The sequence below is a fragment of the Aplidium turbinatum genome, chromosome 1, assembly GCF_918807975.1.
Source record: "Aplidium turbinatum chromosome 1, kaAplTurb1.1, whole genome shotgun sequence".
In the NCBI taxonomy this organism is placed as follows: domain Eukaryota; kingdom Metazoa; phylum Chordata; class Ascidiacea; order Aplousobranchia; family Polyclinidae; genus Aplidium; species Aplidium turbinatum.
In genome coordinates this window covers 36,681,633-36,753,721 of record NC_137472.1, presented here as the reverse complement: position 1 = coordinate 36,753,721, position 72,089 = coordinate 36,681,633, and the positions used below count along the sequence as shown (strand labels likewise).

The 72,089-nt window shown below is 37.9% G+C and overlaps 1 protein-coding gene across 2 annotated transcripts; it reads left to right on the top strand.

Annotated features, from left to right (window-relative positions):
* Nucleotides 1-31,247: 31,247 nt before the first annotated feature.
* On the top strand, nt 31,248-51,473 carry LOC145777054 (mucin-5AC-like). Of its 2 annotated transcripts, XM_082588336.1 has the most exons (8): nt 31,248-31,415; nt 32,317-32,371; nt 42,156-42,440; nt 43,157-43,429; nt 44,146-44,418; nt 45,136-45,408; nt 47,757-48,040; nt 51,237-51,473. In XM_082588336.1, exons 2-7 carry the CDS (start codon nt 32,326-32,328, stop codon nt 48,035-48,037), a joined length of 1,431 nt encoding a protein of 476 aa, XP_082444462.1. In that variant the 5' UTR covers nt 31,248-31,415; nt 32,317-32,325; the 3' UTR covers nt 48,038-48,040; nt 51,237-51,473. The 2 variants fall into 2 exon arrangements, with proteins under 2 accessions (XP_082444462.1, XP_082444467.1); XM_082588341.1 differs by lacking the exon at nt 51,237-51,473 and having other exon boundaries at nt 47,757-50,332.
* Nucleotides 51,474-72,089: the final 20,616 nt, after the last annotated feature.

Below are 72,089 nucleotides of genomic sequence, written 5' to 3'. Positions count from 1 at the left end.
ACATTTTCTTTGACAAAGCAAAAATTTACTTTTCATATCCTAAAACTGTTTTTCATCAATAATTTTCTTCTGCAGCCTTCAAAATGGCTGAAGCTTCGTTTGCACATGGAAACTAAAAACCTGAAAGAAAAAAACTTAATTCCAGCGGTTGATGTAAACTAATTTAAAAATTAAAAGGACTGTAACAACCCTCCCTTGTAACAACCTTCCCCGGTCTCCCCTAATACTTGAAAGACTCAATCGAAGTTCATCTTCGACTTCTAGTCTAGAACAATAGCCTACTTTGTTTTTATTATAACCAGTGCAGAAAATCCACATTCACAAAAGTGAGATGGCGCAAAAGGTAAAATTATTTTCAAAGCTTTCTGAGACAACTGTGGAAACTCGTGTGAAGCTTGTATCTAAAATTTTATCAAGCTTACTCTCAGATGGATGCAACATATATATTCAAAGTAGTGTCACTGGTCAGTTTACGGACTGGAGACCCATGAAAAACTCTGAACGTTCAAATCACCAAAGTAGAAGTTAAATTGATACTGCGGTGACTGAGTATGGTCAGAAATAAAACTTATCAACAGTTAATTGTTTATTGATTTCAGCATTTTCTGGTTTCTCAGTGAATTCGTACAACTGATCAAACATGTCAAATTTACCCTGCAATAATCTTGTCTTCCAAAGATAAAGTTTTTTCGTAAAATCAGACACTTTATCAATGAGGGTACTTAAATTTGTCTGCTTTCCTTGCAGCCAGGGCCGGATTTAGCTGATGGGCGACCGGGGCACTTTTAGATCGGGGGCCTCCCGTGCAAAAACCACCTCTACGTCTACAGTAGCATTAATCCACTTCTGCACAGCATTTAGGTGGGTTCTTCAAAAGTCGGGGAACCCGGGGCACTTGCACCCATTGCCCCCTCTAAATCCGGGCCTGCTTGCAGCGATGAATTAAGTTTATTCAGTTGTTCAAAAATGGCAGCCAAATAAGCCAGAACAGCAACCCGAAAGCTATCGTTGAAATGAGCAACAAGCTTGGATTTTTTATCCAAGAAACTCTCTCACAACATCACGTAACTCAAACAGAAATGTCGAATACGTCATCGTCGATTGCGAAATTTTTGTCATTTGGCGTTTCGCATCGTGGTCGGAGTTGATCTACGTGCCGTCGCCACACCGGACCTCAAGGTTGGACTCGCACGTTTACAGTTCGGGTTCCGTACTCTTTTACTACCGTGGCAGGAACCCACTTAGATTTCGAATTTCGCGTTCCATAAGTCAACGCATAGCAGGGTGTGCCCACTGCATACCGCTCATTGACGACGACGTCGCGTTGATCTCGTCGGTTGCTGTTCATTTGTTTGCCTTGTGCAGCATGAGCTGGTGAAGGCATCAAAGCATCGATCTTCGTACGAATAATTCTTCCAGTTAGAAGTTCAGACTGTGAATACCCTCCTGGTAAAGGAGTTCTTCTGTATTGAATGAAAAACTCTTGCAGGGCTTGCTGTGATGACAAGCTAGATTTCTTCAAGGCTTGTTTAAAAGATTGCACTAACCTTTCAGCTGCACCGTTCGTGGCTGAATGGTAGGGTGCACAAGTTAAATGCACGATTTATCGTTCTTTGCATCACTTTTTGAATTCATCGGACTTAAATGCTGTAGAATTGTCCGGCACAATGGTATGGGGATACCTGAAGTGTGCAAAGGCTTCTTCAAGAAGTTGGGTGTGGCCTAAGTAGCCTACCTACAGAAGTTGTGGAATGGACACAAGGATATTTAGATAAAGCTTCGATTAAGACAAGCCAATTCCTCCCCATGAAATTGATCGCATGGTCTATATGAACTCTGCTCCATTGATTTTTCAGGTAGCATCTATGGATGATTGATTGGCTTCTCAGGCTTGTTCTGACGTTCAGCGCAGCTAGTGCATTGGCGAAAAGCCTGCATAATGTCTTCTTCAATTCTCGGCCAGTATACCGCAGTTTGAGCCAATTGTTTCATACGTTGCATTTCAAATTGCTCAAAGTGCAACAGTTGCTGCACTTGTTTCTGAAGTGTTTGTGGAATCACGAGTTGTGATCCGTACAATAAACACCCGCTTTGCGTGTATGCTTTTTTTATACTCAATAAAATAATCATATTGACTCAATATTAAGCCCATCGAGCCAGGCGGTTAGCTGCTAAAGCTGGAGTTGCTTTAGCAGCACCGAAAACGGATAGTAACGGTTTATGATCCGCAACCAAGACAAATTTTCGTCTGTATAAATATTGATGAAACTTGCAATGGGAAAATTATGGAAAGTGCCTCTTTCTGTATTTGACTGTATCGTCGCTGTGTTTCCGTTAGGGTTTGTAACGCGTTAGCGATTGGGCGTTTGCTTCCGTCTGACAAGCGATGAAACAAAATCGCACCAATTTCAACACTTGAAGCGTTACAAGAAATTCCCAGAAGCAATGATGGATCAAAATGTGCCAAAACAAGTTCCGCACATAACATTGCTTTTAGGTTTCGAAAAACTTTATCATGTACATGATTCCACTCCCATGCAATGCCTTTACTAGTTAGTTTGTAGAGTGGTTCAGTAACAGTTGAGAGATTGAATAAGAACTTACCATAGAATTGCACAGAAATAGCTTGAGATAACTGATGTTAGTTTTCTGACTCGCCAGGAATTTTGAGGGCTGAAATTAACTCCTTCAATGACGTTCTTGCTGCTGCATTAAATGCATTTTGTTGTCGCATCTGTTCTTCTTGCTGTTGTATTTGTTTTTGTTATCGCATATGTTCTAGCTGCGACTGCATCAATTCCACGACCCTTTCCATCTTGAGTATCATTGTAAAAAAACTAAAACTTGTAGAAATTGAAACTTTTAGGAACTAAAACTAATCACTCTGTGTAGCGCTGTAAGCTTCTCGTTCAGTCGATGATCAGAAATCCCATCCTCGTGGCCAAATTACTCTGTTGTGTTTTTAACCCATTCAAAGTGTCATATAAGGTTTTCTATTTGTAATTTAAATCGCAAAAAAGAAACTGTCGTATCAAAAAGGCGTGCCACCAAAATATACTGTGAAACAAAACGAGAAGCGCTGATTGACAAAAACGCAAAAGAGAAGACCTAAACGGAACGAAAGCAAGGTAAATTGTTTCAACGAAAACAAACCAAAATACACAACCATAGCCGTACGAACCAGGGGGGCAGGGGGGGCAGCTGCCCCCCCTGTTGTTTCAAAACGTCGCAAATTCGGGCAAAATCTTGCAATTGTTAGGGCAAAAATTGCTATATGAAAAGCTTCAAAATTGCATGAATTAAGAAAAACTACAAATTAGTATCTTTTACCTATCAAACTAAGTACGGTACAGCCTCTTATTTGCACAAGAAATGTGCCGCAATATTTTCATTTGGCACACCCGTATAGATGTATTGTATGGTGATCAAACTGTAGTACGAAATGCATTTAACCAACTGCGTCATGCCAATTTGGGCAGCCACCAAAATATGTCTCTAATACTTTTGTTAATCTGCCCAAATCAAAACACAAAATTTGCTATAAGTTATAGCTAATTTCATTAATTTTCACAAATGCATCGTGTTGATTTGGGCAGCTGAAAATATGACATTATCTGATTAGTCTGTTTATGCAACTGCCCAAATTAGCGTGAGGCAGTTTCCCCAAAATGAACACATTCATTAATTTTTCCCATTTACATAACTGTATCGTGAAGATTTGGGCAACAAAAAAATATGAAATTATTTGATCATAGTCTATTTATAAAACTGCCCAAACTGGCATGATGCAGTTGCCTCGGCATCAAAATTTACAAAGTGTTTAATTTTTTCATAGGCCTAATATTCATATATGCATCATCTTGATTTGGGCAACTACAAAATATGACTTTTTTGTAGTTGCTACAACTGTCATAAAGAAGGTCATCTTGCCAAGGACTGTCCGGAGAGGAGGTGTTTCCGATGTAAGAAGATGGGTCATCTTGCTCGCCGGTGCACTGAAGATATTGAGGACGTTGGAAACTTTCGCAGTAAACGTGACTATTGTTTAGAGAAACGCTGTCGTTGGTAGATCGTGCAACGATGGACTAATGAGAACTGTTTTATTGAGTAATTAATTGTTTGGTGGTGTGTTTTGTATTGATTGTGTTGTTATATTGTTTGCAACAATATTCTAAGGGGGGGCGTATGTCACAATCAATGTGCAAGGCCTCGCGTCGGACTGCTTTGCGTCTTGACAAAATGTGCTGCTTTCATTATGGAATTCTTGAGCGGTATATTATTATCGGTCAATGACCAGTAGTAACCTCTAATTGTGAAGTCGTTGTTACGTAACGTAGTTCTAGATCATTCTGTATCTGAAACATTCTGTTGTTTTCACAATTGCCAATATCGTTTGTCATGATGTCAGAAGGTTGTTTACGAATGGACCTCTGATTACGAAATCTGTATTATGTAACGTGTGTTTTCTAGAATCATTTTCCCTACGTGACAATCTAGAGACTTCTGTTGTTTACATTTAAATGCTGCTTGATAGAACAATGGTTCTTTATGATGTAACTTTACGTAACCTTCTCGAAGTTACTACACCGAAACAACTTTCTATAAATAGTGGTGTAGCTTGCGTAATCATTATTATGAGTTGATTATGAGAGTTGTGTTATGAGTTGCGGATTGGTAGTTGGTGCAGAAATTATTGTTGATTGAGAGTTGAAGTAATCGAATACAAGTAGATGAGAATTGGTGCTGATATAAATTGTGTTCGAAATTAGAGTTATTTGAGAAGCCGTTCGTTAAAGTCCTTCAAGAAGTTAGATTATCATCTCACTAGTAGAACCATTCGACATGTAATTGACTGCTTTTCGGTTTGACCCATTAAACTACGTCATTGAACCTTTCCAAGTCTTTTTCCTGGTAAGAGATAGAAAGAAATCGTGACAATATAAATCTGGTGAATACTTTCATAAAACAATTCAGTTGGAGAGGTTACAGTACTTTTTCAACCATAAACGGACATAGCTAAGCAACACCACAACAGTTAACGAAAAAATGTTATACCTGTTAAATGTAGTGTTAATGTTGTGGTGTTGCTTAGCTTTGTTTGGTTACTTTTATAAAACTACCCAAATTAAAATGATGCAGTTGCGCCCCAAAATAAAAAATAAATATTTAGTTTGTATATGCAACTGTGTCATGTTAATTTCACCAACACTTTCACCAACACTTAAAATGCTACTGCTGAAGTATATAATGCTCCTACCTACCATGCCAAAGTGCAGAAGCATCGAACAATGCACAAGCAAGGTATATTCAAAGATGAATTCAGTTGCTCTATCTTGATTATTTGGGTAAGAAATTCTAGCTAGCTGGTGATCTTGTTATGTTAGTTTTTCACTGTTATAATGCACCACATAGCTACATTATATTTGGGCAATTTCTATAAAAGCCTGCAGATTTGGGCAAATTTACGTTCTGCCCCCCCAAAATGGTTTGGTTTCGTGCGGCTATGTACACAACACATACAAAACGACGTATGGTTATATACTAAGTGTGCATCTTGATAGAAAACATTATTGCGCAAAACATGCCAAAAGAGTGACCAAAACAAAATTGCATTTGTCAATTTTTTCCCAAGGGCAATTAAGCCCCTCTATCCGACTTTATTATTTCGGACACTAAGTTTTGCTTTGTCCATTTATTTTAGAAATTTTGCTTTAGACTTTAGAGTATTAAAAGTCTGGTTCTTTCCCAACTTCTTTTCAAATCCGCTACTGCTTTATCGGCCTATTTACTATTTTTAAAATCTTAGAATTGTCTATTCTTTATTAAAATTGAAATAATTTGCAGTTATAACCTAACGCTTTCTTGTCCTATTTTTTAGAGCCACCACTAAACATGGAAGAGGCCCACTATTGGAGGGGGCAAGATGGTGCTCACACGGCCCTGGATACATTCAAGAACCATCAGAAATAAAACTTCAAATGAATGCAGGTAAGCTACATGGTACAAGCAAATAATGATACAAGCAAATAGGTTTAATTTCTACTGCACCAACAAACCCTTCATTAGAATGCAAAACTTTTACAACAAGTATGTTGTGACCGCAAGTGAATGCGAGCTTAGAGTTTTAATTATCAACAAAAGTAAAACAAATTTAAAATCAAAAACAAATCTTGAAGATCATGACAAAAAACCATTTGGGAAAAGGGGCATTTTGTTTAGATATAACACTAATAAAGACAGTAGGCTACACTTTGCTTTTTATGCGCCTCTCCTGCTCACCCCAATAACTAAAACACTCCTCATAAAATTCCTTAATACTTTCGATAGCAATGGTAGTCTGCAAGACGCCGAAGCATACTTTAGCCGTCATGCTTGTAACATATTGTATAATAGCGAAATATTCGAAAACAGCGGAAGCAATTGAAGTCCCTACGTCATAGATAGCGCCAGCGCCAGCTGACCGTTATCCCACTGCGAGCAGAGTGTATTTCAACTAAAACATGCCGTCGCAGCTTCGCTCTATCGGAAATTTTCTTATTGTAGTAGCTTAACCGTAACTTTTAAGTCAATAACGTTGAACTGACTCGTGTGAAAATAAATTCGTTTTAATCCCATTTTTCATATGCTACTATTTCCCGCTTTTACATATCGTACCTCAAACCACGCCTTGTCTCACTGACATTGTTCATTCACTGATATCGCATTATCACCTGTTTCCCACTGCATTTCACTGCAATTCCACGTGCTCATTATCTCACCTAACCTACGTCCAGTAGGCTATTCCTTCTCTCACCGCCTTTAATCATTCACTGACATTGCATCACCTGTATTGTATCACATTGTACATTGTGCACACTTACAGTCTACAGATTTTTTCTGCCCGTCCTCATACTTGAACAGCTTCTATCTAGCACTTAATCAGCCAGCATTTGACGCCATGACTACGCCATGCCGCCTAGCCGTTTCAACCATTTTTATGCATTTTTTATAGCGTATTATACGTCCGTGTAAGCACTTTACTTATTACATTAAGCTGCGCCCTTTTGGGGCAAATTTTTAATTTCAATTGGGGGGATATCTAAATATCTGTGTATGCCTGAAAAATGAAGGCATGCAAAAAAAAAATTTTTTTCGTCAATGTTTAGACCCTGCTGTCGGCCCCGGAACATTTGCAGGTTACCGGAATTTTGAAATCCTCATAAAATCTTAATCTTTTGTGCTAGGTAGGGCATGTTGGTATTCATTTCTATTGTTTTTGGATAATTAATCCATTTATTAAGTTTACAGACAAATTTAGACATGTTTTAAAATTTTAATTTTTGCTACGGTGACAAACTTTCTTGCATTTTATGTAAATTTTTGTTGTTTCTGAAGGTTATGATAGTAGCAAGTTGGATTTATTGGTTCTGGTACATTCTGAAGCAATATAAATAGACTCATTAGTTAAACATTTAACAGAAACAGTGGCTTAGGAAGTCCAGATGAAAAAATAGTATTATAATTCTTATTTATGTAACAAATTACATCACAAGCATGTAAGTTTGTATGCTGTTTCTCCACCCATTAACTTGATTCCGATTTTACCTTCCAGGATACTACAAAATATACCTACCTGACTTATTCTATTGAATCTATTGTATTAGCTGAGTGTAAGAACGCACAACGATCTTCAATAAAGGATGATCCTTTAGAAATAGAAAAGTATGAGTCACTGAAAACATCCGAACTTCCGCTTCATTTGAATGTACTCCGACATTTTCTCTATCTCCGTACATTTCAATTTACAAATTCCACAACATCTAGTCAACTGCACAATCAACTCTACGAAGACATCATCAACATAATTATATTCACCTTGCATGTATAGCAGCTACAAAGTGCAAGAAGACCATCATAGACCAGATGAAAGAGTTTGAAACCAATGAAACCAAAAGAAAGACCGTGAACAAAAACAAGAATAACCAACGCGAGTGACACAGTGGGCCAATTTTTTTCTTGATCAAACTTTCTGGAAGATTTCCACTATTGGTCGCCATGCCCAGCTTATACAGGTGCTTTGCATCATTCGAGAGATTCTGTTCAACTTGAACCGAAATTTCAGGATATTTTGGTATATTTATTATTTAGTGGTTCAAATAGTATTGGCTCCATTTCCCATACATTTTTGGCAAGCATTTTTCCGATTGGGCCATTAAAACTGTTTGGCCCTGAAGTTTATCCATCAATGTGTTCAAAAAATTTGCGAAGTGGTAACTCCCAGTGGTGAAGTAAGCAAATAACACGCTGACAAGGTCTTCCTATACTTCTGTCGATATGGGCCATTGAACCATCCTTCCAACCAGTATTAGAGTTTATACCATCTCAAATAACACATATGTTAGATATGTTAATTTTCATTAAGGTTAGATGATCCACGACACCTTCAGCAACACATTTTCCTGTAGGCTAGAATACAAATTTTAAAGTTAAGACTTCCTAAAAAAAAATTATTGAACCTAAGAATCTACTGGTTATTCTTGTTTTTGTTCACAGTCTTTCTTTTGGTTTCAAGCTCTTTTATGTGGTCTATGATGGTCTTCTTGCACTTTGTGGCTGCTATACATGCAGATGAATATATGTCGATGATGCCTTCGTAGAGTTAATTGTGCAGTTGACTAGATGTTGTGGAATTTATAAATTGAAATGTACGGAGATAGAGAAAATGTCTGAGTACATTTAAACGAAGCGGAAGTTCGGATGTTTTCAGTGACTTATACTTTACTATTTCTAAAGGATCATCCTTTATTGAAGATCGTTATGCCATTCTTACACTCAGCTAATACAATACATTCAATAGAATGAGTCAGGTAGGCATATTTCGTGGTATCCTGGAAGGTAAAATCGGAATCAAGTTAATGGGTGGAGAAACAGTATACATACTTACATGCCTGTGATGTAATTTGTTACATAAATAAGAATTATAATATACTATTTTTTCATCTGGACTTCCTCAGCCATTGTTTTTGTAAAAATGTTTAACTAATGAGTCTATTTATATTGCTTCAGAATGTACCAGAACCAGTAAATCCAACTTGCTACTATCATAACCTTCAGAAACGACAAACATTTACATAAAATGCAAGAAAATTTGCCACCGTTGCAAAAATTAAAATTTTAAAACATGTCTAAATTTGTCTGTAAACTTAATAAATGGATTAATTATCCAAAAACAATAGAAATGAATACCAACATGCCCTACCTAGCACAAAAGATTAAGATTTTATGAGGATTTTAAAATTCCGGTAACCTGCAAATGTTCCGGGGCCGACAGCAGGGTCTAAACATTGAAAAAAAAAAATTTTTTTTGCATGCCTTCATTTTTCAGGCATACACAGATATTTAGATATCCCCCCAATTGAAATTAAAAATTTGCCCTAAAAGGGCGCAGCTTATTATTACATGTATCTCGCGGATGCTACTCTGTACCACATTTTGCAGGTGCGCTTCTCAAAAGACGTCTGCTTTACAGCTTGCAACCCTTCCAAGCTGGCCACTCATTTATGTCGTGCTCATCATCCGTCAACAGACATAAACTGAGCGGCTCATCAGCACTGCTGTCATCGTCTCGTCCCGAACTCAACATGCTCAAACTTATATTGTATATTCGAAAGCAGCGAGCTCATTTGTCTAATGCTGTTGCCATTGCGATCGTGATATAGCCTGTTCCGAGTGCGTGGAAAGACTCAAGTCCGATTCCGTTATATTCTCACATACGCATGTAACATAGTCAATACAGAAAAGGTCTGTAGTGGCGAGTCGATCTGTGTGGATTGTTTGCCTACAGCCTGGCACAGTCGGTCCGAACTATGGAGGGAGCGGAAGAAGAGTTAACAGCTTTTTCTTTTTGCGCAACTGCATAATGTCATCACTCAGAACTCAAGGTGGATACCACCACACCTTGCAGGTTTACAATTTTCCATACAAAATGGATTTTTCTACCTGACTCATCATTAATGCGTCCTCTCCGGGAGCTGTCGACACACCTAAACACTCAACAGACATACCTTACTTACATGGAAAATACCTACCAGAGAGCCGATGAACTTACTCTGTCCGAAGGGACTCAACGAGTTGGATGGTTATCTAGGGGTAGGCTATATATAAAATTATGGCTATTGGCTGCCTCAAGCTTATCTCAACTTTTCTCTTGCTGATGTTGCAGACTAGGAGATGACAGGTGTAAGGTCAAGAACTAGCGCGATTTGGTGGCGAATTGATTTTAATTTAATTTGAGTTTGTTTGTGTGTGTGCTTCTTCTTGATGCCTGCTTGATGAAGGGCACTGGCGTGTCGAAAAGGGTCACTGCAGTCTGACATCTCATTTGGCGGAGAAGCCAGAGAAGGGTAGCCAGAAGAAGTGTAGCTTTCGCTGATCCCAGAGTCTTCTTTGGATGGGCCACTGCAATCCTGTCATCCCATGGCGTGTGAGACGACGGAGAGAGACGGTTAAAGATTTCCCATCTGTCTTCCGTCATCAGGCCGTTTCAGAAGAGTGAGAGGGACGGGTTAGATGGGTTGTTATGCCCTTGGCTGTCTAAGTGTCTAAACTTTTGCAAAGATGTTCTACGACCGTACTGAGTTAGGGAGACCCACCGCTTCACTCAGTCTTCGCCACCATCAAAAAAGTTCATCGAAAAAAGTGGCTTCTACAAATATTTTAAAAAAATTATAACGTAGGCTACAAAAAATTCAAGGTACGAACACATATCAAATATCTTGATACGAACAAATCACTTTTCTTTCATACAAACAAAAATATCTTCATACGAACAAAACAATTTTTCACAATTAAAACAAAATATTCGTAAGTTTGGTTCGTAGCGAAGACCATAGTAGGCTATACTACATTGACGAACCACGAATATTCGTGTTTGTACGAAGAACATACTGCGGTATGTGACCCCAGGTGTTTCAATCGCTGACTTTAGTCGCTACTGTATATAACTTCAGCACAAATTTAGTAAATACTGTAGCCTACGCCAGTTCTTCTCAAACTTTATAATACCGCGTATTGGCTTAAGTCTCATTATTATTCGGCGTACTGGTTCACAAGTTTCAAACAAAAAATAGAAACTGATATTAGGCTACCAACCCAAATCTTGGTTTTACAATACAAGTCTGCAATGTGCAAATGCACAAACAGTCTTTCACTGATGTTTCACCAACAGTGTGTGGTTTTTGAGCAATTGCAATCCTTAGTGTTACTTTATACAGGGATCGGCAACCACCAGGCCGCGGCCCAATGCCGGTCCTTGAAAAATTGGTTACTGGCCGCGCAAAACTCTCCATTATCCCAAGGTGAGATCAGCGTAATGCTACAAATCAAACCAAGAGATCTCACGGAAGCAACGTTACGATATGACAAAATACAGTAAATTTGCATGCACACTGCACATCAAACATTTATGTTTTATTGGCCAGGCAGCAAAATAATGCCTGCCTACCGGTCCGTAGTGCGAAAAAAGTTGCTCATCTTTCTAGCAATCAAGCAGCCACAAGCAAAATAAGAGAATCGCAAGAGCAATAACACTCACGCATAACGCAATAATAACGCAATTTCACAACACACTCAAGGAGTGTCTAACACTTCTTCTTTTTTTTGAGCTTTTTGGCCGAGAATCCATCCTTTTTTCCAGCCGGACAAAGTCTGGGGTACTTGATATCCATTCCTTGTCTGCCCAATTAGCCTCGGAGAAATTTTGTTTGTCAGCTTCATATTGAGAAGAAGGGTATGGCGCATTGGTCTGTTCCAGATCACTTTCGTAAACGAGATTACAATACTTCAATATTAAAACTACTTCATTCGCCTCTTATGCTGTATCGCATTTTGTTCGAAATGTGTCTTTTTCTTGTCTGGTGCCTAGTAAACTTTTTTTCTTAAATTATTTTTAAGTCGTCTACACGCCGAAAAAACAGACAAAAACACTGGTCAAAAATTTAAAACCAACTTTCTGGTTCATAAACAAAAAGATTATTTTTAGGGTGAACTTGGGTGGCTGAGTTTGAAAATGAGATCAAAATTTGCGTATCAAATCTTATTTCTTCATAAATCTGGAAAATATTTTTCAATTGAAGGCTTACACACTATTACAGTATATAATGTACGCTAGTGCGACATTTCTGGCTGATGCAATAGATAGAGTTTCGCTTTTAGCAGCATGATCCTTGCCGGTGTCCGAAGTTTTTTTCGTAAACAGTTGTTCATAAAACAATAATTGTTCGTAAAATTAATTCTTCATAACACAATTCTTCGTAAAGCATTTTTTCGTGCACGCAACTGACCGTAATACTAATTGTTCGTAAAACAGTTACAATTCTTTAGAAAAAATTAATTAGGGTAGCGTATATGCTAGAGATGTGCTAGATGTGACGTGCTGTAGACGAGCAGACAGAGTGTAGAGTCCCTGATTCAGAATGGCAGCGAAAAAGAAAAGTCAAAACTTTTGTATGGTGGCCAGCTTTATTACAAAGATTATAGTGCACTTAACGCACAAGGGCAAGAAACTACTTATTGGAAATTTGAGCTTTTTCAAAGGAAATGTCCTGCACGAGTAACAACAGGGGCGCCGAAACAATTTTTGACTGGGGAGGGGGCAGGATTATGAAAAAGGGCACTTTGTTGCTGAAAGGCCAACTTTTTTAAAACTTTTACGATAAGATATAGAGATAATGCTCATCTGTCAGCTCACTATCGAGTAATGATACAAGTGTCCGGTATACAAAGAAGGACATCATGCTATGTTATAATGATGTAACCTACTGTGTTGCAGAATTTGTGCTGTGAATATTATTTTGAGCTTTTGATTGAAAGCTTTTGATTAACGATTTCAAAAATATTTTCATTGTCGAATATCTCGAAAACTAGAGCCAATTCGAAAAAACTAAGTGCATTTTCGGAATCAGGGGCCTTGAAATACTTTAAAATGACTCTCACTTTTTGTGCCAACATTTTTTGTTGGCCTGTGTTATAATTAGGCTAAAAGAAAATAGCACAAATTGTTATATTGCAAAATGTCCAGTAGCTTACATGACTTTAAAAGGGCACCATTACCCCCTGTCCCTCCATGATACCCCCTGCCCCCCGCTTCCGACGCCCTTGAGTAACAACTGAAAAATTGTTCACAAACAATTGACCTATCACCTGTTTACGAACAATTCACCTATGCAAACAGATGTATACGTAGAAATGATTTACGAAGAATTGTTTTACGAAGAATTAATTTTACGAACAACTGTTTACGAACAATTCACCTATAACCTCGTTGCCTACGTACTTCACAATGTAGGCCAAGGCTAGATACTAACGACGAGTGCTGTATTCGAGGGTATACGGCGGTATACGCACTTAGGGAGGGCCGTCAATGCACTTTTTTTGTCAAATCACTTGGCAACTCGGCTCAGATAGGAGGCTTAGGTCACAAACAAATAATCTGAAAACCTTTTTTAGATCAGGCCCCGGGAAGACGCCGCATAAAAAAATCAATATCACCCAAATAAAATAAAAAAAATTGTTTTTCCAAAAAAAAAGTACGTACGGTAATTAAAAAAATAAAAAAATACACAAAACGACGTAAACAGTCAAAAACAATCACAGAACGGAATCTTTCTTTGACTCAAAACGTGGACGCTGTGAACGAGCAGCAGTTCGCGTCAGAATAAGTTCATGTCTACTATCATGGCCGATGACTTCATCGCTCACTTCGGTGGCGAGTTTGACTGCGTGTTCAACTGCTTGTGTGCAGCATGAAAAACTGTCAATCGATGTAGGAACATTGGTCTCGACGAAAAGCTCTGTGAGCTGTTGGATGATGAAATCGCGTAGAATTGATGGCTCAGTGAGTTTCTGCTGACTCCACCGGAGCAACTAGTATGTTGTCATTATTTGCATTCAATCAATCAATGTAAAATACGACTGGTAGGCTAGCACTAGCACTATTACGAATTACTGTCCTGAATACCTGTAATAAATTGCGAATTGTGTTTTAAATATCCCTTCACTTCACTATTATGATTATATGTTTCACTGAAACAGAACCCAATTATGGTACTTGCTTCAGTCAGTAGGGTAACACCCTACCTGTTCTGCCTTCACTGAGCACTGATACTTATCTGATACCTGTGTCGTCCATATACCCTGACTTCACTTTTTATAGGCCCAATAGGCTGCTAAGTAGCCTACTTACTTACATACCGTGCCTTCACCTTTTATATAGGCTACCAAGAAACCGACTTACGTGTATATCATGCCTTCGCCTTTTATATAGGCTACCAAGTAGCCTACTTACTTGCATAGGCTACACTTTCATCACCTTTTATATAGGCTACGCTACCAAGTAGGCTACTTAGGCTACTTGCATACCCTGCCTTCACCGTTCATACAGGCCACCAAGTGGCCTATTTATTTTCATATCATGCCTTCACTTTTTAAATAGGCTACAAAGTAACCTACTTGCATACCAAGCCTTTACCATTTCCATAGGCTACCAAGAAGCCTATACTTACTTGCATAACATGCCTTTAACTTTTTTATATAAGCTACCAAGTAGCCTACTTACTTGCATACCATGCCTTCACCTTTTATGTAGGCTACCAAGTAGCCTACTTACTTACATACCATGCCTTCACCTTTTTTTATAGGCTACCAAGAAGCCTACTTACTTGCATACCAAACCTTCACCTTTTATATAGGCTACCAAGTAGCCTACTTACTTGCATAGGCTATACCCTTTCATCACCTTTTATATACGCTACCAAGTAGGCTACTTAGGCTACTTGCATACCCTGCCTTCACCGTTTATATAGGCCACCAAGTGGCCTACTTATTTACATATCATGCCTTCACCTTTTAAATAGGCTACAAAGTAGCCTACTTGCATATCAAGCCTTTACCATTTCCATAGGCTACCAAGAAGCCTACTTACTTGCATAACATGCCTTTACCTTTTTTATATAAGCTACCAAGTAGCCTACTTACTTGCATACCATGCCTTCACCTTTTATGTAGGCTACCAAGTAGCCTACTTACTTACATACCATGCCTTCACCTTTTTTTATAGGCTACCAAGAGCCTAGTTACTTGCATACCAAACCTTCACCTTTTATATAGGCTACCAAGAAGCCTACTTACTTGTATACCCTGCCATCACCTTTTGTATAGGCTACCAAGTACTTATAAGGCTACATACCCTGCCTTCACCATTTATATAGGCTACTAAGTAGCCTACTTGCATGTTTAACTGTATGATGATTGATGAATCAACCATGTTTGATGGGTGTGCGGCGCACACACTCTGAATCAGGGTTGCCAGATTGATAAAACAAAAAAGGCCAAATGCATCCCCAAAAAAGGCCAAATTATAGAAAAAAAGGCCAAACCGGAGGTTCTGTTCTCTTTGTTGAAATCAGTGGTGTTTTAGCACTTACTTTCAACAACAAATTGGATAATATTTACCCAGTTTCTATTGTTCTACATGTTATCTGTTAAAGAAGAATTGCTTGGTAAAATTCCTCAAAAAATGCAATCCATAAAATACAAACAGATAGGTATGTCATGGAAGCAATTACAATACAACTGAAAGTGAAATATGTATATAACATTAGGCTAAGCATCATCATGTAGACTAAAATGCCATTAACGTCTACTAGTGAGACCCTGGTGACTAGTGAGCAGAGGAAAAAGGAGTTAATATTGGCATCTCACTTAATACAAGATGAAATAGTATATATATATATATCAATCAATGTTCAGTTCAGTTCAGTTCAGTTGTTTTTATTTCTGACCATCATATCAAAACAATACACGTCAACATAGCAAAGGTCGAGAAAAAGGTAGAAGCGACAAAACGCAAACGTTAAAAACGTGCTTGTGACCGAAGTAAGTTATTGAGTTGAAAAAAAAATTTGGCACGGTCGCAACACCTTCAGAAAAATTTAAGATTTAAGAAAATAAAAAAAATAAAATGTTAATAAACAAAAAAAAAACAAATAAATTTAGGCTATAGCTTTATTAGCCCACATAGCTTTAGCTGATATATTTAAGATTTGTATGGACAGTTGCTATGAAGATTGCAATGTTTTATTTGTCAGTAACAGGAACATAGGTACATGTTTGAACTATGCAATATACACAAAAGTTACACAAGTTCCCATACCGACAGGGAGACAACGAGACGACCATACGGTCTACTAGTCAATTGCCACCCTAATACACAGTACAGTACAATATTTATACAGTACAGTACAATATATATACAGTACAATATTTATACCCAATACAATTACTTGTAGGCTACATTAAACACACAACACTGCAAAATCAGAGAAATCAATTGCATTCATGTCCAACATCCTTCCACAATGAACACTCCTTATTCTAGGAATGCTCGCGCCTCTGCCATTTCGTTACTGCTAGTTTCACCATAAACAATATCATATGTGAAACGCCTTATCATTATGGCACTGGCATCAAAGTTTGCGCAACATTTTCCATTCAGTAGCATGTCCGTTCGTATTCGCAAAATCGCTTCCAAAAGCTCAGTCTGCATTTTGTTTCGTGGTTTTGTTTTCACTGCAGTAGGTAATGAAAAAATCCTCTCTACTACTGCATTACTGACAGGGATGCAGAGACATGTTAAAGCATAGCTAGCAAGGTCTTTAAAATGGGCATGATGTAAAACGCTACACCAAAACTTTTACTGTTGCTAGGGATAACCAAACGAACTATGAAAACCAAAAGAAAAAAAGGCCAAACAAATGCCAATCGGGAAACTAAAAAAGGCCAAAAAAAGGCCAAGCGGCCAAACAAAAATTGTCCGGCCAAACACTTTTCAAAAAGGCCAAATTTCTGAAATTTGGCCGTAAAAAGGCCAATCTGGCAACCCTGCTCTGAATATACGCCACTGGATTATCAAGGGTTGCCATCGACATGGACCCCAAAATAAGGAGAACAGAAAAATTAAATTTTCTTAAACATTTTTGAACAAATCTCAGCATTTATACGAGCCATTATATATCACATGCCATATTGTTTGCCAGAAACAATGTGTTCCAGCAACTCATTGTTCGTAAAAAAATACTTTGTGCATCTCACGACAACTCAGGTCTAGGTTTACTTTTACTGTAGTAGGGATTTGGCTGTCATTCCACTAAGTTTATTCACTAATTGTTGAAAATAAGACAAAATAAGGACTCAAATCAAAAAGAAGGATATTTTCTAGCAATAAGGACAGTAATATTTTCTAAGATAGAGTTCTTCAAAATAAGGACAAATCTTAGAAATAATGACGGTATGGCAACTCTGGCAATATCCCTGGAATGGGGTGATTTACCGATTAGGTCCGTGTTGTGCACCGTCTTCCTGGCGTTCAATTAAAAAATGGTTTTCGATTTCGCCATTTACTCGACAAACCTCCTAAGAAACTCGAGTTGCTAAGCGATCTGTTTCCGACGGCCCTCCCTAAACGCAGTATACCCTCTGGTCACAGCGGTAAACCATAATCTCTTCGTGGGAAAATTGTAACGTAAGATTCCCAAATCCGTTCGTCTGCATGCAATGACCCAAAAATAAACACACTTTCGAAACGTCTATTCAAACAGTGTATTCCAGTAAAATTAGCCCGAGGCTATCGAAAATAGGTGTAACGCCTACACCTCTAAAAAAAACTGTCACTACAATACAGATTAATTGGATAAAAGACGGAACTTTTGTCCAGCTAGCAAGCACTAAGCCAACAGTTAAATGTGCGGCCAACTTTCAAACAATCATTTTACGAATGACCAGAATAGATATCAATATCTCAAATTCACGTATGCAGTACTGTGACGCAATAATGAAAGACAATTATGAAGTCATTTCAACAGGTGTTTAAAGCTAATGTAATATTTCCTGTTTAAACAGGCCCAAACAAGTCCTAACAAGTTTGACACAAGTCTATGAACGATGGTGCAATTTTGGCACATTTTCTAGCAACTTCCATGACGTAATATTCAGTAGACTTGAACGGTTTTATATGACGTTTGATTTGTACAGAGATTGGCCGTAACATAGCGACCCCTAGTTATGACAGTCTAACATGGCATAACTAAAAAAGAATTGAAGGACAATCGTGAGCCAATGAATAAAACACACGATACACAAATTTTTTGAATCACTCACGTTTAAGTTAATACGCAAATACAAAGGGCATGCAAAGAATGAACAGCAATAAGAATAAACACGACGATACATGAAATTGGTACCATAGGTATTAGGTACACGCAAAATGACGCTATATACAATAGTTGCGATAATAACCGACTGTTCCGGGCTCAGACAAGTATCGGCCACCGCAGACAAAACCAGGCTCAAACCCTAACACTTAGGTGTTCTTTACGGGGGCGAGGCACGAAATATCCCTCAACACGTAGTCTACTTTCACTTTCCCCGTACTCTCATCATAGTTGCAGACGGCAACTTTGGCTCTACGAACCACAGGCTTCCCTTTCCTAATTTGTGGAACTACCTCATGCACCCTCCCAAGTTGATACTTCCCACGTTTACCAATGTCTTGGAGAGAACCTACCACTACAAGTTGACCAGGCTCCAAATTCTCGGCCATTTTTAGCCATTTTTTCCGGCCCTGAAGACCTGGCAAGTAAAAATCGATCCATTTATTCCAAAACTGCTGAGAAAGTGACAAATTGAACCGATAATCCCTTCTTAATTGGTCACGATCATGTGGTTGCCCAACAGCACAGTATGGGTCTAAGTATGGGGTCAAAAGTGAGGCAGGGGTGATGACAGTAAAATCCCTAGGGTCGTCACTCAAAGGTACCAAAGGGCGTTCGTTCACGATCCGAACGGCACTGCCTGTGTACGTAAGCAGTTCAATAAAATTGGGCTTACGAATTGAAGAGTCCAAAATGTGAAAAAAGTATTTGGTCACATCAGCCATGAAACCAAATCTTTCAAGCCGAAATCTAGCCAAGACATCTGCCAGAGGGTTTAACAAGTCAGACAAGTCAGGGCAAGAAGACATTACATCATTTACACAAGTTCCTCGAAATTCAGATTGTTTTAAAGCCTTCTTCCTTAAAGCAGCAGCTCTATCTGACGCCAACACAAAATTGTTAGGTAAATCAATATCTTCCTTCAACGGAACAGGTATCTCAAATCGACCATCTTTCAACTCAATATTCGGTTCGACAAGTTCTCTAGCCAAAATGTCATTGCGAGACAATTCACAGGTTTCATTTTGCAAAGTCAAATCCTGAATGACTTTATTCAGGTCTGCTATTTCCATATCACGAGACTCAATTTTACGCTGAAAGCCAGAGATGACATCCGACTCTGAAGACGTCTGCACTCTGCACACTTTAGCAACGCTTTCAACTAAGGGTGACTTACCACCACAAGCCAACCAACCGAGAGGAGTGAGTAAAGCATGCGGTTCACTGCGATTTTCACCAACACGTTCTTCTTTTGCCCACATCAAATAAGCGTTGTCATTGCCAATCAGTACATCTACAGTACTACAATCATTCAAATGAAACATATTCACGTCATGAAAATGACGGAAACCACTTAAATCTTGTTTATGAGGTAAAGTTTTAACATCGTCAGCCCAAGCTGGGTTAACCACCGAGGTTATATCACAAAACAGTTCATTCGTCTCTAACGACTGAATGTTGAGTTTAACAAGTTCAGCACAAGTAGGTTTCTGACCAGCCAGAGTATCCATTTTAAACGACGCTTTATCATACGGTTTAAGACCAAGTTCGCACACCAAGTCACTCGAAACAAAGGTCAACTGCGAACCAGGATCATGCTGACAATACACCAACTTCGATTTGCCAGTCATTGGATTCAAAACACGAGCAGCAGTAACGCGGTTAAAGGCTGCTTTAACATTTCCAATCTTAACATTACGCACAGGAACTCTGGCACCAGCCTCATCTTTACCGACCAAATCCAGAGAATCACGTGACGTCACATAAAAATCATGCAGAAGAAAATAGTGTTTCCTATCGTTGGTAGGTCCACACTTACGACAGTTATTTGCATGATTACAGTCTCTAACCATATGCTGGCGCAAACAATTCAAGCATTTGCCAGCTTTCACAATGACATCTCTCCGATCTTTAGGTGTCAAGCGCAAAAATTCTTTACAATTAGACAAAAAATGATATTCAACTTGACCACGTGACGAACAACAAAAACACGCCGGTATGTCACTATGTCTGGCCACACCGCCGCGCGGTGCGCCAACAGCAGTCGAGTACTGCGAACTCCCTGAAATCACATTATCATGGGGTTTTACCGACGTCTGCCTAACCGGACATGAAGGCAATTTTCCTTTGCCAAACTTTTTAAAATGCTGCGACTCACCAGAATCGCCCATTAGCATAATGCTAAAATCAGTCGACTTGCGCGTTTCCTCCCGTACTACAAAATCAAACAAACTCTGAAAAGTAGGTTCCTCAGTGCTACCATACTGATCACCTAAAAAGTCAAGATAACGCTGCTTAGCGTCAAACGGGAGTCGTTTAGCCAAATCCAAAACAAAACGTCCTTCTAATTTATCACGCTGACCATAAGCTTTCGCGTAAAGCAAACACTGCGACAATTCATCTTTAAACTCTTTCAAATCACTGGAAGAGATAGAAGTCAATTTGCTACCATAGCGATACTTTCTAATTTCTGGTTCTGCGAAAAGACCTCCACGAACCCCAAAACGTTGGGACAAGCGAGCTAACGACATTTCTATCCTGTCTTCCTCTGACAAGCCAGGAGTGTCGGAAACCAAATTAGCAATCGTTTGTGCAGCTGTTCTAACACAAGCTGCTTGCAACAAAGTCAAGCGAGTTCCCTTAAAGGGCGAAGCTGCCATCAAGGCCATAACACGATTTTTAAAGAAGACAAATGGCATATTATTACCATCGTAACCAATCAAGGCCGCCTTATCGAAGAACGTCCTACTATTTTGGTATTCAAAAAAGCAATCCTGTTGTTGAGAACTCGATTTAGCGGGAGAAGACAAGCTATATCCCTTAAGGGGCTGAGTGGGCTCAGTCACATGCACAGCCCGATCACGATCCTCAAACACGTTAAAATCAGGAGACACGATACGCCTCTCACAACCACCCAAATTACGTGTAGCTGGGCGATCAAAAACTAGCGGCGCAGAAAACTGTAAAGGGGGCAAAGCATTACTGCTAATGGCGGCCCCGTGACCTGTACGCTCTGGGGGAGGAGTTCGGTTGTAATTTGCAGACCTTGGCTCTACAGCCTTCGGAAGACCCTTAGCCGCGGCCCCGAGACCTCCTGAAACAGCTGGAAAACATGTGGATTGTACAGGTCCACTTACAGATTGAACAGGCGTCTGGAAAAGGTTAGGTAAATTAAACTGTGATTGATGTTCACTTCTGGAATGCCTAGAAGAGCCCTTCCTAGAGCTACGCCGGGAGCCCGCCTCTGATCGATATTCAGCTAAAACTACCTCTTTTCGTTGTTCAGCCCTCAACTGAGCGTCTTTGAGTGCGAACTCAGCAGCTCTCGCGGCGACCTCAGCCGCTCTCGCTTCGGCCTCAGCTCTCGCGGCAGCCTCAACTCGAATGGCCTCAGCTCTCGCGATGGCCTCAGCAGCTCTTGCTTCGGCCTCAGCTTGGATCTGGAGCTCCTCTCGTCTTAGCTGCAGGTTAATTTGTGCCACTATCCGAGACGAAGTCCTAGACATCCTAGTGCTTACATTTGAGGCGCTATCCTCAGGATGTATGTCAGCATCCAACATATCTGAGAAATCACTTTCTTTTTGTTCGAAGTTATTTTTTAACGAGTTAAATTCGGGATCTACCCTATCACGAAGTTCTGCCAAGATTGCAGAGTTAACAATTTTACTCAAAAGAGCATGGAAATGCCTTAATTCCTCTTCTAAAGTAGATAAGTTAGATCTAAAAATTAACAGTTCCTGCTTATCACTCAAAGAACCTAGGGCCACAGAAAGTTTCCCAATTTGAGTCAAAATATCCCGTCTAAGATGCCGGGCCTCTCGAACTGACTTAGCCTCATCGTTAATGGGTCCCTCCCCAGAATGGCCTGCCCGACCGCAAAGAACATCATCAGGCTTAAACTCAGTCGAGTCGACGGCGGTCGAGTCCCTGTCGCCACCGAGTGTAGACATATTAAATGTTAGGGCTAAATTTAACAATTAAAAAAATTAAGTTACACAAACACACAAAATTATTACAGTAGTTATAAAAAACTTAACTGCAAAGACCGTAAAAATACAAAAAAGAATTTAAATGCACGATACCGTATCTGTACGAGTATGAAGTCCTAAAGTCCACAAAACTTGCTTGGATTCTTCCACTTGAATCTTCAAGCACAGATGGATTGCCTTTTAATCTTCTTTCTTGCCAATGAATGTCAAAGTTATTTTTCTTCTGTACCAAACTGAGAAGAAATGTCTTTACTTTTTAGCTTAAAGTTCTTCAGTTGCCTACCAACTAACCAACTTCGTCTTTTATTTTTTTATGCCTTCAAGTGCTTCTTGGCCTACCAGCTAACAAAATCGTCTTTTATTTTTTGTGCTGCCTGTGCTTCCGTACAAACACTAGCCAGAGAATCGTCTTTTATTTTTTATGGTCACAGCGGTAAACCATAATCTCTTCGTGGGAAAATTGTAACGTAAGATTCCCAAATCCGTTCGTCTGCATGCAATGACCCAAAAATAAACACACACTTGAACTTCTTTTCAAACAGTGTATTCCAGTAAAATTAGCCCGAGGCTATCGAAAATAGGTGTAACGCCTACACCTCTAAAAAAAACTGTCACTACAATACAGATTAATTGGATAAAAGACGGAACTTTTGTCCAGCTAGCAAGCACTAAGCCAACAGTTAAATGTGCGGCCAACTTTCAAACAATCATTTTACGAATGACCAGAATAGATCAGGGATGCCAGCGACAAATTTCCAATAAACTTAGATTGTGTGCTTAAAAAAACCCAGATGAGGCAAAAAAAACCCAGGTCCAGAAAATATGTAGTAAAGCGGTAAAAATAACCTGCGTGTGCTTTCAGCACCATTTTAAATCCTTACACAGAAGCCTCAGAAAGCTACAAATAGTAACACGTATATATAATTATACAATATACATGCTTATGTTGGTATGGTAGTTAATATATATGTAATATAACTATAGCCTATACAAAAACAAGAGCTTAGTAGGCCTATATGGGCTCACAGCAAAGATTTTGGTTCAAAATTACCTTTATGGTAAAGCGTCTAGCTAGCAAGGTTCAGTGTGTGTTTAACCAAAATTTCTAAAACTGACTAGATGTATGAGTGTATAGGCTAGCCATTAAAGTTAGTTTTGACTTTTGAACTAAACTTTTTGCTGTGTGAGTTGTAGACTGCGGCTAATCGTGAGTTGTAGACTGCGTTAGTTGTAGAATGTGTGAGTTGTAGACTGCGGTAGGAGAATCATCATGCCTGCTTAGTGCTTATGGTTTAGTGTACAACTACGATAACTTGGTTCTTAGCAATAAACCCTGCTTAGCCTTTTTTATTTGAACATAATGTTGAAAAAAATAACTCAAATTCACAATAAATAAATTTTCAGTAACACAAATAGTTGTACTACTCCAATTTTTAGTCATCCACATTTTCATAAAGTTGGGTCATTTCTTCAGCATCCTGTACGGTACCTCACTGACTGCAGTAGCTGATGCAAAAAACATTACCGGTACCTTATCATTTTTGTATTGCAGTTCAGTTCATTTATTTATTTGTCACAAACACAAACATGAAAAGAATACAAAGTATACAATAATAATCGGTTGTGTGTCATATGACGAGGAGACTGCGAAAAGACCAAACGGTCATCTAGGTCAGTCAGTCAGCAGTGTGGACCATTTATCGAAAATCCCAATGCCATAATACCGTGCAAGCTCTGTACAAAGTTGAAAACCAAAAAAACCTAGATTTACCTAAATTTGAAATAAAAAAACTTAAAACCCAGATGTGGTCAAAAAAACCCAGATCTAGGTGGAAAAACCAAGCTCTGGCATCCTTGGAATAGATATCAATATCTCAAATTCACGTATGCAGTACTGTGACGCAATAATGAAAGACAATTATGAAGTCATTTCAACAGGTGTTTAAAGCTAATGTAATATTTCCTGTTTAAACAGGCCCAAACAAGTCCTAACAAGTTTGACACAAGTCTATGAACGATGGTGCAATTTTGGCACATTTTCTAGCAACTTCCATGACGTAATATTCAGTAGACTTGAACGGTTTTATATGACGTTTGATTTGTACAGAGATTGGCCGTAACACCCTCTGCTTTTTCGAGCAATTATAGTATACCCTCTGGTTTTCCAAAGAGAATGCGTATGCTATCCTTGCTGGTTCTTGACAACTAGGCCTACTACAGAATTCTAAAATGGTGCCAATTAACGCGAATCAATTCATTCAGAGCATTGTTAGCAGAATGCAAATGAGACTTTGCACTATTGCTGACACTGACAATGGTCAGCTAATGGTTGATATTGCTAACTTGCCACCTGAAAAATGACAGCTATTTCAACTTTACCTTGTTCGACAGCAGAATGTGAACGTGGTTTCAGTTTAATGAACAATATTATCACAGGTTTAAAAGCATCTTTGCTCACATGTGAGCTGTTTGATGTTTATTAATTGCAATTTGCAATGGACCACCTGTGGCTCAATTTACCGCTAAAAATATGTAAGATCCTGGCTGCTAAACCACCGATCAGCTAAGGAGACTAGATCCCAAATTTGTAAAGAGGATAAAGATTAGATTCCTCTCGGCAGGCTGTTTGGAATGTATTCATAGAAAAATAAGCAATTTTGTAGGCCTTCCTCTCGTCCAACTTTGATGATGATAATTCAAGTTATGGTACAATAAAGGTTAGTATTTTGCAAGTTGTATATCATTGATCATTTTGGAAAATCTGACAGTATACTCTGTGCTTTTTTTACAAACACAGCACTGTTCATGTTATGGTAGAATAAAGATTAGTATTTTGCAAGTTGTGTATTTATCAGTGACGATCGTTAAGGGAAAGCAAGGAAAGCAGTGCTTACCTGAGCGAATGTCAATGCGTTCAATCGCTAGACTAACTGGTCATATGCATAGAATGGTCTCTCGTCACGGTAGGCTACACATCACAGCATCATAAAGGCGAAAAGATTGTTGCTGTTTTTGATGTCTCCTCGCCATGTACTTTAGCCTACTAGCTTTCATAGTCATGCCTTTGCCCTTTTTACAGCGTTGATATAACGTTACTTCGCCAATGAACGTTCAGGTGCGGATGCAACATTTAGTTCGTTAAGCTTCTATACGCAGGAGGCAAACTTATCCAGCTTTTTGTACAAATTGCTTGCGGTTGTAATGTTTAGGCCTAAGCAGGCGCGAATCTAAGAGTTTTTTTCGGGGGGGGCCAGAAAATTTGAAAATCAATTAAAAAGAAAGAAAAAGCTAAACAGATATGAACAATGATACTACGACATATACGATATGCTAGAAAATAGACATTAAAACAACCATTTTCATCAATTGTGATGCCGAGGGACTAATATCAGCTGTGTAGAAGCATATCAAACCATTTGATGCGGAAACATACAGTTTTTCACAAAATTTTGGGGGGGGCCCCCCCATAAATCCGCGCCTGGGCCTAAGTGTTAATTTTTGTAGTGTAGGCCTAACTGAATATCCGAGAATGAACATTCATGACGAATTAAATATTTAGACAACTATTATTCCATGTCTAACACTGGATTTTGGTCCTGCAACGTTAAAATTAAGATTGTTCATGACTTCTAAACATTAAATGGATGTATGATCACGACATAGGCGAAGCACAATTTGACAGATTTTTATTTTTGATTTGTTTTGGAAATGCTCTCAGAGCGCACCAAATTGGAAATTTTTCAAAAATTTCTGGGGAGGCCCCCAGACCCCCCGCTGGAAGTGTTGCCTTCGGCAACACGCCTTCGGGCTTCGCCCGACGGTTACGCCCTTCGTTCTTACTACCTTGCTGCAGAAGTCCAAGTTGCTTTCCCAACGGTTTAAGCCACCGAACGTCACTGGTATTTATCATTTTATCAAATCTGAGACAGTAGCCTATACCCTGTGCTTTTTTTACGAATACAGCACTGCGCTAACGACCTGTTTTAGCCTGATGCTGCAAGTTCGCTGTGGTGGTAGGCTTGTAGCAGTTTGCTCTAGCTTTCGGAACACAGTCATATGCTATGTCAAATAGCCTAGTAATGTTATGGTTTTATTTTTTGTCCCTCTACAACAGCTAAGGTTTTTTAGCGACAGGGCTCATTGTTAATTTTATATCAAGTTTACGATGTCATTACATTATTGCCCGACCTATTCTCACTACGTTATGCAAAAAAGAACACAATCGGTAGCGTTTTTAAAGTCTTTGGTTTGACCCGACCTGGAATCGATCTCAGATCTACCAGCCCTCGAACCGAAGGCGAAACCACTTGGCTACTATGACGAATTGTGTTGGAGTCAGTGTGTCGTTGTTTTGTGCGGTTCTTTTCTTTGGCTTGAGGCTGCTATGTTGGTTGCTGTTTGTTGAGTTTCTGTGTAGTCAGGCGTTATCACTGTAAAATTTTGTCAAACCAGTCGATAGATCAGATGACGCAATTCTTCTTTTTCTGCACGGTGATTGATTTTTGGACTCTGTCTAGTTATGAAAATAATTAATTAAACTACCATTCAACGTTTTATAGGCAGAGAAAACTTTTTCTTTTCATTTTTTCACGCATTGAAGCGGTGATCAGATAATGAAATTTTCTACGGTTTGAGAAAAAGTTTTCTCTGCCTATAAAACGTTGAATGGTAGTTTAATTAATTATTTCTGAAAGTTCCTTGGTTTCATATTATCTGAATTTTCTCAACTAGCTACTCTCCAAGGCGTATATAATCAATCAGAGTTGACTCTGTCAAGGAAACAAGCAAAGATGGTCCTGTAACCGGTGGTGAAATCTTTCTAAAATGACTGAGACTTTTGCTAAATTCTTATTTCTGTTCAAATTAACGTGTACTTTAAAAGGTCGTCGCTAATTAATTGGATACGCTACTGTATTACATTGTATTATAATCACTGAAATCATATTGAATTGATATTAATAACAATACCGTCTATTAATTTTCAGTGCTTATCTAAGTACTGTAAATTAGTATACTTCGGTAGATGTTCATTGTGATGGCTTTTTTGCTTTGAACATTAAGTTTGTTTTAACAAAAAACACCTTAAGCGAGTAATGTCGGTCTGGAATTGCATGCGGGAAGTGATTTTCTGATGTCTATGGATTTATTAATATTCAATTGAACACTGAGAATATGTCCTTATAATGTTTGTAATGTATTGTATTGAGTTTAAATTTAACCGTTGTTATTGCGTTCATAAACGTAGTTGCACTGATGAGAATTTAATATTCGAAAACGCGTTCTGCAACACTGTTTTTTGCACTCTGCAATGCTTGATGCAGATTTATCTGTAGATTTCCATCACGCATTGAAGCGGTGATCAGATAATGAAATTTTCTACGGTTTGAGAAAAAGTTTTCTCTGCCTATAAAACGTTGAATGGTAGTTTAATTAATTATTTCTGAAAGTTCCTTGGTTTCATATTATTATGAAAATAACCTCTTGAAGCGTTTATTTTTGGATTAGTCTGTCATGCCAAGTTTAATATCGATACTGCAGCGCTAATAAAGAACACAAATCACGATACAAAGGTAATTTAGATGAAAGTAGAAAGTCTTATATACCAATACAATGTTGCTACAGCGTAAAGGAGAAAATCAAAAGGTTACTTTGTACTTACGAAAACACTAACTAACATAAACGCTTCAAAGTGGAACCTTCCTCCGTTTTGTTTGACCAGAATATGACAGCTTAGTGGTTAGTGCTGCAGTCGCACATGAGGCACCAGCATTAATCCACTATAATGCTCGTGTCATGTTGTTCTTGATATCTTCGTTCCATTGTCTTTATATTTTGGTGAAAGCGTTCATCTTGTTTCTTGCTAAGTGCGTCAGATTTTCAAGGAAATAGCTAAAAAAGTAGCTGTAGAGGAAGTGAAACTTTACACTCATATTGCATTCTAGTACTTTGAAGGAAGAAAGTAGTTGCTGAACAAGTTCACAATAATTTTCAGCTTTGTAGTTTCCTGGGAAGTTTGCTGACAACTTAACAAACGATATCCATGCAGTTCTCTCTTCTATTTGCATAGTTTATAAACGTTGAGTCTTTCTGAAGACGTCGAATTTGAGGGCCGTTGGATGTGCCTTTTTTTCACTCTTGCAATTTGACACGGACAGGAAGTAGCAATAAGGCAATGTAGACCAAGGTTGCCAACTGGTATATTTATATACCAAATTTCACAAATCTGGTATATTTTTTTTATGTTTGGTAGTCGAAATTTTCGTTTGGTATATTGGTATATATTTGGTATATTTTGTAGCATTTGGTAGGTGATTTTATGAGTTTGGTATATTTTATAATATTGTGTCAATTGACTAGTATTTTTTTCAATGTACAAATTTGGAGTGTGTTAACCAATAAAAACTTGTTTCTTCTTTAAAAAAGTTAAGTTGAAACACTAAAATAGATGTACCATTTGAGATTTAGCCTAATGACCACCTAAAGGTTTTCTAAAGCATGAGTGTCATTGGACTGGAGTTGCCTAACTGTAATGTTTTACAACGTATTGTTGTATCAAGGTGTTAAAGAATTCTTCTCAGTGAGCAACATTGCAAGTGTTGTTGACTTATGACTTTTACTGTGCTGTTATGATGGAATGTAAATTTTGGTTTCAAAATGTTGAACAGTGTTGTTAATGTGTGACTAAAACTTTATTTATGTTTACTAATACCCCTATTGTGTTATATCGTATGTAATTATTGAATCATAATTACTTAATTCTTTTTATTACCCTGACGTTGATACTTTGGCAAAGTGAAAAATTTCCTAAATTTTCGGAGCAAGTCTATTAGGCGCAGACAGTGGCGTAGACAAGGGGGGGGTGGGGCTTACAACCCCCCTTTGGCACGCGTATGATGCCACAATATTGAGAATGATGCTTTCAATCTCTATGTCTCTAAGACAAAGTTGCCTTTAGAATTGTAAACGAAACTGCATTAAAAGAGCAAGTTTTGCCTATACAAAACATTTAAATATCTCCGCCAGGAATTAGCAACAAGAAAACATAGAGACTTTGCTTTATTACCAAAAAATTCCGAAAAAAAAAACATGATCTTATACTTTTGCTATGCCACCGGACAGCACCATTTTACAGGAATATTTATACCCACATTTTTGTTAAAAATGATCTAAGAATGCACCAAATTTAAAGTAATTTTTCAAAATTTTCTGGGGGAGGTCCATACCCCCTGTCGCTGGGTCGTCAAAACCCCCCTTTCAAAATTCCTGGCTACGCCACTGGGTGAAGACAATTAGGTGCCTGCCAGATAGGTGTGCACACTGTGGCGTCTGGACATTTAGTGTGGCACGCGGTCATTTTGGTGCTATTCGGAGTAAGTCTGTTTTGTTGGGTTCTTGATGATTGCATGGTGGGTTTTATGCATTAGCCACATGAGCGTAGTCTCGTCTGCATCACAGGAACCAATGCTCCAGCAACGTTTAGTTTTTTTGTTTTCTGAAACTTGATTAAATATTAAAATGCGAAATCGCTGTGGTAATCAATTCATCTTCGAGTCATATATATTAAAATTGGCTCAAACTAAAACGTTCTTTGCCCAAGTTAAAAATTAAACATAATTCAGCTAGTTGATGTGTGCAAAACGTAATTTTTGTGAAAACTTTTGTTTTTCAGATATTTTTGGTATAAACTTGGTATAACTTTTTAAGTTTGGTATATATTTGGTATATTTTTTTTTACTATTTGGTATATATTGCTCTGCAGAATCTGGCAACCCTGATGTAGACTGTCTGGTATTACACCCTAGGGCTAGGCCAAATGAGCTAATCTCTTGCCTTCTAATAAATCGCTATTTTGCAAGTTCAAATTTTTAAGATGGCGTCGTCATGACTTTTATGATGTCATTTTGACATTGGTTGGTTGGTTTTGAATCTTTATCCTCGGACTGACAAAGCCTTGATAGGTTATTCCTAGTAGTTTCGCATACTTGTAGAGGCTCTTGACACAGGGCCGGATACCGAGATTGGCAGAGTGAAGTTTTCGGATTATTGAAGTGTTGTTGCCGGGGAATTATTCCATTCACTAGGTGCCGCTGAATGGAGAGCAGTCCTTAACGTGCGTTGCTCAAACGCATACCCCGAGATTCGAACCAGCGCCGCGTGATCTTGAGCCCGGCGCGTAGCCACTGAGCTAACGGGGCGGACAAATTGTTAGAAGCAAATTTCAGGTCTCTTTCTGTTGGACTACATCCATTGAGAAATTTCAATAGATATGTAGCCTATAGGTTGCCTAAAATAAGCAAATGCCTTTTCACCACTAATGGCGATAAGTGCTGCTTCTCAATTCTCCCCACACTTCTCAAAATCATGTCAAACGTCCCAAAATTGCTTTTGCATTTGTGATATACAGTTGATGAAACTGTTTTCTATTAAAATATAGAGTTCCACCGTCAGAATTATGACTCAACAAGTCAAAAATGGGTGATTTTAGCAAAAATAGACAAGAAATGTTTCAGCCTTTTGAGCCAAGGTATCCCCCATCATCTGATAGCAATTTTTTAATTTTAATTAATTTCTAATTTCTCATAGTCACAACCGTGGGAATCATCAAATAGCCTATTTAAGTTTGAACAGGTGTAATCTATGGTGCATGCAGTATGTATGCCACTGGTCCTCAAAGGGTTCACGTGTGATGGCTGCAGCAAAAAACAGATTTGATACGGAAAAACGGACCTCATTTTCGGGGAATCCTTATCTTCAAAAACCCTCAAAACTCAAAACCTCAAAACCTTTGTTTAACTAAAATTTAGCCTAATCGCTTAGAAAATTTTGGAAGTATAAATATGGCCCCAACTCCACTCCTAACGTACGGCACTGAAAATACCTGCGTGAGGTAACATTGCTTTTAAAGTTAAGTCATTTTGCAATAAATAACTTATATAGTCTACAGCGCAACTTCATTAATCACTTTAAAATGTCAACATGGATTTACTTTGTCAATTTTTTTGTTCTAGAAATTTTAGGCCTCGAGGGCTTTCGTAGGCTGCGTAAAGATAAAATAAAAATTTAGTTGACAAACTCTACATAGACATTGCAGCTCTCGAGGGCATTCGTACTTTGCAAAATTTCTTGTTGTTTGGATTGTGGAAATCTTTTAAGAAAACGTCTGTACGCAAGTGGACTAAAGGTAATTTTCCTGCTCTAACTTCTTTTATAATGAGATTTACTTTTTTGTGTACAATGTCCCACAACACAGAATAGGCTACCAGGCGAAACATTAGCTGTCTAGACTGTTTTTTAAACTAGATTGAACGAAACAAAAAGTTTCAAGAACATGCTTGGTTGGTTAGTTTAAGTTTGTATCCTCGGACTGAAAAGATCTCTGAAAGATAATTCTTGGCAGTTTTTTATACTTGTAGAAGCTTTGAATCAATGACGCAGGCCCGGTTAACGAAGAGTGAGTTTTTGATTGAAGACATGTTGAGTATTCCATCCATTAGGTGCGCTGAATAGAGAGCGTTTTAAAAATGTGTTGATCAAGCGCACATGCCAAAGGTTCGGAAGAATGGGATTTCCAACTAGGCTACGTTAACTGCCAAGTCAACTATCGAGAAAAGCATTACCAGCTGTTTTTCAAATTTTAAGCAGAAATACTCTTTTAAAGTGATCGTCTTCTGAATCACGTCTATTCAAAAGTAACCTAAAATTTGAGGTTAAACAAACTCAGTCAGAAAAAGGGCAATTAGCTCATTGCAATGATATTTGTCAACTTTTTTAATCTAAAAAAAGCTACAGGTTTGATAAATATTTGATTAAGCATTTGAAAATAAAAAAATTGGAAAATGAAAAGTACACCTAAAGGAAGATTAAGTGTCATGAGTCACGTGATAAATCTTGTATCTTCTTTCTGGTTATAAATTTTGTTTGTAAATTAAATTTGTAAACATTCTTATGCGTTAGATTTAAAGTATCGCTTATTATGACAACATTGAAAAAGTTATGGAAATCTTTTTAATTCATTACAGAGCTGGACAAGCATTACAAAAATTTTACTATTGCTTATCAATTTTTATTGTTTTATGTTATAGAATCTCGGTATGAAACATTTGGCTATAGTCTTGCTGTTGTGCTGCATGGCTTACGGTAAGTATTTGTTACTTTATAAACAAACTAAGTTCGTAATCACAAATTATTCATGGACAAAGCAGAGGGGGGTTTTAGAGTACAAACCCATCTCCAGCAAAACTAAAATACGATTGGGTTTAACTAACTTCTGTTTTAAAGGTGCACTGCAGCAAAAAATGTTATGGAATAAAGCGTTTTTTAACAATAAAACTTTTTAAAATTTTGTCATAATCTAATAAAACCTAAATAAAAGACTTTTGATTCAAATGGTTCTAATTGGTCAATTACTCCCAAATAATCCTCAGCTGAAGTAGCAAGCATTTATGAATCTTACATGAAAAGAAACTCTTGTAATACATTTCAGAAACTTTACAAAAACTATCTAAATGCATAATATTAGCGATGATTATATTATATTGTAATTTGCTGCTGTGGACATATGCTCTTTGAGCACTTTATCGTTGACTATCGGCACCTAATATTACAACTTTGTATTTTGACACATTATAAATGCAAATTTGTTTATGTTTTGACTTTTGTTGCTAGTGTAGATACTTTTTTAGTATAAGGTGTATTTGTCGTATCCAGGCTTACACCTGGTGGTTGAAGATTTAGACTAAGTGGACGGGAAGACAAGGAAGCCAATCTTCGTGTCCACCTTCAGGCCTGCCTTTAAGTGTTCTGCCAAAGACACAGCAGCATGCTCTTGAGCGGTGTCGAACCGGCGCCCTTTCGATTGCCGTTCCAGCGCTCTCACCACTCGACTATGCAACCGAAGGTGTATTGAATGTTTTTCATTGACTTGACTATGGGTGGCTACTTCACTCGAAGACCGTCATGGTCATTTCGCAGCTTCCCCTTGGAGTATTTGTAATCTGTAAGTCGCTGCAGCAGATAGAGTGTTACATGCACAATTGCACATGATACTGATATAATAAGTTATAAGTAAATCAAGTAAACCTCTCACCATCGGTATCCTGGCGTTGCAGTTGGAGCGCTAGAGTTAAGAAGGTAGTTGTTTTGATGGTGTTGGTTCGATTCCCACCCCTGCCATTATTCTGTTTTCTCTTTTAATTATCGAACAACTTTAAAGCAAAAATCAACTCTGGCTGAGTACTGGAAGGGTCACCATGCTGCATTCAGCTGGTTCACAGGGACAATTGTCCTTTGTTTAAAGTGTCTACAGGTCAAAACACTCCATCTCCTGCTGCCACCTACAGATTACAAATGCGCTTCTCGTTGTTGTTTACTTGAAGCGTTTTCTTACCTGGTTTGACCAACTGACCTGGTGGCTAACATAAAACATGTATCGCACCAGTTGGCAAGATATTCAAGAATTTTACATCGTTTACGTGACTAGGCTAGGCTATGTATCGCAGAATACAGTATGTATGCTTTATTATAGCTTAGTGCACAGTCGTATAGGCTACAATATGCAATTATTAGCAGGGGAACAGCCACTAAAACTTTACTTGATGAGGTTGACGTCAGACTCAACAACGTTGTTGGCACGATAACAAGAAACTCTAAATTTTGCCGTCTCAGTAATTTACAGTATACAAGTCATTACAATTTTTAAAACGGAAAGATATCAAATGGAGGAAAATGTGTGTGTAACATTTATTATCTTGGTTTATCCTCTACATTCCCAAAAAGAGTAGGCTGTGTGTCGTAGCTTATAGCAATTAGATATGGTGTTTACTTTTTAGCACACAATGTCGCTAACTGTTGAATTTCCTAAGTAGCTTAAGATTAAATTTATCAATTATTTTGATGATGTCACTCGTGAACTGGCGATGTCGGCCTAGTTGTATAAAAACTGAAGCTAATATGCATTGCAGATTATGAACCTTTATATGTAGTCTACTAGCCTACATGTAGTTATTTTATTTTAATAACGGTTGTCAATTTAATGTAAGTATACTATTGCTGTTGTTTGATGACAGGCAGCACCTTGACTAGGAAACCGCAAGGTTATTCGGTGCTGCCAGTCCTTTCTGCATTATAACTTATATGTGTTCTGTAGTGTAATTACTTGATTTTTTCTCGCGCTGGCAGGGCAAATAAAACACATCTTCTCTCTCTCTCTCTTACTGTACTCAGTGTACATTTGTTATTTTCCGTTGTTAACTATGATCGTTATGCGTACTTTAAAATTTAATGTTTAGGTGTTATGATATTGCATAACAAAATCAACTAATCAATCAATCATGTTTCGCCTGTCAGGTCTCAATATCAATGTAATTGAAAGTGTAATTAAGCAAACATTTTAGCAAATTCTAATTACAATATTACACAAAATAAACATGATTCAATTACAACTACATGAAAAAATGTAATTATGCAGTATAATTAAATTATAAAAACACACAAATTAAAACATATATAAACACACAGCACAACTTTGGATGAAAAATGTTTGTTTCTAACCAACAAAAATCACACCGTTTAATAAACTAAACCACCCAGTTCATTGTTTCAGATTCAAAGAACACATACTTTCTATTTCAAATTCTAAAAATAATGCAGATTATTTTGAATATTCTTTTAATATCCCTGCGGCATACCTGGCGGCCTTTCAGGGCGCACCAGTGCGCGTGGCGCAGCGGTTAAGAAGCGCTGCCTTAAGCTATTACATTGAAACAATGACCAAGCATTGACGAAAAAGATTATCATTAATTGCTCTGTCAGCAGTTTTCAAGCATCAGTCACATCGTGGCCACCTGGAGAGGCCATGGTCACATACACAGTACACACGTCAGATAGCCTACGTCAGAGGTTCCTCACCACCGGGTCGCGACCCAGCACCGGGTTGCGAGAACGCAGGTCCAAAATGCCTGTCAAGAGTGCGAGTTGTTTGAAAGTATGTCTTTGATTACGATGAAAACAATTTATTGCAGCCATGCACTAAATACGTAGACTACAAATGAATATTACATATTGCCTGTTGTAGATCTATTAAAGCAGCAGTAACGGATCTAAGAAGGATCTAAATCAAGGACTTAACGGATCTAACCACTTGGTCACGTATCTCCCCACAAACTCGAAAAAACACGTATATTTTCTACATTTTCAACATTTTCTCGCAAGCTCAATCCTATTAACCTGCGGGATAACATCGGGTAGCTTACTGATGGTTTCCGCAATGAACTTCAAAAATAGATCCGGTACACTTCTAAGGACCCCTCAAAAACCAAAAAGGTAATGAAACATTCCGAAGAACACATCTTGTTCACTAACTATTTAACAATTCAATGGACCTATTTCAGGTGTGGTAATGTATTTATTATTATATTTAAGTGTAAGGATAGTTTATATTTATAAGTTGAATTGAATTTTACGGCTGTCTAACTGCCTGATGAAATTTCTATCTATCTAATTTATCTAGTTAGGCTATCTGACTCCATGAACTGATTTCCACACAATTGTTATTCGAATTATAATTTTAAGTTATCAGAAGGTGTTCATATAATATTGTAGGTCTCTAACACAATTTGAATTTAAACAGTACAGAATAATGAAATTACATGATAGTGAAACATTATCACGAGTTATTACATTTTAATTAAACAATCAATTTAATGTTTTTCTGAGAGCTGAACTGGTCTAACTGGGCTGGTTTGATGTGAGCTAGTCCGATTTGATAGAGCTCTTTGTCTAATTGAGCTGGTTTGATGTGATAAAGCTCTCGTCAAAGGACGAACAAACCATTTTATTTTGTGTTCCCTTTTTCTTATTTACTTCGGGAGCAGTTTAAATGGAAAATTACAGAAACTTTAGTAAAAGGCAGGAAAACTTATATGTTGAAATAATGAATCGCTACAGAGGGCCTCTGTAGCGATTCATTAAACTTACTTTTTATTTTTTAAAAAAACCTACTTACGTGCGGGGTAACCAATGTGGTAACATTTTATTTAGCGTAACTTATAAAAATGTGGTAATATTATATTTAGGTTATTTAAGTGTAAGGATAGTTTATATTTATAAGTTGAATTGAATTTTACGGCTGTCTAACTGCCTGATGAAATTTCTATCTATCTAATTTATCTAGTTAGGCTATCTGACTCCATGAACTGATTTCCACACAATTGTTATTCGAATTATAATTTTAAGTTATCAGAAGGTGTTCATATAATATTGTAGGTCTCTAACACAATTTGAATTTAAACAGTACAGAATAATGAAATTACATGATAGTGAAACATTATCACGAGTTATTACATTTTAATTAAACAATCAATTTAATGTTTTTCTGAGAGCTGAACTGGTCTAACTGGGCTGGTTTGATGTGAGCTAGTCCGATTTGATAGAGCTCTTTGTCTAATTGAGCTGGTTTGATGTGATAAAGCTCTCGTCAAAGGACGAACAAACCATTTTATTTTGTGTTCCCTTTTTCTTATTTACTTCGGGAGCAGTTTAAATGGAAAATTACAGAAACTTTAGTAAAAGGCAGGAAAACTTATATGTTGAAATAATGAATCGCTACAGAGGGCCTCTGTAGCGATTCATTAAACTTACTTTTTATTTTTTAAAAAAACCTACTTACGTGCGGGGTAACCAATGTGGTAACATTTTATTTAGCGTAACTTATAAAAATGTGGTAATATTATATTTAGGTTATTTAAGTGTAAGGATAGTTTATATTTATAAGTTGAATTGAATTTTACGGCTGTCTAACTGCCTGATGAAATTTCTATCTATCTAATTTATCTAGTTAGGCTATCTGACTCCATGAACTGATTTCCACACAATTGTTATGCGAATTATAATTTTAAGTTATCAGAAGGTGTTCATATAATATTGTAGGTCTCTAACACAATTTGAATTTAAACAGTACAGAATAATGAAATTACATGATAGTGAAACATTATCACGAGTTATTACATTTTAATTAAACAATCAATTTAATGTTTTTCTGAGAGCTGAACTGGTCTAACTGGGCTGGTTTGATGTGAGCTAGTCCGATTTGATAGAGCTCTTTGTCTAATTGAGCTGGTTTGATGTGATAAAGCTCTCGTCAAAGGACGAACAAACCATTTTATTTTGTGTTCCCTTTTTCTTATTTACTTCGGGAGCAGTTTAAATGGAAAATTACAGAAACTTTAGTAAAAGGCAGGAAAACTTATATGTTGAAATAATGAATCGCTACACAGGTATTTGAAATCTGCCTTTTATAGGATTACACTATGTAACACAAAATTTGTCCTTGGGTCAAAACTATTATTTTCTGATTTAATATGGCCTAAATCAACACAAATGAGCATTCATCAAGTTCAAACTTCGGTTTTGACTGAATGAGATTCATTTATTGGATTTTCTGGCTAATTGTGCCTTTTTAATGCAATGGCTCCCACTATATCTTTTTAAATCAATATAAAAAAGTTAAATCTAAGATTACTTATTGTTGTCTGTGTTGTCATTCTAAAATAATGACGATGAACGTTGTTTCAGAGATTTTTTAAATACATAAACAAGACAAAAACATGTATAGTACGCGATTTTAATTTAGGCTACAAACACGATAGAAGACCTAAAGGCCTGAATACCCTGCTACAGGCCTTTGGTCAAAATTATTACTGAACAAACTTATACGTCATCACGTAAAGCACTTACAACTTATAACATAATTACAAAGAAATGTTTTTTTTTTAGATTGGCGATGATATATCAGTTTTCTTTCACGTAAACGGTTCATATGTAGGCCTAGTCCTCCATCATACTTTCATTGTAGGCCAACTGGCCTTTATATAGCGTTCCTCAAAAACCTGATATCTTGAGCAAATCTTTCACCTTGTTTCTCTGAGGAGTCGCCCTTTTTATCTTTGAATTGATCAAGGTGAGCATGTAGTGCGTGTAGTTTCAGTGACATCCTGCATCCCATTTTCTAACACGCATCTCTGAGTTGATCAAAAAGCACCCTGTAATTCTCTGTCTTGTGATTGCCCAAAAATCTGTTAACTACAGACATGAAACAGGTCCAAGCTGTCTGTTAAACTTCAGACACCAGAGGTTGTTGTTTTACATTATAAGATCCAATCTCATAGCTGGTTCTTGGAGGCCAATTCAACTTCTTGTAGTGAAAAGCTGTGTTTCTGCTATCCCAGAGACAAAGACAGCATTGAAACTTGATAGAGATAGAACCACCCTGAAGCGCCATTATGAAGGCCACTATCTTGAAATCATCAACAACCTCCCAATTGTAGAGGTCCTACTTCAATGCACTCATCACGATTTTGATGTTTTAATATTCTTCCTTGATATAAACTGAGCAAGCCGGAAGAATGGAGGGACACTTGTCTGCGTTACTCAACAATACAGCTGTGAGACTTCTAGATGAGCTGTCGGTGAAGAGCTTCCACTCAAGGATTGCAGGAAAAGCCAATTTAGCCTGAAAAAGTTTTTCAATATCATGGCAGTAGCATAAACTGTCTTTAAATGTGTAGAACACTGAAAAACTTCTTTGTGAAATAAGTTGAACACTGTCATCCAATTAAGTCCCATTGCTCTATTGTAGAAATGAGTAACTCAGCAGTGGACTTATAAAGATAATACTTGTTTTGGATTTGTAGGTCAATGACAATTTTCCGACACTATCGTTTATATCTTTTTAATGGCGGTAGTAAGGGCCCTTTTCACCAGTAACTCGGAGTTGAAGACAAGACAAACACACTGTGTAGGGTTGCATCTCGCAAAGCAGTAAATGTTAATAAATTGCTCAAGAAAAGTATGCGACTGCAAAAATGCTCAGCCTTTTTTGTTTCATCACAAAAGCAAAACCTTGCAAGGCTTTGTGTGCAAACATAATCCAAGTGTTACTTAATTATACCCAATTACCCATTATTAGGTAACTATTGCTGGAAGCAGCTGACAGTAAATTTTCAACGTTATGTATACACTATACTGTATGCCTATTTTCATGAGAAATGAGAAAAAATTCAAACTAATCTGAGGAACACAAACCTGAAGTTATTGTGGTACAATAAAGATTTTTTGTATTTTTTAGGCAAAAGCAAACAGAAAATAGCAATTATTTCCCAAGGACAAAAATTTTTTCTATTTTTGTTACATAGTGTTATGGGCCTATACGAAAAGTGGGGTCATTTAAGATGGACTTTAGAAATTTTACTAGCCCAAACAATGCTATACAAACCTTCAACCAATGAATTATTGAAATCCTTCTGTAGTCGTGAAATGAAAATATTAAAAGTAGCCTAACTTTAATTTCAAATCAATACTTGTCACTCAAACTTTTAAAGAAATCTAATCTTAATTTGATGATATTGGTCAAACCCAAAGCGTGTGTCTTTTGTGTCTTTGTCTTTATTTTTTGAATCATACTTAAAGAGCGTTTAAAATGATATAAAAAATTAGAGCAGCATTATAGGTTAGATATAAAACTTCGTTTTTTTTTCATCGCCGGTCCGCCAGGTTAATTTCATTTTAAAATCGGTCCGCGGGAGAAACAAGGTTGGGGACTGTTGATCTACACCAGGGGTCACTAACCTTTTTTGCACGTGGGCCACTTTGGCACTTAGGAGAGCTGTGGCGGGCCGCACTAATAAAATTTTAGGTACTGTAGGTTGATTCTTATGCAAGAAAAGAACACATTTCGTACCCAGTAGGCTATCCAGGGTTACATTTTGTTAATATTTATCTTAGAATACCGCAGCAACAAAATTAATCAAACAACGCTACTGCCAGGCCAAGCTCCTTTGACAACACATTTGACTTCTTTAACAATGCCTAATAAACAAGGCCACTTGTTTTGTGCACTTATAGCGAGGCGAGAGGTTTCATCAGAATATTCATCGCCAAGCAAGAGTATGTTGTTGTTACTTCGCTTCACAAAAGATATCTTGCAAGTTGCAATTAACATTTTCAGTAAACAAGGAAATGTTTGACACATCGCAATACAGGCAACAATAGTGATCTGCAAACATATCAGCGAAAAATAGGCTTCAATAACAAGGAGAAAAAAACCAGGCACCATGAAACAAACGCTTGTGGAAATCACCGAAAAACGTTTCTATCGTAGGCTAACTCATGAATAGGGGTTCCCTCTAAAAAAGCAATGAGTTGGTTTTTCATCATTTTTGTGAGAGTTATAAAACCGTCTTTCTTTGATTATTAGACAACTGTCACTTGTGGTGCTTATCAGCATAGCAAGAATTGTTGATTAACAACATTTTGCAGTACTAAGCTAAATATTTTCATAATACAACCAGAAAAAGTCTTTAACCCTTTGAAGGTTGCGAGGTGGCTGTCCTTTTTGCATCAACAGTTGTATCTCTGAAACCACTGAGGCTGCGACTACGAGATTTCTTGACTTTTCCTAACTTTTATTCACCTCTATTGAGCTGAAACTTTGAGCGAATAAAGGTTATAAATTGAGAGATATAAGGCATTTCTCAGCACATCCTCTGAAATATTTCATATTCTATTTAAATCAAATATAGTTATTACTAAATAAAAAATCAACCAGGTTTGGTAACAGTTACCAAACCTGGTTGATTTTTTATTGATTATTATATGTTTGGTTGAATCCTTTTACATGGATCCTACAATTATTTATGATTAGCAATTCCCAAAACACCGAGAAGCCAGAACTGAGGTTAAGAGTCTGCAGAAACCTTTTACTACTATAGTTATTACTATCTGAATCCTTAACAGCCTGTTTCACCTTTAACGGATCATCAGAAGGGTCTTATTCAAATAGAATATTGCTATTCAAATAGAATAAGTCCCTTCTGATGATCCGTTAAAGATGAGACAGGCTGTTAAGGATTCAGATAGTAATAACTATATTTGATTTAATTCGCTCTGCTTTGCTTTTTTGCTTAGCACTGAGCACTTTTTGTAGTATTAATAGTTTTTATTGTTTTCATATTCTATTTATATGTTATTTTGCATTATTATATGTTATTTTGCATTATTATATTATTTTGCATGAAAAATATAGATTCAAATTGAGTTTATGTAAAAAAATTGTAATCACAACATTGCAATGCATGTTCTTCATTACTCTACCAAAAAGTAATGTGTAAACTCACGCAATCGCAAAATAATCCAAAAGTCATAAGTCACCTCAACATTTCTATGTATATGAGCAGTTCTAAAATTCACATAGTTTTAATTTTGGGATATGCTCAGCGTGAATAATTTTACAAAGTGAATCCCAAACTTTGAAACCGTGCCTTAAAAAATAACGGAGATACATTCCTAAAGCATAAGAAGAATCGACAGCCCCCCCCCCCCCCGCGAAACTGAGAAAGACACCAGCAGGAGCCCAACCTTGTCTTCTAAGGGTTAAATTTATATATAATATTTTGCCAATTTATTATAAATTGAGTTGGCACACCGACCTATTTTGCCAACAAGAACTTGCACAAAGAGAACACTGCTCGTGAAACACAATAAACGTGAAACGCACACTAGTGTTTACATGACGTTTACAAACTTAAAATACGCAACCCTATGCTCACAGACGATTTCAAAAACAGACGTTTTAATCAACCACTGGGACAGTGTGGTTGGACATCGCATTGGAATAACTTTAAGCGACCCCCATCTAGAACAAGGTACAATCTGATTGGTCGGTAGGTAGAATTGTATGCAAAGCGAAAATATGCTTTCCGGAAAGTATTTTTTACTTTCTTGCTCTTTAACTCCTTAAGAAAAGTATTTTTGGTTATACTTGTGCGCTGATACATTCCGCGGGCCGCACATAACAGCGTGACGGGCGGCCAGTTGGTGACCCTGGTCTACACCACTGAACTTTTAATAAAACATTTGTATTGTTTAGAATCTCACAGCATTCCGTTTTGTCGAGGAACTTGGACTCGTTTTTATGACCGTGACAATCCCAGCGGAAATGGAGATTATGAAAATCTTTCAAATCTCCGAAGGGAAAATCCAGGCCAGATATGTCAAAATCCTACAGCAGTCGATGCCAAAATCGTTGGAACCAAGATACGTCATTCTGGACAAGTTGTCACCAAAAATTTGATATCGGGATTTTTTTGTGAAAACAAAAAGCAGAAGCATGGAGGTTGTCGAGATTACGAAGTTCGATATTGTTGCCCAACAGGTAGCGACGATAGCAATTAACTGATCTCTAGAATCATTTTTATGATATAAAAATCTATTTTAACTTTGTTTTGTTTAAATTTTTCTAGTCGAGTTTTAATAGCATTTAAATAAAGACAAACCAACTAGTTTTTGCAAAAGTTTATTCTAGCCCATTTACCAATAACGTTATCTCCGCCAATTAGTTTGCTGCCAATACTTTGTTTTAAGGCAGGCCTGCAGAAAAAAACAGTTTTCTCCCAGTGTTGCCTACCTAAGGCTATATCAGTAAATGATGCAGCGATTTGAATAAAAGTGTTGAAGAAAAAGAAAAGGCATTTCACACAATTGTAAAAAGGGCTTTATTTGTATTTTGTCATCAGCAGTCTGATAAAACCTCACTTCATTTAAAAATCATTAATTTGTGCATTTGTAATGAAAGGTTTGAAGTCACATTTGCAACAAATATCTATCAAACTACATCGTTCCAGTTCAAAGAAGCATTTTTGTTAATGACAATGGGACCTTTCTACAGTCAATCAGCTAACGTTTTGATGGCTTGGTTACGTAATCAAGCGTATATCATCTTTAGCCGATTTGTTTCTCTGAATTCTTGTCCTAAGCCAGACTCCGACTAGTGAATGAATTTTCAAAACTTTAACAAAACCTTCTCCACGCCATATTGAGGTAGCCCATACTGCACCACAAATCAATTCTTCAAACATTTGTATTGTTTAGTTCCGAGTTGCCATGGAAGTTGGACTCGTTTTTATGATCGTGACAATCCTAGCGGAAATGGAGATTATGAAAATCTTTCAAATCTCCGAAGGGAAAATCCAGGCCAGATTTGTCAAAATCCTACAGCAGTTGATGCCAAAATCGTTGGAACCAACATACGTCATTCGGGACAAGTTGTCACCAAAAATTTGGTATCGGGATTTTTTTGTGAAAACAAAAAGCAGAAACATGGAGGTTGTCGAGATTACGAAGTTCGATATTGTTGCCCAACAGGTAGCGACGATAGCAATTAACTGATCTCTAGAATCATTTTTATGATATAAAAATCTATTTTAACTTTGTTTTGTTTAAATTTTTCTAGTCGAGTTTTAATAGCATTTAAATAAAGACAAACCAACTAGTTTTTGCAAAAGTTTATTCTAGCCCATTTACCAATAACGTTATCTCCGCCAATTAGTTTGCTGCCAATACTTTGTTTTAAGGCAGGCCTGCAGAAAAAAACAGTTTTCTCCCAGTGTTGCCTACCTAAGGCTATATCAGTAAATGATGCAGCGATTTGAATAAAAGTGTTGAAGAAGAAGAAAAGGCATTTCACACAATTGTAAAAAGGGCTTTATTTGTATTTTGTCATCAGCAGTCTGATAAAACCTCACTTCATTTAAAAATCATTAATTTGTGCATTTTTAATGAAAGGTTTGAAGTCACATTTGCAACAAATATCTATCAAACTACATCGTTCCAGTTCAATGAAGCATTTTTGTTAATGACAATGGGACCTTTCTACAGTCAATCAGCTAACGTTTTGATGGCTTGGTTACGTAATCAAGCGTATATCATCTTTAGCCGATTTGTTTCTCTGAATTCTTGTCCTAAGCCAGACTCCGACTTGTGAATGAATTTTCAAAACTTTAACAAAACCTTCTCCACGCCATATTGAGGTAGCCCATACTGCACCACAAATCAATTCTTCAAACATTTGTATTGTTTAGTTCCGAGTTGCCATGGAAGTTGGACTCGTTTTTATGATCGTGACAATCCTAGCGGAAATGGAGATTATGAAAATCTTTCAAATCTCCGAAGGGAAAATCCAGGCCAGATATGTCAAAATCCTACAGCAGTTGATGCCAAAATCGTTGGAACCAACATACGTCATTCGGGACAAGTTGTCACCAAAAATTTGGTATCGGGATTTTTTTGTGAAAACAAAAAGCAGAAGCATGGAGGTTGTCGAGATTACGAAGTTCGATATTGTTGCCCAACAGGTAGCGACGATAGCAATTAACTGATCTCTAGAATCATTTTTATGATATAAAAATCTATTTTAACTTTGTTTTGTTTAAATTTTTCTAGTCGAGTTTTAATAGCATTTAAATAAAGACAAACCAACTAGTTTTTGCAAAAGTTTATTCTAGCCCATTTACCAATAACGTTATCTTCGCCAATTAGTTTGCTGCCAATACTTTGTTTTAAGGCAGGCCTGCAGAAAAAAAACAGTTTTCTCCCAGTGTTGCCTACCTAAGGCTATATCAGTAAATGATGCAGCGATTTGAATAAAAGTGTTGAAGAAAAAGAAAAGGCATTTCACACAATTGTAAAAAGGGCTTTATTTGTATTTTGTCATCAGCAGTCTGATAAAACCTCACTTCATTTAAAAATCATTAATTTGTGCATTTTTAATGAAAGGTTTGAAGTCACATTTGCAACAAATATCTATCAAACTACATCGTTCCAGTTCAAAGAAGCATTTTTGTTAATGACAATGGGACCTTTCTACAGTCAATCAGCTAACGTTTTGATGGCTTGGTTACGTAATCAAGCGTATATCATCTTTAGCCGATTTGTTTCTCTGAATTCTTGTTCTAAGCCAGACTCCGACTAGTGGATGAATTTTCAAAACTTTAACAAAACCTTCTCCACGCCATATTGAGGTAGCCAATACTGCACCACAAATCAATTCTTCAAACATTTGTATTGTTTAGTTCCGTGTTGCCATGGAAGTTGGACTCGTTTTTATGATCGTGACAATCCTAGCGGAAATGGAGATTATGAAAATCTTTCAAATCTCCGAAGGGAAAATCCAGGCCAGATATGTCAAAATCCTACAGCAGTTGATGCCAAAATCGTTGGAACCAACATACGTCATTCGGGACAAGTTGTCACCAAAAATTTGGTATCGGGATTTTTTTGTGAAAACAAAAAGCAGAAACATGGAGGTTGTCGAGATTACGAAGTTCGATATTGTTGCCCAACAGGTAGCGACGATAGCAATTAACTGATCACCGGAACCATTTTTATTCTGAAATAAAAGTATATATTTTAACTTTGTTTTGTTTAAGTTTGACTATTCATAGCTTTGGCAGTAAATTAATGGGATCGGATGATAAAATTCAAACACTACAACAAGCTGACATAGCCTACATATTGAAGTGCTTTGAACAAAACTTCTGCTAGATATGTTTGAACGAAATATACGTTTTTCAATTTTTGACATAGTGGTTGTCACAAGCTTGTCCGTTTAAACTAGTTTGAAATTTAATGTTGCACAAACTTGATTTAGGCCTACAGTAATTTTGTACTGATGTCATCTTGCAATGGGATTGTTAACTTACTAATAAAACTTAAATTAAAAATAACTTAGGCTAGAGCAGTGGTTTTTAAACTGGAGTCCGCACTCCGCGGCAGTGGCGTAGGAGCATGCTGCCGCCCCTGGCTTTCGTTGAAAATGCCACCCTAAGTAGACTGCAGCAATTTTGAAATAGTTTCATGTTCAAGCAATCTTTTCAATAGAAATAATTACAAATACTGTGCCGCGTCTCAGAAGGTCTATATTGCTTGAGAGAGAAGCCTCACTGTCTCAGCGTTAAGGCCAAAAATAAAAGACAAAAAATGGAAAACAAATGTAGCCTATTAGGCAAATAAAAGATCAATAGCCGCCTCAAAATTGAACTTTTCGAGCTTTCGTCGAAGCAAAATCAGCGATAATATCTTCAAAATCAAGTTTTTGAACGTAGTATCTTTCTTTAGAAAGAATCGATAGAACTGATAGCCGATCATCATTCATGGTAGAACGTAAATACGACTTTATCGTTTTGAGCTTTGAGAAACTCCTCTCACAGCTCGCAATTGAAACACCAATGGTAAGATAAAGTTTCAGACACAAGCATAAATATGGTGTTGAATCAAGTAGGTGTGATTTAGCTAACCACTGTAAAACATCAAACGCTGTTGCATTACGATCAAACGTGGTTTCACTGCTTCGCACCAGCCTCTTAAATCTGTCAATTTCCACACCTAACTCCAAAAAGTCTACCTCGTCGTCATAAGTGCTTTTAAAAGCGTTGGTGAATCCATTGTGACAAGAAGCAACTCGAGCTTTTTAGCTGTTGTTCTATCCTTAAAATTTTTAAGGTGTGCTAGCTGCCTCTATGTAAATCATTTTCTTGTTTTACTTTTTATTTATTTTTGGATTACTTCATTTCTCGTGCTGTGTGCACTGTGCAGCCTCATTTTGTCTCCCCCTTGCAGCCTGCCGCCCCTGGCGCAGAGCCAGAACCATCAAGTGGCTGCTACGCCACTGCTCCGCGGTCCTTCAGGAGTCCGCGAAGCAATATTTTGAGACCACGAAGCACCTTCAAAAACGCTATCGGTTTTTCTAAAACAAACTTTGCAACATCCAAGCTGACAAACTCTATCTTTTCTTCCTCTTGCACCAGACAGGGCTTTTTTCGTTCGAGTGGTAGACAACCGTTTTTGCTGTTGTGAAATAACGGCTGGAATCTGCTTTTCCATTCTTGGAAACAAGCCGTGCAACGTTTCTATTCTTAGAGATGAAATTTGCTGTTAGAGATGAAATTTGCTTCTCAACCTACAAGATCTTCAAAAGAACTGTTGCTTCATCAACCCCCGTTTGAAACTAATGTTAGAAATTTGCCTTTGGAAAACAATTAATTCAAGAACAGTTTACGGATTGGGGTGTAAAGCGTATTTTCCGTAAGATGTGTTGCAGTTACTTCTGGATTGAAATGGCGCAGTCTTATCCTAATATTACCAAGATGGCACTAAAACTGCTGATTCCATATTCAACAACTTACGAATGTGACAGCTTTTTTAACACTACTCGCTATCAAAAAAAATCCCGAAACAGGTTGGATGTGATGCTTGATATGAAGGTCACGTTGTGCAAAACAGAAGATAACACACCGTAGCCTACAGGCATAGAATAACTGGTAACAGCCAACCAGCAGGTGCCTTAATTTTATGGTAGACCACGAGTCTTTAAAAAATTAAAAGGAGACCACTACACAATTTTTTTGAATAAGTTTAAGAACTACTGCGCTAGAGATATAAAAAAATACATTAGGTCTACTACTTATTTGAAACCAAGACAAAAAAATTGGGAAAACTTAAATTACACACCAGAAATAGCCAAAATAGATTGATGCTGCATTTTTTTCAGGTAGTTAGGCTACTACGTTAAGTTACGACAAGATTATTGTTATCTGCTCTGTTTGCAACTTTCAAGCGTCAGTCACATACACGCATTATACAGCCTGCACCTACGTCACTTCTTGTACGGTAATAAAATATTCTTATTGTTTAGCATCACGAAGCATTCCGTGTTGCCAAGGAACTTGGACTCGTTTTTATGACCGTGACAATCCCAGCGGAAATGGAGATTATGAAAATCTTTCAAATCTCCAAAGGGAAAATCCAGGCCAGATATGTCAAAATCCTACAGCAGTTGATGCCAAAATCGTTGGAACCAACATACGTCTTTCGGACAAGTTGTCACCAAAAATTTGGTATCGGGATTTTTTTGTGAAAACAAAAAACAAAAATATGGAGGTTGTCGAGATTACGAAGTTCGATATTGTTGCCTAACAGGTAGCGACGATAGCAATTAATTAATCAACAGAACAATTTTTTATTTTAAACTAAAAGAATATAAGTTACTTTCATTTTGTTTTGTTTAAGTTTGACTAGTTATAGTTTTGGGAAAGGGGCAATTTGCAATACCACATAGCCTACAGTAGTCTACAGAGGATTGACAGAAAATAAATGAGATTAAATTTCATCATTCCATCGCTCTGCCTACTTTACATAATAAATAGGGGAGGAATGAAAAGTTCCATTATCACAAAGGGGGAATGCATCAAAAAATATTGGAAACTACTAGCATAGTCTACACTGATAAGCTGCGTTCCTTAACTTGCTATACTTCCATCACCATTGAAATCGGTCTATTTTAATGTACTGTATTGTTAATGTGGTTAAGTGAGCAAGTTTTTCATTTCAGATGATTACATTTTTCGCCAAGTTATGAGCTGGGTATGGGATATTGGCTAATGAAATGGAAGACGTTTATTCCATCTTCCATCCTGACATTTGCTTTCATCTCATTTCCACTCTATCATAAATATCTTCTAATTCATCAGAAAATTTTCTTCCATCTTTCATTCAATCTTCCATCTGCAAATTTGGTTGCTAAGTGCTGAAAATGTAACAATTGTTTTTTTCTATGGTTTAGCCTATGTACCGTCTGGTGCTACAAGTTAGAACTACTGTAGTGTAGAACGCCGACATCTGTGGTCTTTTTTTTCGGTGCAACTATAAAACGTGGTGTTCAGCAGAGTTGGATTATTTACGTTTCAGTTCAATTACATTACAAGTACACGATCAAAAATTTTAATAACATATTAATCATTTTGTTTGAAATTTTCAAATTAGCCTACAACTACATTCAAATGTAATTAATTACACGTTTCGATTACAAAGATTAAAAGTTTCAATATTCATGTTCAATAATGATTTTTTTACTGTTTGCTATTATCAAAGGTTGTGGAATCGCATTTGATAAAGATTAGGTTATGAAAATTGTCTGCACACAAGTAGCCTAAGGTGCAAAAAGTTCCTCTAGTGATAGTCACTCTATAATATGTAACTTACCAAGTATAATAACATTAATCTGACACAACTTTTTTTTGAAATTACAATTAGCCTACATTACACAGCAACAAAAAGTCTCAATTTCATGAAAGTGGGATTCGGGTAAGTGGAGTGGATTCGGGTAATTATGTACTCAGTTGCGCCTCTATACGGCTGCATTGACATTGTCTGCTTTGTAAAGCGCTGTGGAGCAACGCATTCTGCGATAGATACAGCGCTATATAAAAACTAACATTATTATTATATTATTATTAAGTGTATAATTAATTACATTTGATTACAATTGTAGTATTTAGTCCAACTCTGGTGGCCAAAGAATGCAGCAAAGGGGAATGCGTTGAAGTGGTTATTTTGGTGTTTTGTCGATTCGTATAAAACATCAAGGGTATTTCACTTAGATAACTGGTTTTTTTTTATGTCTTTCGGTGTATCGTCAACTAGTTTTTGAGGGTTGGCGAAGCGTGGGAGAGCTGCCTTTTGGTGTTTTGTTTTCCCTGTGATTTCTGTCCGTGTGCGTTTGGAGTTTTAGCAGGGCAAGCTGGCTCTCTCTTCGCACCTTGACTTACGATAGATAACCGCATGATTTTTTTTTCGGTCTCTTAACGGTTTAGCTTCCCTGGGATATCTAAACAAGAGGATAAGAAGGCTTTTATTACGTCTGACAATAGAAGGGCTTTTGTTTATCGTAAATAATCTGTGTCTATCGTAAAATGACAATTGGCACCGATAGTAGTTTAATAAATCTTGTTATGATAACTTGCATTGCACTATTAGCATCAGGCCTGGATATTCACAGCATGCTCATGGTTGCTTGTTAATGCAACTACCCATATACTTGCTTTACATCTATCCTACTGCAAAGGCTTTGTTAAAAAAAAAAACAGGTTAGGCTACTGGTAACTTTTCAACTGTCTTTGTAAACAAGTAGCCTATTCTTTAAATATGCTCTACGTAACATTTGCTAACTGTCTTCTGTAGCTTATTGTAGGCTACCAGCTGCACTACAAAACTTTCTACGATTTAAAAAAAACTACATGTTTAAAGCACTACAAACTACCGCCCTGGTAGTGTCATGAGAATAAAGCAATCGCTGCAAGCCTTCATAGCCTATCCCTGTAGCTTCCATAAAAAATAAATGTGTTTGATGTATAAGTTTCGTACAATGTTTAGTGTTTACATGTACACCGGTACATGAAGTTATACTGAAATAAACTTGGTTGATTAATTGCATTATCACAATTTATCGCTTTGGTTTCTACTCGTTGTTCCAAAAACAGGGGTTGTTCATCTTACCCCACTGCACACTTTACGCCAGTCTTTCCTACTGTGATTGTTTTTCAGACTCTTCGATTAATTGCTCGGTTTCACACAAACACAATTATTCAAGAGCGATGTAGTGCATTTAACTGTTTGAGCTGAAGTGAAACTGTGTTACTCACAAAGTGTGAATGTTGTCGACGTCTCGTTCTCGAACAACAGTCCAGGCAACAGTCACTTGTTCAATACGAACACTAAATCGAATTATTTCAGTTTAAGAAATTTAATCAAAAGAAATCTGAGTTTTTTGTATCTTGATATGGTTTTGAAAAGTTTATAATCGAATTGGGATGGAACGATGGACGACTGTCCTCCATCCCACCGTCTAACTAAATCTTCCATTACTTTTAACCCTTGACATTTTCCATCTTTTACTTCAAAATCTGCCTTCTGTTCCATCTTATCCCATTCCCTGGTTATGAAGGAAAATGACCAAATTCCTCTTCCTTAAATCTGATGTTCAACAAACGTGCTTTACACTGTCAAGCCAGTTAATGAATTGTGATTGAGCAAACGACCACAATTTGCAAAACAGGGGAAAATGTCAGAGGGCAAGCGATAAGTTCCTCCCTGGATCTTCAGTAAACCTACTAGTACTAGCCTACTATCAAATTTACATTTAATCTGAAATGTTGGTGAAAGAGCTAAACGTTTTTGGAACATTTTCAAATTAAATTTCGAAAGATGTTTATAGGCTTATGTTTAATACAAATCAAGTTACTGACCAAGAGTTAAAAGAATTAAATTAGTTTAGATGAAAATTGAAACTTTATACGTAGCCTACCGCATTTAATATTTCGATATTTTTATTTTACAGCTTAGCATAGCCTATTGAAGAAGAAGCCAGAAGCTTTGCTGTATATCCATTCTGCACTTGTAATCTTTTTCTCTGGAATAGGCTACTATAACGCCAGAAGCTTATATAGCCTACGCCTACTGGCTACTGTATATCAATTCTGCACTTGTAGGCTCAGTCTTGTTTTCCTAGCGACCTAGCTTACATTCTAGGCTAGCCTACTAGCATTTAAATGTAAATAAACGCAACGAATTATGGGTGAAACGTAGGCTATTACGAATTTAGGACTACAATTTGCTAAGATCGAAATTTTCCCCTTAAGCAAGTTCTTTAACTTTTGTTGAATCTAGCACTCTTCCAAATAAGCCTATAGGCCTAGACACTTTAGCATCTCCGAAATATTGCCACCATCAGACTTCTGTAGTGCATAGGAGAATCAGTACCGGTCTTAGGGTATTTCGGACCCTGTGCAGAATATGCTTTGCAGGCCCCAATGACAATGATCCAATTCAGTAGCGTAGCTAGGTATTTTGAAATGGGAGGGGGAGGGTTTGATGGTCGGTGGGCGAAGCCTGAAGGCGTGTTTGCCAAAGGCAACACTCAGCGGCGGGGGGTCTGGGGGGGCCTCCCCCAGAAAATTTTGAAAAATTGCTTTCAATTTGGTACATTCTGAGAGCATGTTCAACAAAAATTTGGGTATGAATATTACTTTAAAATGGTGCTGTCCGGTGGCATAGCAACATGATAAGATCAAGTTTTCTTTGGTATTTTTAGGAATTATAGCTATGTCTCTATGTTGAGTCTGGATGCAACCTATTTCAGTCAGATAAGTTAAATCTGGTATGTCTGCCGTGAGACTTAATTTGTCCGCCGAGATAGCTGCTCTGACTGGGCATGTTTGTCTGCTGTCAACAAAATCGTATTTCGTCCCCTGAAAAGATCGAGAGCAATTTTGAAATGTTTGCGGCAACTCCGATCAGCGACTTCGGCTCTGTTGTTTTTTTCTCGATGTTTTCTGGGTACAAAATGTTCAGGGGACTCTATGTTTTCTTGTTGATAATTCTTTTGTTGAATTCACTTGTTGAATTTTTCCATTGGAAATGACAAAATTACTGCATTATCTGAGTAAATTGCAGGCCCTGTGCGATTGCACGGTTTGCATACCCCAAAGACCGGCACTGGTAGAGTAGAGACTAGAGAGGGTCTAAGGAGTAGGCCTAGGCTTACTTTTTGACTCGGGTCTGGAAGAGTTTTGGGGCCGAAAACTTTCCGAGAGACCCGGAAACTAGGCTATAAGAACCAATCGCGTATTATTTGAATGTAATGTGTTTTTTCTTAGAAATGACTTGATTTGAGGCCCTAGGATCTCATTGAAGTAGACCGGGCACATATTATCCTCTCAACGAACTGGCAGTGCATGCTAGACTTTTAAAGTTGATTTGTGATAGACAACTAACTATATCCTACTTTCGTAATTAGTATTTCTAAAGGTAAGCAGTAGCGCGCTTTTTTCATATCGATAGTGGAAGCGGCATTTCATTGTAGTCCATGATTGTAGTAACTTAGCGGCTGCCGTAGTGACACTACTTTTTTCCAATGTACCGGCAGCGGATAAAGGTTACATTTACTTGACTCGTACTACCCGGCCTTCCAATTCAACGTAAAAGATGAATTGTTTTGAGAATTTTTTTATGGAAACAATGACGTGTTTCCATCAAAACTTCATTTTCCATACCGAGGTTGAAACAGTAGCGCAAGCAAAATGATACCTCACTGAAACGTGATGTCATTCGTTTTCATGGTCATTTCGACTTCACTAGGCACTTGGTAAAGCTTTTCAGTATCAGCTCAAGACAAACTTTGTAAAAGCCGCGCCAATTTTGATCCAAACAGGCAACAGCCTAGTTCAGTGGTTCCCAACCTTTTAGACCTTGCGACACCCTATCAAAGAGATAAATAGTTTGCGGCACCCTGGCAAAGCTGGATCAATTCTATGAGGTTTCTGTATTTCAAATAACTGTATGAAATAACAGAGAATGAGTTGTAGCCTACAGTATAGCGCGCGCAAATAAATGTTGTTACCATTCAAAAGTCAGTGTGAAATTTGGGCTTGACTTCTTGCACAAAGTCCCTTAATATGTGGGGGCACATTCGATAAAGCCACTCGCATTTCTTCGTCGACTAAAGGAGTCGTTCTCGTTTTTTAAGTTCGTTACGTAAAATCCACTCTCACATAGGTAGGCTATGACGTGGAAAACTGCAGCAAAAGCACAATAGATTTCTTTCCAACTCAAGGATATTTGTTTTGAATTTTTATCCAGAAGTCGTGGAGAGGCATCTGCTTGTGCATAAGCTTAAAACTTCCATCGCTACGAATGTTAATTTATTCTTTTTTAAGATTCAAAACAATATGAGAGTCCAGTAAAACTGGATTTCTCAAATTCTTCGCAAAATAAAATCATGAAATCTGGCAATAATGATGCGTTTCAAACGTTTTTATGGAAAGAACAGCAACGAGTTAAAATCTCTTCCACGCTGTTTTTCCTGGGCGAGAAAACAAAGGCTTACCGCGGATTATCTACTTACCGCCAGCGACTTCCCACTAAGCGACCCTCCAGAAAGGAGCTGGGAATAACTGCGAGACGCGCAACTTAATACGCACTGAAACTCGGCCATAAATAAATAAATTCTGCACTTAACGGGTTAAAGTTAAAATAAAGAATGGGCCGCAGTATTGCAATATCTCGCGGCACCCTTGAGCATTGCAATTGGCACCCCAGGGTGCCGCGGCACCCCGGTTGGGAACCACTGGCCTAGTTGAAGCGGTAGGCTAGCGAGTTAGATTTCATCGATTGTTAGCGAGTAGCGGAGGGCCGCTTTTTTGATATATTAAAGAGATAGCGCGCTACTTTCAAAGTGGCAGATGTTCACCGCTGAGCGTTTCGCAGCACTCCCGACAGTTAAATGTTTCCAACACTTTCATTCATGAAGTGATAACACTCCAGTGCAGTAGGCTAATGCTGCCACTAGAAGACGAATCATTGGCAAAACACACTTGGGCTATAGTAATGTTATGGATGTTTTTAAATTTAGCCTACATCAAATTTAAAATGGTCTGCGCGAAAACATTAAAAAGAACAATGCGGTGGCCATGTCTGGTGCTAAGCCATGGATTTCTAGAAGTAGGCAGGCTGTAGGCTGCGGGTTGCAAAACTATAGCCTATGGACTACATTCTCAGAGGAAAGTGTGTTAAATATGAGTTGCCAACAGGGTTGCCAGACTGAAATTTGTAAAAAAGGCCAAATTCACCAAGAAAAAAGGACAACTTAAGGCCAAATAGGTAGAAAAAAGGCCAAAAATAAGCCAAACTCAAACAAGATAAAATAAGCATTGTAATCACGGTTGCCAGACTATAAAAAGGTCTTGATGCAAAATAATACAAAAAAGGCCAAAACAAGAAAAATATTAGATAAAAAAGGCCAAATGGACAGGCTATTTACCTGTTTATATTAAAAATAATGAAATATACATAATTACACATATTTAACAAATTTACTTATATTTTATTTGATTATTAAAGAATTTCTTCTAAATAGTTGGTTTATTCATTTTCTGATGAAATATACAAATTCTCATTGTTGCAGGCCCGTAGCCAGGGGGGGCCTCAACCCCCCTGAAAAAAATTTCGCCCCCTCCTGGCAAAATCCCAACGTTCTCAAGCAACAGCTACAATTATAATGATTTTTCCCATCTTTCCCGTGTTTTTCTTTTTTCGGCCCCCTAAAAAAAAGTTGGCCACCCTTGCTGTGCGGTCTGGCTACGGCCCTGCACTGTTGTGCAAATCAATCATATTTGGTGTGCACTTGAAGTCTTTGCAACACATTTTGTGGTCCAACAGGTGAGAACGAATTCTTATGACAACTTCCAATCGTTGAATTTGTGTTCTGTTTCTAGGCTTTGTTTATACAGCAGTATGCTAACTAGTGAAAATATTATCATGATAATGATACTTCACCACATCACAATGTGATCAATTGAGCGAATAGATGCATGGCACGCTATGGTTAAACTTAGATCAATTTCTGCTATTGTTTCTGAATCAGTGACTTCATGGACAAATTTAGTGAGAGAACTTTAAGAGGAGCTTGGTATTTTATTTAGGTGTTTCTTGGTTTTTTCATCTGTAGAAATGTTGCTTAGCTTTGGCAATATATTCACTTTGCACATTACACAGTACTCAGCTGGCAAGCCGGCGGTTGTGTTCCAGGGGTCCGCAAATACTTTTTGATGCGACCCAAAAAGCAATCCTTCGAAATCTTCGCGACCCAAACGTTTCGGAATGCGCAAAACACTTTGCAAATTAATATCAATTCCAATACGGTCGTCCCCGCTTATTAAGGCCACATCGGGACCGGACGATTTTAGCTTATTAAGCGTGGGACAATTTTCTACCACTCCTATACCTTCAGTAATTCCGGAATGGACAAAATTGGGCTTAATAAGCGGGTGGACCTAATAACCGTATGCTTCGTCGTCGTCGTCGTGCAAGCCTCTTGGGCCGAGGGTCTACTCTATTCTTTTACCGTCCCAGATTCAAGATATTCCCGGACTACACTGGAAGGCTACTAGAGAGTATAGCCAGTCTTTAGTTTCATCATACACGATACGCAGACTTTCCACTCCGTTAGGTGGTTTGAAGATGGTACAATCATTGATGATGTGGTCTGCAGTCTGTTCCTCGGCACCACAATCACAGGAGGAGGAAGAGGCCGATTCCCCAATCCCATTGGTGCATATGGTTGAGCGGAAAAGCCCGACGCGCGTACCAAGACAGTTGAGGCGCACTCATGCTTGTCTTTGTAGTGTCAGGCCGATGGGGCATGTGTCCGCGTCGGGGATGAACGAATGGAGTCTGGTGGTACTTGACTTCCCTTCAGACTTCCATTTATAGTCCGCCCAAGTAGCCGCAGAGATGAAGTTCATCTGCTTCGTTGATCAGAAGTTGAGCGACTGGTACGAATGGTTGTCTTGATTTCAGTCGACGGGAGTGCTGGTTTGGGGGAGCAGAGATCTTGTGGTGGAGAAGATGGTTAGGCTCTAGTGCCCGTCGGCCAAGAAACAGAGTGGCTTCTTCGTGACGAAGCTCAGCAGGTTGGGTGCCAGCAAGAATGGTAAAATTGTCCAATGGTGTGAGACGCAGGCATCCGGTAACTGTGCGCAGGACGCTGTTTATGGCAGTGTCGATGTTATTGCAGTGAGCACTGCGGCACCAAACAGGTGCACAGTACTCTGTTGAAGAGTAGACAAGGGCAAAGGCTGCTATACGCAAAGTGTCAGCACTCGCCTCCCAGCTGGAGCCTGCCAGGCGCTTGAGTAGCGCAGCGCAGGATGTGAGTTTCTTGCGCAGTGACACCAAATGGTGGCGGTATGTGTACGGTCTGTCTAGTGCCACCCCAAGATATTTTGGTTCGGGGCAGAAAGACAGAAGTTTTCCATTGTAGCTCACGATCAGCTTCCGATTGTGTAGGTGGAAAGCTGCCGCCAATGCTTGGTTTCGCTGAGTTTCAGTCGCCAGTTCTGGAGATAAGCTGAGAGAGTTTTCATGCCCTGCCTCAAGGTGTCTTCCAGGCTATATAACCGTGGGCTTAACTACTGTACCGTACTGCAATCGAAAGTATAAATTTTCTTGTGGCCTACCAAATTGTACGAAACTCAGCACATCAAAGACTATATGATTGTATTTATTTTTGCCACAAGTTATATTTATGGTAAGTTTAAACCGTTTTGCGACCCACTGCGAATGGTCTCGCGACCCAAATTTGGGTCGCGACCCACTATTTGCGGACCCCTGTGTTAGACTATCGATCGATTGAAACGTGAACACGTTACGTTTCTGTATAGGCTAGGCCAGCGGTTCTCAACCTGTGGTCCGCGGACCACTAGTGGTCCGCGGGCATTTGCCTGGTGGTCCGCGAGCAAAGTCTGAAATCGTTGTTTTTTAACCCTTTGCATAAAAGTTGTTAATTTTATCACGGCTCATCCACTAAATTGTCGTCTCTTTGCTTCATCATGTTCGAATAAAAATCTTGATCATGAACAGCTACTGATGCATACTTAAATTCGCTGGTTATCATGGGGAAAAGTGTTTAACAGACTGTTTGAGTTACGTGATGCTGCGAGAGAGTTTCTTGGAGAAAAAGTCCAGGCTTGTTGCTCATTTCAACGATAGCTTTTGGGTTGCTGTTCTGGCTTATTTGGCTGACATTTTTGAACAACTGAATAAACTTAATTCATCGCTGCAAAGAAAGCAGATAAGTTTAATTACGGTACCATCAGTGATAAAGTGTCTGCTTTTACGAACAAAAATTATCTTTGGAAGATAAGATTATTGCAGGGCAACTTTGACATGTTTAATCAATTGTACAAATTCACTGAGAAACCAGAAAACGCTGAAATCAATAAACAATTGCTGATGAATTTTATTTCTGACCATACTCAGTCACTGTAGGATCAATTTAACTTCTACTTTGTTGATTTGAACGTTCAGAGTTTTTGATGGGTTCCAGTCCGTGAACTGACCAGTGACACTACTTTGAATATGTAGCATCCATCTGAGAGTGAGCTTGATAAAAATTTTGGATACAAGCTTCACATGAGTATCCACAACTGTCTCAGAAAGCTTTAAAAATAATTTTACCTTTTGCGACATCTTATCTTTGTGAATGTGGATTTTCTGCATTGGTTACAATAAAAGCAAAGTATTGCTATCGACTTGAAATCGAAGATGAACTCTGATTGAGTCTTTCAAGTATTACACCTCGTTTGGATATACTGCGGTCAAATGTGCAAGCTCAAGGCTCGCAGTAAATGTATCAATCTTTCTTAAATCAACTACTGTTTATGACTTAGCAAGCAATAAGTGACATTTGTTCGTTACAAGGAGAGGGAAGTAGTGGTCCGTGACTGAGACACACTTTTTTTAAGTGGTCCTTGAATCTCAAAAGGTTGAGAACCTCTGGGCTGGGCTACCTACTTTTGAGCGTTGACATTATAATTCCAAAATAATATCTATAATATTCATATTTATCGATATTTTATGACTTGTACTGGATTTTAATAAATTGTAGCAAAAATAATTCTGAAAGTAGCCCAAAAGGTAGCAAGTATAAAAGGATTGTAGCGGATGAGTTTTAATCCGCTACAGTGGTGACATGTGCACCACTGGCTGCCTTAGCGGGTGAGCGCAGTCTGACCATAGGAGTCTGACTCGGCGCCAGCGTCACATTACGACTAGTAAACAAGCATAGAACATGTAGCCTATTGAACAATGGTGAATATGGTTTTATCTGGTAAGGTTACGATATAATATGAGAAATATTGATTATTATGCATTTTGAAGAGTAAATTTTAAAAAAGGCCAAATTTAAGGCAAATCTAGAAAAAGGCCAAACGTATAATTTCTAAGACCAACAGACTTTAAAAAGGCCAAATTCGAGAAATTTGGTTGCCAGACGTTTTTTCTTTCAGCTAAAAATGCTTTTCATGAGTTTCGGAGATATAAACCGATGCTTATTGGTAAATCTCCGGACTACGGACTAGTCAAAGTCCGGGAAAGCAGCTTATTGTTAAGTTCTCACTTTTAGATTTATAATGATAGTTTGTTGTCGGATTTTACTGGATTTGGATTTTTCAATGCTTATAGCTAGCCCATTAGGCTATCTAGATTGGACATGATTTAGATTTTAAGTTGAAATCTGAAAACAGATTTGGTTTATAAATTATAAAATTCGTAGCCTGCATCTCTACAGCACAGTAGCCTACTCAGCAGGGGCGTAAACTAAATCTTAAGAAGCATTTGTTCTTAATAGCCTTTGGCATGAACAGGGCCGGATTTAAGGGGGCATAGGGTGCAAGTGGCCCCCGACGTAGAAAAAATGTGATTATGTTTTGTTTTTTTTCTTTTAGCCTTTGAAGTTTCTGCAAACTGCTGTGCAGTGCAGTGCTGAATTAATGCTATTGTAGAAGTAAAGTTGGTTGGTTCATAAACATTTTTTGCACGGGGCCCCCTGATGTAAAAGTGCTCCAGGCCCCCCATCAGCTAAATCCGGCCCTGAGCATGAAGCAGCTCTATCCGTTTTAAGGATTTTGCACTAGCCTACTTCGGCACCACAAACCTAAGTTCATCTGACAGAACACAAGCCTAATCCTTGCCTCTGCTGACGAAAGTTCAACAAAACTTTAACCATATGCCGGTCTGGGGTTGGCCTATCTGCAACAGTTCGTAACTTGCTTTAGGCCTCTGGTCACAGCGGTAAACCATAATCTCTTCGTGGGAAAATTGTAACATAAACTTCCCGGACCCGTTCGTCTGTATGTAGGCTAATGATTGAAAAAAAACACGCTTCCGAAATCGTCTATTCGAGAATTGTATTTCTGTAAAAAATAGCTCACTGGCTGTCGAAATTGGAATGTAACGCGATACACCACTAAACTTGTCACTACAATGCAAATTACTTGGATAAAGACGGAAATTTCGTCCAGCAGGCAAGCACTAAGCAAACAGTTAAATATTCGACCATTCTTTAAGCAACAATTTTAAAAATGACGAGAATACATAGCAATATCTCAAACGCACGTATGCAGCTACTGTGACGTAATAATGACAAGCAATGACAAATTATTCAAGCACCTGTTCAAGTTTGGCTTACACCTGTTCAAGTTTGGCTTACACCTGTTCAAGTTTGGCTTACACCTGTTCAAGTAATTAAAGATTTAATGATGATGTAATGTTATGCCGCAGCTGCAATGCCCCACAGGTCCTGCAAACGATTGTGCAATCTGCTCACCTTTTAGAAATATTCCATTACGTAATACGCTAAGATTCAGTAGACCTGAACGGTTTTATATGACGTTTGATATGAAAATTGTCCGTAACAGCCTCTGTGCCAGACAATAGTATTGCATCCGCAGTAATTTCAAAGACTGCTCCTGACTTCAAATTGGCTGCAAGCCTATGTATCTTCGTTGTGATGACCAAAGTTACATGGTAGATTATTCTTTGTGGATCTTCTTCTCCTGGAATTGGCTCTTTTTGTGGGAGTTGTGGTTGCAGCGGACGTTGCTCGTTAGCATGTCGGCCCAATCGCTCATATAGCCTACAGTTGTCGATGGGACGACAACACTTCTGGGCATGGTTATGGCCAGAAGTGATCAGGACACGATGATCTTCGCTATTGATTCGTATTACTGTTTCTTTCTATCTCTTACCATGAAAGAGACTTGGAAAGGTTCAATGACGTAGTTTAATGGGATATTACCAAAAGGCAGTGTTACGGACAATTTTCATATCAAACGTCATACAAAACCGTTCAGGTCTACTGAATCTTGGCGTCTGACGTAATGGACTATTGCTAAAAATGAGCAGATTGCAGAATCGTTTGCAAGACCTGTAAAACATTTGCAGCTGCAGCATAACATTACATCATTGTTAAATCTTTAATTACTTGAACAAGTGTAAGCCAAACTTGAGCAGGTGTGAGCTAGACTTGAGCAGGTGTGGGCCAGGCTTGAACAGATGCTTGAACAACTTATCATTGCCTATCATTATGACGTCACAGTAGCTGCCTATGTGCGTTTGAGATATTGCAACGTATTCTCGCAACGAAGACCAATCCATCAGTGCGGCTACCTGGGCGGACCACCAATGGAGCTCGGAGTGGAAGAAGAACTCCTCAAGACTCCAAAGTTTCATCTCCGACACCAGCAACCACCCAACCGGAATGCATTTGCCAAGGAAGGCCTGGGTGCGGCTCAACCGCCTGCGTACTGGCGTCGGACTATTCCGCTCCACCATGCACAAATGGGGGATGGCTCCATCCGCGATTTGTGAGTGTGGCAAGGAGGAACAAACCGTAGACCACACCATTTGTAATTGCGCCATCTACCATGCGCCAAATGGTGTGCGTGGTCTGCGTGAACTGGATGACAAATCAATTGAATGGCTGCTCGACACCTGCCCAAACATTTAGACCGCGTCGCAGCCACTTCCCAAGGGTGGTAAAAGGCAGAGCCCCTCGACCCTTGGAGTGGCGAAGAAGGTTCAAACGAAGAAGAAGGTTGGTCGCATATTTAACTGTTTTGCTTAGTGCTGCCAGCTGGACGAAATTTCCGTCTTTTATCTAAGTAGTTTGTATTGTAGTGACAAGTTTAGTGGTGTATCGCGTTGCACTCCATTTTCGACAGCTTTGAGGCTATTTTTACAGAAATACACTTTTCGAATAGACGTTTTCGGAGGAGTGTTTCTTTTCGGTCATTACATACAGACGAACGGATCCGAGATTCTTATGTTACAATTTTCCCACGAAGAGATTATGGTTTACCGTTGTGACCAGGCAGTCAATTAAAAGTCGAATATTTCTACTGGTGAAATGATAATGAAAATTCTTGAAAAACTTTAACCAACGGCTTCTCAAATAACTCTAATTTCGAACACAATTTATATCAGCACCAATTCTCATCTACTTATATTCAAGTACTGTACTTCAACTCTCAATCAACAATAACCTCTGCATCTATTACCAATCCACAACTCATAACACAACTCTCATAATCATCAACTCATAATAATAATATCCATCAATACTCATTTACGCAAATTACACCATTATATATAGAAGGTTGTTCGGTCTAGTAACTTCGAAAAGGTTACGTAATGTTACATCGTAAGGACTCATTGTTCTGTCACGTTGCGCTAAACGTAGGCAAGCAAGTTTAAAGAAGCTTCCAAATTGTCACGTAGGGTAGAAGGTTCTAGAAAATACGTTACATAATAAAGATTTTGCAATCATAGATCTACTGGTAAACATCCTTATGACGTCATGACAAACGACATTTGGCAATCGTGAAAAACAAGAGAACATTCCAGGTTTGTTCTGCATGAATGTTATGGAAATACATTACATAATAAAGATCTCGCAATCAAAGGTTACTACAGGACCATAACCAATGATAACCTATAGCATAAGAATTTCACAATCAAAAGAGCACTCTCGATCAAGATGCAAAGCATCCCGTTGCAAGACCTCGCACATTGATTGTGACAATTCGTTTATTGATTTATTCCAAGATAACAAGCTTGACGTTGTAGGACAGAATCCAGGCAACAAGAGCATCGAATGAAAAACATCAAAACGGCTGACCAGTGATCTGACAGTCTCACCACCAGAAATTAACACAGCACTCTGTCGCCCTACATTGCCAACTTGACTTCAAAACTAAGAGTTCTTCATGAGTGAGTGAGAAATAAGAACAATGGACAGGTCGCAAGGACACGGGTTGCAGGTCACGGGGTTTGTTTAACAAATTTAGTGTGCAGATATACTGTACTTCAATCCTAAACAGAGCTGGTGTCGACAGTTCAGTCAATTCACCGGTCTGCAGGGCTTGAAGTTTACCAAGTTAGCGCACAGATATGCTTCAATCCTAACCCTTTTCTTCCCAGTGTTGCCGTTCGGCAACACTAAATAAAATAAACAAAAAAAAATGTTTCATTTTTTTAAGTCATTACTACCCCATGAGAGCTTTTAAAGTCGAAACAGTCATACAGCAATAGATTCTACTAGTGCATCTTATAGGGACAGTAGATTACCGGGACGAGCAACTCCGTTGTTCCGCCAACATTAGAAGGGTAAATTGCTAATTTGACATTTTTTCACGCTTTGCTGCTGGCTTGCTTTCAACTAAAAACTTTAAATTACTTCAAAACCAACTTCACTCTTTTTATATAACCCATAAAAAATACATTATTTTGTAAATAAAAAAAAAATTACCCTTCTAATGTTGCGGATGAACGAAAAAGCGGATGTAGTTAACAATCCCGGTAATCTAATATCCCTAGCATCTTATTGGTTAAGAAATATTTAACATAAAGTTTCTCAATTTATGCTTAAGAATTAAGATTGAACAGCTCGTTTTACAAAATGCAGCAAATATAAAACTCAAGAGAATTTCTCGTCTATGCTTTCACAAGTAAACAAACGTTCGCTTTGCTAAGCTTTCATGCTGATGTAGCAAAACACAGAGAAGGTGCGTTATTTAAAGACAACGAGAAAAAAAATAATTTCAAATAATAGGCTATGCCATGGTTGAAGCAAGCATGCGGATATCGATCGTTCTCCAACGTTAATGTTGCATCTTTCAAGATGTGGCAAAAGGCTTCGAAGAGATAACGCGCTTAACCAGTATTTAAAGTCACATACAGACAAATGACATTTAGACGTAGAATTAACGTTGGCCATGCTATGCTAACGTTTAGATGAATGATAAAAAACGCTGATTAATTTTCAGCCCACAAAATGACATAAAATTGTTTTTTACAGAAGTAAAAGTTACAAATAGCGTTTCTGAAGCTACACAATACAGCCTTTGGCGCCCGTTTCATGAGTCACGCCTTTGCAAACCCAGTTTTTTGTCTAAAAACTGACAGCAATTATTTAAACTTGCTTAAATTCAGAAAGAACAAAGAATTCCTAAAATGTAATTGTTTTTTGGACGATGAACCACCAATTCCGTGGAAAGAGAGATAGCCTATGAAATAAAATAAACGCAGCATGCTTATGTCTGTAAAAGTAACGTAATAATCTATCAACACGTAGACACGATTGACGTTTCAGAGGTTTTCTGAAAACAACAAGACTTGCTTGCTGGTCAGCTGATACTTGACATGATATTTAATTCGATTATAAAATTAACAGTCAATAGGCTATAATAGGTTCTACTCATTGGGGCCTGTGCCAAATTTCTGTAATTTTGGCTAGGCTACTGGTCACAGCGGAAAACCATAATATCTTCGTGGGAAAGTTGTAACATAAAATTTCCGGATCCTTTCGTCTGTATATGCGACGACACTGAAAAAATACTCTTCTGAAAACATCTTTTCACGAATTTGTATTTCAAGAAAAAATAACCACAGACTATTAAAAAAGGAACGCAACGCAGTACGCCACTAAAACATGTTACCACAATACAAATTACTAGGATAAAAGACGGAAATTTCGTCTAGTTGGTAAGCACAAGCAAAACAGTTTTAATATTCGACCAACCTTTCTAACGACAATTCTAAAATGACGAAACTGAATTGAGATATTTCAAATGCACATAACCTGCTTCTGTGACGTACCAGTGATAAACATTGTGAAGCAATTCCCACAGGTGTTGAAAAGGATTATGCAATGTTTCACAGGTGTTACGAAATATGATGCAATCTCTGCTCATTTTTTACCAATATTTTATGGTGTAAGACGCCATACAGGTTCAGTAGACCTTAACGGTTTTATGTGACGTTTGATTTGGGGAACGATTGTCCGTAACAGATATTCCACATCTTTCTGTAAAAATTTTCTCCACAATGTTTGTGTTCTTAAAGCTTATGTGTTTGTAAACAGAAAGAAGTTGATAAATCGTTTTCTAATCAGTAACATTTCAGAATCGCTGATGTTGTTGAAATTTGGGAATTTTAAACTAATATACGGTAGCCTCCGTGAATAGACCTATCTGCTTTTCTTCTACTGTGGAAGTAGGCCTACTTTAAGTGGTAGCTACTTTAACAAGTCGAAATTCTGCCACTGAAAATGACTAAAATGAAACCGCCAACCAATCATAAGCTAACGGTTTAAGTGACGTAAAAAATGGCGAAAAGAAGATCATAGAAAGCAAATTAAGTGATGGATTTTTTGTCAGCTGGTTGGCTTAGGGGTTAGGGTTCGGGCTAGAAAGTAGTCATTTCATTGACGCGTGTTCGATTCTCACCACTGCTATTGCTCTTTTTCTTCTGTAATTACCAAATAAAGTTCAAAACAAGCATTTACTCTCTGGATGAGTGCTAGAAGGGTCACAATTGGACGGTAGCCTCATATAACACGTTCTGATTGGTTGGCGGTTGCATTGTAGTCAATTTCAGTGGCAGAATTTCGACTTGTTAAAGTGGCAGGTTATATTGCAGAATTAACACTTGCAAACAATCAATACGGTACATGAGGCCAACAGTTTGGAACAAGCTTCCAACTACTATAAGAAATGAATGTAAAACTGTAAAGGGCTTTAAATCAAAAATAAACAAGCTAAATCTTCCTTGAAATAATCCCATCTAAGTATTACATCATGCACCAAACATACTAATATTTTTTTCTTTTATTGCCCAGCAATGATTAGCCAATGTGTGTAGATTTATTAGCAAAATAGTAAGATTGTAAGGACTCCTACTGGCCTTCTGGTTCTTGTGTTTTTTGTCCACAGAAGTTCTACAGAGTCCACAGAAGTTTTTCCATCCTTTTTGACCAATCTCCATCTTTCGGTGAAGCGGTGGCCATGTGCTCCAACCAGTTGTTTTATTTCAATATCTTGGACTGGATCGTCATGCTATTGTCTGATTGTTTATCTATTTTTTTAACGTAATATGCCAAATTGGATATTTTTTGTCACTTTAATATGGTTTAACGTGTAAAACATACGGTAACCCAAATTTATCATATTACTGGGACATACCACTACTACATCCCAGCTGGCGATGACTGTCATTTTTGCATTAATTCAACGTTAGCCAACGTTAGATCGGTGTGGAAGTGGCGAGTTTAGCTGACAGGGGTCTAAAATTATCGCTTTATCAACGCAACTTTTATCAAAGCACGCTTGATATCTTTAAGACATAACTTCCCTGGGTATAATTGAATTTCCGCAAGATGATGATGTTGTTTTTTGCTAGTTTGATTTATTTGTTTTTTGTCATTGTTTCATGTCGTCAAGTTATAGCCTATCTATTTTGAGAGTCGTGCAAGGCCTGGTGCGTTGCGCTTGAAATGGCTTTGCACGTGGTAGGATTTCTTTGTGGGGTTTTCTTTGCCTGCCTTGCTCTTTGCTATGAGCTAAACGCATCAAGACGTGTTCCCCTTACGACCATCAGCACTCTTGATAACGCACCATGGCCGATCTTCATCCCAGCCAGCAAGCCCATATGGGCCCCATATACTATTTTAATGGGCTTGTGGGCATGTGGGTTTTATGTGGGTTTTTTTGTTTTTGCCATATGCGCCCAATATGGGCTTTCTTGCAGAATGTGTTGCTAAATGACAAGGTGGAATATAAAACTTCCAATCTTCAAATGCGTGATCATATAAATGCATTTTAAGAAATTTAGCCACATAAAATTATTGATCTTACTTTGTTTATGGGCAGACCATGGGCTGCCCACATTTTTTATGGGCAGAACATGGGCAGCCCACATTTTTTATGGGCAGATCATGGGCTACCCACATTTTTCATGGGCAGGCCATGGGCTGCCCACATTTTTTATGGGCAGACCATGGGCTGCCCACATTTTTTATGGGCAGACCATGGGCTACCCACATTTTTCATGGGCAGGCCATGGGCTGCCCACATTTTTTATGCGCAGACCATAGACTGCCCACTTTTTTATGGGCAGACCATGGGCTACCCACACAGTGATTCAAAGGTTTGTGGGCAACCCATACTAATATGATATACACCTCGATCAGCATTTGTCTAGACTTTGAGATTTTTTAGTTGTCTCAAACGACTTTTGTTGATCTTTTAAACAAACACAAAATGAAATTGAACAAGCAAAATTACTGGAGGCACCTTGCTATGCATTGCGCAAAGCTCACTGCTTGCAGTTGGAGCACTTTGGCAAGGTTAGCAGTAGTACTATTTTTTGTGCTTACGTACCACAAATAGGAAAATGTCACATGGAGCTATATACCTACTCGTGCGTTGTTGATCAAAACAAAACAGTTCATCATCGTGTGCACTGTCTGCAGTTGACGCTCTTGGCTTACGCCGATTGAGCACTTTACTGGGGGCACCTTGCTATGCATTGCACAAAGTTCACTGCTTGCAGTTTGGCACTTTGGCATCTGTCTGCAGTTATATACCTGATATACATATGGGCAGCCTTGTATTAGATTTATGGGTTACATATGGGCAGCCCATATTAGATTTGTGGGTTGAGTGTGAGCAACCCATAAATGAATATGGGCAGCCTATATGGGGGCAATGTGATGCCCGCGGACACAATGTGTATGGGCCCCATATGGGCATCTCACATGGGGCCCGTACATCAGCCCATATGGGTCCCCATGTGGGGCCCATATAGGCTTGCTGGCTGGGATAGCAACTGTCCATACAAATCTTCAATATATCAGCTAAAGTTATGTAGGCTAATAAAGTTATGGCCTATATATGTTTATTTGTTTTGTAACATGTTTTACTTTTTTATTTTCCCTTTATATCTTAAATTTTTCTGAAGGTGTTGCGACCGTGCCAAATTTTTTTTCAACTCAATAACTTACTTCGATCACAAGCACGTTTTAACGTTCGCGTTTTGTCGCTTCTACCTTTTTCTTGACCTTTGCTATGTTGACGTGTATTGTTTTGATATGATGGTCAGAAATAAAAAAACAACTGAACTGAACTGGCTACCACTTTAAGTAGGTCTACTTCATGTCAAACAAGTTTTATTCATGCTTAAATTCTGATGTTCATCGAGTCCATGAAAACGAACTCACAACAATAAAAATCCTTGAAACTTACCAGGTAGCCTACCAGTATGCTTGTACCGACTGCCTTACTTCATTGAAGGAATAGGCTACTGATAAATGCCCTTCTTTGACGGCATAGTAGCTTTCTCCTGGCGATTGATCAACCGCAATTGATGTAGGCCTACTGGAAAGTTGCTTAGCTTAAAACAATATAGAAAAAACACTTTATTTTGGAAAACATTTTTGGTGATTTCATATGCCCTTGCAAAACACGGTGCCTCCAAGTTTATTGTGACGTAACAATTTATTGAAATCATCGCCCCTTGGGATTGCCTACAGAAACAACATTCCATGATTTCATCGAAAATATTGTGTTCGATTTGTTGCTTCTTTATTATAATTTGGGAATTTCAAAACATGTAAAAATTTATCTTAAATAAGCGCACTTGTGCCTGAAATATTATCAGACAGTTTGTAGCCAACGTTGGGCAAAAGTTCTGTTCATCTGTGAACTTGGGTTGTTTTGTCAGCCAGTTCGGACTTATTTAGTAAGTCGAGATTTGTAGAATTCGGACAAGCAGCTTTAAAGAGATTGCTTCATGTGAGTAGGCCTACCGTACAAATTGATTGCTGATTTGTAAATTTAGCCTTTGCTATGTGTTAATAGTCTGACGTATCTAAGCTGAACATATCTATCACTATCAGTTTTGTACGCGCTGTGTTCACTTGTAAAAGAGCTTACTTAATGACACAGTTTTATTGCGCATTATCTACGTATCGTAACGCGTTATTTTCATTTGTTATAGCTGAATTGTAACCGCATTGGAATCCTGTGTAAAGAATTTCAGACTGTAGCTGTTGCCGAAATTCACCGGCTTACTTGGCAAAAATTGGTATGGACATTTTAATTATGTGAAATTTATTGCTGATTTAATGTATTGTTATTCACACTATCTGTCCGTAGAGCGCTAAAGGTCGACGCATATTCACGATGGATGTAGCAATGTAAAAACTCACATTAATCATTATTGCCTTTTAGTTTTAGGCAAATGCGTGATTTGTGCTTTTATGTTATTTCAGAAAACGACTTCTCTTGTCACTGTTCCTGTTCTGTTCACTCGGAATTGTGGTTTGAGAGACTGTTGACAAAAACGTCAAGTATCATTGTAATTTCGCTCCAATTTAATAAACTATTTTCATTTATATTCGACAACAGTCGGATTGCCTTTGCGGTCGAGCCTAGTGATAGAGGATAATATCACACTACAGTTACGCTCAACAGTGGTTCTGCTGTCATCAGGATTAAACATCAACCTCGAAACCCTGCGTATTCATGTGCAGAAGAGAGAAGACGCGTAAGTGACTTGAAAAGTACGCAAACTACATTTCATAAAACTACATTAGCCTATAGTGTTTTCTCACGCATAAAATTTTTGTCATTTCATCAGAGCCACTATATACATAGTCTGGAAAGTCATGTTTTGAGGTTGTTGTTTACAGCGCCACCTAGGAGAGCTATGGTTAAATCACAGAATCTGCTTGGAAGGTATGCAAATACAGGCATATTGTCTACTATCAACAGTGAAACTGTGGATGATATTGTGGTTGCAGACTTGTTTTAAACTATTGTAGAACGTTTAGGATGTTAGTTACAGTTATTATTTAGAAAAATTCGTTTGGTTTACTTTTCTGAGGTTTAGTTAAGCATGACTACAAGTAGTTAAAAGATGATGTGACTTTTCAAATTACTAAGGAATTGATTAGTTTATAGTTTGAAGTAGTGGTCTTTAAAGTTCATAAGTTTCAATGTACAAAGTATATACAGCAGCTTACTAATGGAAGGGTTTAATTAGTAAATATTTGTGGAACCTTTAAGCTGAAGTAGGCTTGAAATTAGTACCGTAATTGGCAGATGCTACTTAGCCAGCATCATTTCCAAAAACATTGATTGATCAACTAATTCAGTTGACAGTTATTTAAAAAAGGTCTATAAAGATACAACAAAAAGTTGATAGGTTTCAATCTGTGACACTCAAAATAGCCACTCCCAAAAATAATTTGTAAACAAAGAGCATTAGCAAGACAATTTTGAGTAGGCTACTGTATCGGTAACTATGCAGGTTCAGTAATTTAAAGCAACAATGTCACAAAGGTTACAAGTCCTGAGATTTAACTTAAAACTAGTTAGGCTGAGGGAAGATACAGCAGAATCCGATACCGTAACGTGTTCCATATTTGAAGAACCTGGTTTGCGACGTATATAGCATCTTAATTGATTACGTACAAACTGGAAATTTGATTGAATGGACCAGTTAAGGCAGTTATGCTGACAAAGGTTATGTTTTGTTTATTTCCTTTGTGTTGTAATTTCCTATTATCTTAAGCATGCCGTTCTTTGAAGATCAATTAGTCTACTTTGAGACTACTAGCAGACACTAATGCATTAACCGGTTAACCACTACCTTTGTTAGCAATTATCTTTTGTTGTTATTAGCATTACAGTTATAATCAAATGCTGTACTCTATGTAGGGTTGTGAATTATCTTAGTTATGATTATTTAGTTTGATAATGTCCCAAGTTACGCGTAAATGGAGTGGAATAAACTGCTGTTTACCACAATGTAACAACACTACAACTATGGGATTTTGTTACTTGTACAAAGTTCCAAGTGATGAAAAGAAAAGGTTTTCAGTTTCAACAGCACAGTGGGAAAAACAGTTTCATCAGGTAAGATCAGCACAATAAAATAGTATAATTTTATGCTGTATGTCATGATGGTTGACATTAGTAAAAATTAAGAGCTTATGCCTAGTGAATCACATATATATATATTATGTTTTTTTTTAAATTTAAGCAATAAGCATATGGTGCTCACTGCTACTTTACTCGTATATTGAGAAGATTCACTAATCTAGCATCCCTGTGTAGTGTGTATAGTTGATTAGTGATGAACACGTGTGCTAATTGTAACATACATTGCTAAATGTTATTTATGATAGGTCATTGATTTTCAGATTTAGTTGGGGATGTCAATAGAGAGAATATGCTACTAAGTAAAGCTTCAGATGCTCTTCTTGTATCGTCCTTACCAGCAATAATTCGAGAAACGTCTGCTACTGGCGCAGATTATGTACGGTACCATACTTGCAAGAATAAAGCAGGATCCTCTTGAACACTACTTCGGTCGACAGCATCAAAGAGTTGCATGTGATACCGCGCCTGCAGTTCGAATGTTTAGCAGTACCGCCAAAACTTTAGATATTGTAAAGCACTCTGCAGTGAAGGGATCTAATGTCTAGAGTGAACATTAGACTAACCACCCCGGCATACTGCGCTTTACTCGAGACTGCATAAAACAGTGATTGAAATTGGCACTTTGAGAATCTGTACCTACATTGAAGGAACTCCGTATCTACAATGCATGCTGTATATTCCGGTACAGTAAACCTCACATAAGTTATAACATACAGTATGGGTATATAAACGAGAATTTTAATCCGCATGGTTTCTTATACTTTTTAGTTCATTCGAATGAATGGGGATTATAAAAGTGGTTTACTGTACTTTCACTGCAACTACATCATTGCCGCATTGGCACCCTTCTGTGTACTTTTTACAGTATTTAAGTTACGGTATTAATAGAAAGCCTATTTTATTCTTTATTAAAGGAATGTGCTGTGAAATCAGCTTGAAAAGCATGCTACGATGTTTATTGTACAAATCAAAAACGGATAACAAAATACAACAGGAATCCCCCTTCAATGTTTGCTTTTAGAATTGTTTATACTTTTCGGAGTGCTAGGCCTACGAAGTGCACTGTTCGGCTTATGCGATTGTTTAGCTGTTTTGTTTCTACCATGTAAGAAGTCTTGTAGTGGTAAGTAAAAATATGACTCCTCATACGCATACAGCACTTTTTTTTATAAGTTTAGTTTTTTTTTTATTTCTGACCATCACAGTGAAAACAATACATGTCAACATAGCAAGGGTCTAGAAAAGTTCTTCAAAAGCGCCATCGTAGAGGTTCCAGTTAATGGATTGCTGTATACCTTCCACAGTCCAAGTCCGGCAATAAGCTTTCTTTACAATACTCATGATATGCATTAGGCAGATTAAGGTTGTTGATTTCATTGAGCAATATGTCAGTGTAATACGCCACTTTTCGAAGAAAATTCCCCTTTCATAGGCGAATTTCCACCATCCAAATCTTCATTCAACTGTAAAATACAAATAAATTCAGTAATGCACCATCTTCATCAAGTGCCATTAATCTCTCCGAACTAAGGTGACCATGTGATGCCATTGTTCTTTAGCATACCAGT

Coding starts and splice junctions, on each gene's coding strand:
- LOC145777054 (XM_082588336.1), top strand. CDS start 32,326: ATGAAACATTTGGCTATAGTCTTGCTGTTGTGCTGCATGGCTTACG. Junction 44,419..45,135: donor TCGATATTGTTGCCCAACAG/GTAGCGACGATA, acceptor TGTATTGTTTAG/TTCCGTGTTGCCATGGAAGT. Junction 45,409..47,756: donor TCGATATTGTTGCCCAACAG/GTAGCGACGATA, acceptor CTTATTGTTTAG/CATCACGAAGCATTCCGTGT.